Source organism: Rhipicephalus microplus, chromosome 3 (assembly GCF_043290135.1).
Source record: "Rhipicephalus microplus isolate Deutch F79 chromosome 3, USDA_Rmic, whole genome shotgun sequence".
In the NCBI taxonomy this organism is placed as follows: Eukaryota; Metazoa; Arthropoda; class Arachnida; order Ixodida; family Ixodidae; genus Rhipicephalus; species Rhipicephalus microplus.
This window is the reverse complement of record NC_134702.1, coordinates 103,364,123-103,435,933: the sequence shown is the minus strand read 5'-3', so window position 1 is coordinate 103,435,933 and position 71,811 is coordinate 103,364,123. Positions and strand designations below refer to the sequence as shown.

At 46.0% G+C, this 71,811-nt stretch overlaps 3 protein-coding genes across 3 annotated transcripts; 2 read left to right on the top strand and 1 right to left on the bottom strand.

Annotated features, from left to right (window-relative positions):
- The first annotated feature begins 18,905 nt into the window (after positions 1 to 18,905).
- LOC142802888 (solute carrier family 2, facilitated glucose transporter member 8-like) lies at positions 18,906 to 25,364 on the top strand. The gene is made up of 5 exons (XM_075887968.1): positions 18,906 to 19,354; positions 20,318 to 20,579; positions 22,854 to 23,093; positions 24,910 to 25,092; positions 25,281 to 25,364. Exons 1-5 carry the CDS (start codon positions 18,906 to 18,908, stop codon positions 25,362 to 25,364), a joined length of 1,218 nt encoding a protein of 405 aa, XP_075744083.1.
- A 10,450-nt stretch (positions 25,365 to 35,814) lies between these two features.
- Positions 35,815 to 37,548, top strand: LOC142803274 (facilitated trehalose transporter Tret1-2 homolog). Its single transcript, XM_075888401.1, has 2 exons — positions 35,815 to 35,989; positions 36,693 to 37,548. Exons 1-2 carry the CDS (start codon positions 35,870 to 35,872, stop codon positions 37,377 to 37,379), a joined length of 807 nt encoding a protein of 268 aa, XP_075744516.1. The 5' UTR covers positions 35,815 to 35,869; the 3' UTR covers positions 37,380 to 37,548.
- A 12,232-nt stretch (positions 37,549 to 49,780) lies between these two features.
- Positions 49,781 to 68,732, bottom strand: LOC142802887 (uncharacterized). The gene is made up of 5 exons (XM_075887967.1): positions 67,831 to 68,732; positions 63,587 to 63,767; positions 58,200 to 58,490; positions 56,352 to 56,992; positions 49,781 to 50,148 (listed from the first exon to the last, which is right to left on the bottom strand). Exons 1-5 carry the CDS (start codon positions 68,672 to 68,674, stop codon positions 49,781 to 49,783), a joined length of 2,325 nt encoding a protein of 774 aa, XP_075744082.1. The 5' UTR covers positions 68,675 to 68,732.
- Between the last annotated feature and the right edge of the window lie 3,079 nt (positions 68,733 to 71,811).

Sequence of the window (71,811 nt, the reverse complement as noted above, 5' to 3'; positions counted from 1 at the left end):
ATGCACATGCGCTCTATGTGCAGCCAAATGTGAGTGTGCTGTTCTGCTAGGCAGATTCGATACTAGTGCTTTCTTTAGCGTTATCACCGTTGTTTCTCTAATTCTTTTTTAACAAAGGCCACACGCATTCATCTGGAAAGTATGGGGGCCGAGGACACCAAGACACACCTACTGACGTTGCTCGCTTGGAGCATACTATCACATTTGTTCTTGCATAATTTGCACAATTTCTTTCACAATTCTGGGGCTTCGAGAAAGGGGGGTGCGAACTATGGAAGGACTTCGCAAATGCATGCGAAATGATGTACAATAGTCCTAATGCGCGGAGTATATACATTAAATGAAAGAAATTAAGTTTGATCGCGAATGAAGTGTACTTGTTTATTTAACTGAATTAGCACGTAGTTTTATCAGTCAGACCCGGTCACGCATTGTCTAGTTGGAATCGCTGATCGAGAGGTCTGATGGAGAATCATCGTCGCGGCCACTTTCACCGTCCTCCCAAAGTGCATCGCCCTCGTTTCTGTCCAGTGCGTTTGAACACTGCTTCGAACGCGCGTTCGAACTTTTCGAACACCGCTAGTCAACGGGACATGCCTTCGACTTCAGCAATGCGATGACGCTGGCTCGGGAACAAAGGTAGGGTAAGAGAAAGCGTCTCAAGTTGTGTTTCAGTACTAGGAGTAGTATTAGTTGTAGTAATAGTAGTAGTAGTAGTAGTTTTAGTAGTTAGTAGTAGTAGTAGTAGTAGTAGTAGTAGTAGTAGTAGTAGTAGTAGTAGTGCGTCGTGTAGTACGTAGCCACCTCCACAGCCGGACAAGAGGAGCGGCACGCGCGCCATCATTTGAATTGAGGAGAAAACCCACGCACGTTAATCATAATAAAGAGATAGTTGTTTCTGAATAAATAACATACAGAGACGAGTATCGGTGACTTAATCTCTAATAAATTTTGCCTTCAATTTGATGCTTATTAAAAAAAAGTAGTATTAGAAGGACGCACTTAGAGCAATGTCTGGCCAGAAAGGTTGCCACGTTGAACTCGCTAGGCGCAACCTCCTCGATTTTAGCAGGGTTTATCGATGTTTGGGCTGCAGGGTCATGAACTAGCAGCGGTGATAGGTGAAAACTAGACAGGAAGCACAGGCCGTAAAAAAGTGCGCTGCGCAGCTCCTCTGGTCCGGCCGTGCCACCTTTTGTTTAGTCCTTGGTATGTGCGCTGGATGGCGGTACTTCTATTAATGAACCTACGGTGAAAAGATGTGGGATGTTGGTACTTCGAGTGTTCACTAGATAGATGGACGACTGGACAGCGACACGTACGGAGAGGCAGATATATGCACGGACGGACGCATGGATGAACGGATGCACGAATGGATGGATGGACGAACGCATGGACGAACGCGAGGACAGATGGTTGCACAGATGGACGTACGGACGGACGTAAGCAAAAACGAATGGACGGACGCCAGCGCAGGCGGACTGATTATTGCTTCACCCGACTCATCATCATGCACTCCAAAGATATGCTGCGATTTTTCTGCTCTTCACGCATTACAAGACAGCGACATGCAAAGCAAAGTAAGCAGTAATGCTTCTTGCTTACCCCGCCGCAGTGGTCTAGTGACTAAGGTACTCGGCTGCTGACCCGCGGCTCGCGGGATCAAATCCCGGCTACGGCGGCTGCATTTCCGATGGAGGCGGAAACGCTGTAGGCCTGTGTGCTCAGATTTGGGTGCACGTTAAAGAACCCCAGAATGTCAAAATTTCCGGAGCCCTCCACTACGGCGTCTCTCATGATCATATGGTGATTTTGGAACGTTGAACCCCACATATCAATCAATAAATTCTTGCTTCCTGCGTACGAGAATCATAGGAGTCTAGACCACCAGATAAAGTTGTGACGTTTACGAGCCTCAACAAACACCGGAAGACACATATACTTTCACACAATAATGCCTAGAGGGGAATCTGGCGCTAGCGTCTACGAATGCTCATTTAGCGGCGCTTGTATACCCCCATGGGAATTGTGGAAAGTACAGGCTTCGAATCTGCTTCGGATGGATCACGTTCTTGAGATTCGTGACGCTTGTTTGCTGAGTGCAAAACAAAGTGATATGAAATTATGTCTAATTGAAGCTTGCTTCATTTTTTGTACGCAAACTTTATTGCAAAAGATTTTTGTGAACTTGCAGTAGAAGTGAAAGATGTACAAACTTAACCAACAGGGTTCCAGATTTGGCATCAAGATATAATGAATTATTCTTTACTACATTTCAAAACAAACATTTTTTTGCTCTCGGAAGTGCGCAATATCTATTTATAGAAATAACAGCACAGTATTAACTGAGAAACACTTAACATTTTGTCTGCTGCGATGCCAGGTGCGTCTGTCCAAGTAACCTGCCCCAAAGCACCTCTCAATTTGTTGTGAAGTCGAACAAGAAGAGCGTAGTGGTGCGTCTACTTCACGTCGCCGTTGTTTTGCAGTTGATTTCAACGAGATTCGGCAAGACGCTCTAACAAAAAACGTGAACTCGATGTAATATCCTGTACTGGCATGCGACGCTACATCTATGCGCTGCGATAAGTGGACGACGCTTCGTTTAACTATCAAACACGACTTGCATAGCTCCATCGTTGCAGTAGTTGTTGTTGTTGTTTTCCTGTGCAAATGGCTCGTGCCCAAAGAAGGGGATTGGCCGATTATAAGGTGAATTTGCCCTAAACTTTCAGCATTGCGTCATTCCTACAATTTTTTTTTGTAACTTAATTTTGATTTGAAATACTGATATCAAGTTTGCAGAAAAAAATAAGAAAAATAGTGAGACAGCAATTTATCAAGAAAATCGTTTAGTCGCAGTGATGTATTCTTGAACGGCGAATAAAACATCCCTGTGGCTGAAACCCAGTGAAGAGGCTCCAAATGAAAGAAGATCAGGTTGTGATAGTTGCAAGCCCAGTCTTTGAAGAGGTGGTGCTAGTATGCTTTGCCTGAATAAATCGAAACGGCGACAATGTAATAAAAAATGACTGATCGTTTCCTCTTGATTACAGTAAATGCACATAGGGGAATTCAATATGCCTGATCTATGCAAGTAAAAATATAGGGAGGTAACGCGGCAACGAAAATTCGTGATGACAACTTCCATCATCCTTGATTTAGTCAGTTCACTGCGCCAGGGAAATAACAACTGTTTGTACTCTGGAGAAGCCGTCAGTGCAGGGTCAGATAAATTTTGCCTGATTTTAAGTGTGCGAAATCGCGCCACCGTAATGTATACTGTATGAGGGAAAATAGGAATAATTGGTGTCGAAAGGGATGCCTTCGCAAGAGAATCAGCTATTTCGTTTAACAACAAACCTTTGTGCCCTGGTGTCCAGATTAAATGAATACTTCGGAGATGACAGGGGATCAACGATTTAAAAAGTTTCACTATGGGTGAGTGACCAGATGCGGACAGGGAAGAGCACACTGATAATGAATCAGTTATGACTGCTACAACTGGAATGGAAATATTTACCTTTCGCAAAGCTAACATTATTGCCATGAATTCAGCCAGAAAGACAGGAAGAAAGTCCGGTAAGCGAAGTGAAAATGACCAATCAAGTACGGGGCAATATATTTCAACGCCTGATTTTTCATGTGATTGAGATGCGTCCGTTGCTATAATGACATTTGTTGGCAGAGTACTTAAATGGTCCTGCAATAAACCATTTAAAATGCCTGTAGGTAATAGCTTTGCGTGAGTTGGGAAGATATCATGGTAAACAATTTCTGGAGAATTTTGTTGCTCAGTTAAAGGAATCAGATCACGAACGTGTACATTTAGGGGCTCAAGTAACGATTGAACAAATACTATTTGTGGTTTGGTAAATCTGGGCCAATGCACGGAGAAGAATAGGTCAGGATTGGAAATAAAAATAATTTGTTCAGGGGTAAACGGTGCTTCATATAGTCGTAAAAAGGTCTGCACAGTAAGAATGTTAAAGCGACATAATAAGGTCGTGCTTCAAGGTATAACTTCAAGGTATGCTTCAAGGTATAAATTCGTGCTTCAAGGTATAACACTGCATTTGCAGTATACTTTGGAAGTCCTAAGCAGAGCCGTAAAGCCTCTCTTTCCAACAGAACGAGCGGCCGAAGTTTGTAGGCTGGCGCACCAGAAAAAAGAATGCAGCCAAACTCCAACACAGGTCGGACATACATTTTATATATAATCAAAAGTGCCTTTCTTCTCATACCTGATCTACAATTGCTCAACCTCCGCAATACGCCCATCGCGCGTACTGCTTTTGTCGCGATGTATTCAATGTGAGGGCGCCAATTTAGATGCTCATTATACATAACTCCAAGATATTTCAATGATTGTACTTGTGGGATATCTTGAAGCTTGTAATTAATAGATATGTGCACGGGATCTTTGATTGGAAAAATGAGAATAGCACATTTACCGGTATTCAGGTTCAACATCAATCCATCCAACCAATGTTCTATGTTATTAAGATATGTTTGCAAGATAGTGTAGAGACAGTGGAAGTCATGTGCCATAGCAAAGAAAGCAATGTCATCGGCATAAAGATAGGTTTTCACTTCTGGATGAACGGGGATGGTACTAAGCAATATGTTGAATAAAACCGGGGAAAGTACTGACCCCTGAGGTACACCTCGGGTTTGCTTGTGCTTACAGGAAGAGAAACCGCCTTGATAACAATAGAATTCTCTTCTACTTAAAAATTCCGTCACCCATGCTACTATATAAGGTGGAAGTCCATGACTCCATAACTGATTAGTCAAGATAGAATACTCTACACTATCATATGCTTTACATATGTCTAACGTTACTAAAGCCGCAAAGTGCTTTTTGTGACGGGCAATATGAATACGACTTTCCAGATCTACATGTGCATGCCATATGGAATATCCAGATCTAAAGCCAATTTGGGAAGGACTCAACAGTTGTTTCTCGTTAATAAACCTAATTATACGACCATGAAGTACCCTTTCAATAAGTTTTACTACATTAGATGTTAAGGCTATCGGTCGTATGTGGTCCAAATTATAGCCTGCCCCCTGTTTCTTAAGCAATGGTATAATTTTCGCAATCTTCCATTCAGAAGGGATCCATGCTCTTCTAAGGGAATAATTGACGAGACCTAACAGATCATTCGGTTATTCCCTGTGAAGTATTTTTAGCATTGTATTTGTTATTCCATCGGGGCCTGGCGCTGCATTTGGCAATCTTTCCATAGCCTTATTTAATTCGGAAGTCGATATTTCTGTGTAGTCATAGATGGTTGTTGTGTAAGCCGAATTAGGAAGATGTGTTGAGAACCTGTTTTCTAATTCTTTAGCCAACCGATTCAATGATTCCTGTAGTTCCTGTGAGGTGTAAACTACTGAGTCAACGTTTCCTGGTATAGGGGTCTTCTTCCTACCACGAAGGAAGTTGAATAAAGCACGTTTGTTATTTGATTTAGACAGGTATTCGAAATGTTCTTGGTCATATTGCTCTTTCGCTCGCGATACAGTGCGTTTAAATGTTGCCGCAATGAACTGATAATCCTTCCAATTTTTTGGACTCTGATTACATATAAGTCTTTTCCATGCAGCTTTTCTTCTTCTATAATCTCGTGTGCACTCATCATTCCACCATCTACTAGGTTGGGCACTTTTGGATGACGACGAAGCAATTACAAATTCTGAAGTGTTCTTGGAGATTTTTAAAGCAGAACAGAGATTTCTGCCGACGTCTTCATTTTGACCACCGGACACTGCCCTAATGTTGGAACGCAAGCAGTCTTTAAATTTTTTGTAATTGATCAAAGTTTTTTCTGTCCTTTCAATAGATTTCACAGCACATGAGATTTCAAAGTATACAGGGAGATGGTCACTGTTTGAAGAGAAATCAATTGTTTTCCAAGACTTTATTGAAACACTTGGGCTGCAAAACGTGAGATCTAATACCGATCATGTCCGTCCGCGAATAAATGTAGGCTGTCTATCATTTAGGCAGGTAAGATTTTTATTAATCATCCAATCCCACAGAAGAGAACCAGAATGGTCTGTTCGAAATCCCCATGAAACATGATGTGAGTTGAAATCACCAGTCAGAAGGAAATCATTCTTGCAATTAGCTAAGGCAGTATCTAATTGTTGAGTATTATGCAAACCCGTTGGAAAATATGCGTTTATAAGTGAAAAAGGGTGGTGCCCGGGCAGACAGAGGTCTATTGCCAAAATTTCACAGTCTGTGGACATAAGCTGAAAAGCTATGCTCACTGTGCGGCAAAATTTATTCGAGACTAGTATAATTAGACCACCTCCTAGTGATGGACGGTCTAACCGAAATGCTCTAAAATTGTTTAAATGATAATTCTTAACAGGGTTAACCCAAGTTTCTTGTAATAAGATTATATCCGGATATAACTGATTAATTAAGCAAAGTAAGTCAGTAGAAGCAGAAATCAAAGACCTACAATTCCACTGTAGTACTTTCAAGGTATCTATGTTGACGAGCGAAACACTTCAGCAACGGCAGCTTCTAAAATACTCTCCTTAAAAAGTGCACTGGCATTTTCGCTGCCCTTTTTGGGTTTTGTGTTTGGGCAAGGAGATTTTAATGGAGATCCAGTGCGCTTCTGACGCGTGAAATCTTGGCATACGTCCATTTCATTCTGATCCTCCACGTGGGTCGACGTAGAAGGTACGGACAAAATTGGGGTTTTCTCCTCGCGGGATTGTCGCTGTGGGGCTGAATTCGGTATAACTTCCACTGCACAAGGTGCCGACTTGGCCATCGGTACTGCTATTGCAGAAGCCAGCTGTGTCATCTGTGAGCAAAACACTTGAGAGATGCACTCACTCACGCTCGTAACTATGTGTTCCAGCGCTTTCGACATCGCCTTTTCCACTGCAGCCTCAATAAGATTAAGAATCTTCGTCTCACTTAGTTGTTCGTGCCTCGACGCGACTCCGGCATATCCAAAGGCTCTATCCTTCACAACTGTTATTGCTTCTCGCCGCGAGCAACGACGTCTGTCCATGATTTCTAGAAGTTGCGTTTCATTAGACCTTGCGGTGCAGTTCAGATAATCGGCCGCGTGATTTCCTGCACAGAGGCAGCACTTTTCGGTTTCGGCGATGCACTCCTTCGATGGGTGGGTATCGCCACAGATGCGGCAACGTGAATTTGATTTACAGCCCCCTGCACTGTGACCAAAACGCCAACAGTTTTGACATTGGAGAGGACGAGAAGCGAGACGTTCGACTCTGAAAATGAGCGGCCATATTTTCAACTCGGATGGACAGGAAGTGCCGGCAAAGGTAGCAATAACCGACTCAGTGGGGACTTTCTCACCGTTAACTAATCGGTTGCATCGGTACACAGCTATGACCCCAGCATCAGACAGCTTTTCCAGAGTCTCAGCGGGCGTTAATGTAGAGTCGACTCCTCGTACAATTCCCTTAGTGCACGCTAAATGAGGCGGGATAAATGCACTTACCGGGACCGAAGCAAATGTCTTGCATTTTAGGATGTCAGAAACGCACGAAGGATCTGACGATCTGCATACCAAACCACCTCTTCCGAACTGACGAACATCACTTATCAGCTGAAAGTGCGGCGTCATGGCCTGCAACCCCACCTGGATCGCCTTCGGGTTGTTGAGCCTAATAAATCCACCACTCGAGGGCACCAGCGCAACAGGGATGCTTCCAACACCACTGCGGAAAAAATATTCCAATGGCAATTCATCATTAGGCAAGGAGGCTGACCAAGGGCTATGCCCTTCGCCAGGAGATGAATTAGACACTAGCCCTAATTCGATTGCTTAAAGAAGTAATATGCAACGTCAGCTAGTTTCAACAGGTCAAATTCACCCAAAACTGAGCCAAACCACCGTCCGAAAGAGTCAGAAGGGACGAGCCCGGTTCAGAACGAAGACGCTTCTGGAACGCTCCGGGGTCCTCTCGACGGGTTTGGCCGTCGTAGACGCAACCGCTGCCGGTGACAAGGTTTTCTTCTTCTCGTTGCAGTAGCTGTTGTTGTTGTTTTCCTCTGCAAATGGTTCGTACCCAAAGGAGGGGATTGGCCGATTATAAGGTGAATTCGCGCGATACTTTCAGCATATTGCGTCATTCTTAAAAAAAAAAAAAACTTTTGTAATTTAATTGTGAACCGAAGTGTCAATTGCAAATTTGGAGAAAAAAATAAAGAAAAATTAGTGAGGCCGTGATTTAGCAGGAAAATTGTTTAAACGCAGTGATGTATTCTTGAACTGCGAATAAAACATCCCTGTGGCTGACACTCAGTGTAGAGGCTCCAACTGAAAGAAGATCAGGTTGTGATAATTGCAGTAAATTGAGAGGCCTAACAGTTTTCAGCTTTTTTGAACAACAAAAGCACAGCCTCAGTTCTTTGCACCCTCCCCAATACCCACTCTACGCGAAGAACGAAACTGAAAGTGTAGAAAAAGGTACGTAGACAGTTCGCTAGCTAAAGCGTTCCAATCCGAAGCCTGTACTTCCAACAATACTCATGAGGCACGGAGGAAGGAAAGGTAAGAAGAGGGCATGCCCAGACGGCGCAGGGCGTAAAAAATGTGGCGGAAATTACGTTACCCGCGGCCATATTCACAGGGCACAATGGCGGCGTTTCGTTATTCTTTATGTAGTGCGGTGCGGCACTGTTCAGGCGGTCCAGCGGCCGTGTGCGCGTTTTCATGGGCCTCGCACCTAACCGTGGCGTACTGCAGGTGTTCTACAGCATCCATTCTTTGTGCCGCAGTGTTAGCTACGCTGTTTTCCTCCGGTGGTGGTTGTAACCAGGTGTCTGAACTAGAAACCACGGAACGAACGCGCGTATATGTACCCCAAATTTGCAGAGTCCGTCAAAATTGTGCTGAAAAGCCATCATAGAAGATAATGACTGTGCTCAAGAATTCCTTCAATGAATGCCTTGCAGGTTAGTGACAGTTATGCGGTGTTGTTTGTTATGACAACGGACGATGCATTTGAGGTACACAGGCCCTTATTAAGACTGTAATCTAATCTTGTTTTTCATGTTTTTGTACAGTTATCACATGCTTCTGCGCATTAAAGTTCCATTTCTGCTTCGCTTAAGATGCTCCCTCTTCGCAAAATTGTCTCGCTCTCCGCAATATTGTCTGTATTGTAGCAATGCTCGTTAAAATGTCTACACGCACCTGCACAAGGTAACTAGGTGCACCTCACTAGATGCGCGTGCTTGTGCATTTAGAAGCTGACAAAGCCGTTCGAACGATGTTGACCAAATGATGTTGACCTTTTCTCACGCATTCCTTCGGCTAACTTTCCCACCATTCGCCCTAACGCGATCCTGGTCTCCATTCTCCGTAGCTACTAGTGCGCGTGAATCACACGGGAGGCGTGTTCCCACGCACTTTCGGGTGGTCTTTGCTGCTTTCGTCCTAATGAAATCATGGCCTTTGAGAAATCCGTAGGAACCAGTGCGCGTCCGACAAAAGAGTGGCGAAAACAAAGACGCCGGCATCAACTCATTGGGCTGCCACGCACACAAGCTCCACCGACGACGAATTTACTGGCATAATTAGGGGACCTCCAGGTTTATTGCAGGCAAGACATTTTTTTTTCTTTTTTAGCGTTGTGTCTAGCCCACAGCCTGACCAAAAATTGCATAAAGCCTAAAGAGAAGCGAAAAAGGGGTAATAAGTGATCTGAAAGAAGCTGTGCAAATTTCGGTGCCTGGTTCCTCGCGCGGCAATGTCCGAAGTATCATCTTTAGTTTCACAAAAAACACATCAAAGAAAAAAAAACTTAACGTGCAACTTGCCGTGTTTATCGTAAACGCCGGCAGTGCAAGAGTACAACAGCCATACGCAGAGATTTCGTCAACCGTATCGCGGCAAGACAGCGTGTTGAAATCCGTTCCGTTGGTTTCGGATAGCACCGGCACACGCGGCGCGCAGGCTACGTGCTTTTTGAGACAGAGAGGGAGTCGTGCCTTCTGCTTCGCATTCATATGTAAACAAGAGAGGAGAATTTGCCCAGTCAATATGGCCGACTTCCGGCTTCACAACGAGTGACGTCAGGGTCTCTCCTTACCTTTCCTTCTTTCTTGCCATGAGGGTACACGATCGCAGCGCCAGATTTCTCTCTAGGTATTATTGTATGAAACTCTAAGTGGTGACAGCGCACCCATCTAGAGTTCGCCCCGTGGTAGACGGCATAATCGGTGGTACGGGGGGCGTCCAGTGCAAACTACGTTGCGTTTCGGCGGCAGGGGGGATGAGTGAGTGAGAACTTTATTTTATTTTGTCCAAAGGCGGCAGAGACTGGACGAGACTGGACGCCCCACTACCTCAGCCAGCTGGTTCCGCCCAGGATGGTGCCCGGAGGTGGAGTCTCATAGCGATGTTCCGTGCCCTCTGGACGGCCAGGAGTTGGTTGTTGAGTTCCGTGCTGCGCGTGGCAGCCTCCCTGGAGGTTTGGTCTGGTAGTTCTTACCCCGAGTTAAAGGGGCACAACCAAAGCAAGTGTTCTAAATTACAGTACTCGTGTTGACAGTGCTGGCAGTGAGTGGGGTTAGAAATCCGGGTCGAGTCTGTGCAGTATGGTTGGTGTGATGTACGTTTGCACCTGTAGTTGTCGAAGTGTAAATGCTTGTCCTTCATTCAATTTAGGGTGCGGAAGAGGGAAAACTCTGTGACCTAGTTTTTGAGCTGTTGTGATCTCGTGAAACGTAATCAATGGATCCTTGAAGTCCATACATCCCCGTTCGCTACCTGCCGCAGGAGAATTTCGCCCGCTGTAGAAAGCGGATGCTGAAGTGTGAAATAGGGGTAAAACTGATTGACGCGTGAACTGATTACAAACTTGTTGATTCCGGGAAGTTCCAGTTCAACTCGTGGCTGTCATGGTGCCTGTGTACCTGTAAAGAGTTTCATGCGGTTGACACTAAGCAGCTGCTTCTTTGCACATAAAATATTTTTGTCGTCTTGCATTACTTGTGCAAGGCCGCAGCCACAGAGAAGCTTGTGTTAACTTAGCTTGTTTCAGTTTTTCAGTTCAGTTGTCAACTCATCTGCTTGGGCTGCATCGAAATTATGCCCGCATCAGCACTGTCTTCATTGTGATTAAACTAATTACCTATGTCTTAACAGTTTTGTCTTATTTGAGACATAAATAAAACTAAAGTAATATTGAGTGCAATTAGCAATCATCATTAATATAGAGCTATTTACGTAATTAATATTATCGCGAAACTAATAGTCAATCTAATATTGAGGTCTAGTTAGCATGATTTTGCTTAGCGTGCTTATGATTAACGTCACATTGATTAGCATGGAGGAGTTATCGCACGCCACCTAGCATGGTACCAGCTTTACATGGCTAGATCACCATGGTCGTATTTGGATGCGGCTTGGTTACATTGGTCATAGCATATCCTGGCCTAACTTTACAAGTATACCAATACCACCCACCCTAATAGTTTATTATAGATGATGAAATTATGGTATTAGACATCACTCTGCCAGGTTGTTCCCCTTTTGCTTTTGTTAACGCATACTTTCCGGCAGGAGTGCAGAACACAAGATGCTTAGACGCAATGTTAGCTTCCTGCAGGAAGGATGTAATATGAACTGCTGACTTCAATTCACACCACGTGTCTTGGGGTTTCAAGACTGATGTAAATGGAAGGCGCTTTTGGGAATGGACTGTTGTTAATCACCTATCTTGTGTAATTTTCCCCACTGTTACGTTTGTTAGGAGGCAATTAAAATCGGCTATAGATCTGACATTCTTGAGCTCCTCACTAAGCATTTCGTTGTGGAAAACTTTAGATTGCGTAACAAACAGTGACCACCTTTTTATTAGCTTCGATGTTAACTTTTCCAAGATATTTTTAGCTGATAAAGTTGGCTCGTTTGTAAATTATGAGCGTTTACAAAAAGACTCAAAGTCTACTTTGATTCTTCGCAAGGACATGCAGGAAGACATTTGGGCTATGAGTCGTTGTGCGGTATTGAGAAGAGCAATAAAAAAGTCAACTTTTACAATAACCTCAGGCATGGGTAGATCATTTAGCCCATGGTGGAACGCTGATTGTATGAGGGGGTATAGAAAACAAAAAGCGGCGTGGAAGCAACTTATCCACAACCAATGCCCAAAAAACTGGTGTGACTATAAATACGTAGCAGCAGACTTTAAGCGTACAGTGCGCAAAGCAAAAGATGACTATGACACTAAGAAATTCAGCTATCTCTCACGGGAAAACAACAGAAAAGCACTTTTTATATTTTTTCATTCTAGAAAAATGATACCGCCATCAGACAATATTGATTCTTCAATTCTATCGCCTCGCGAACTCACTAAAATATTAGAAAACGTTGCTAAAACACTAGAAACTAGATCAGATCAATAATGCCAAAACACATAGTAAAACCAATTGTAGGGGAGGAGTTCAATGAGGTGACATTAGCGGAACTAGCGGATGTAGTGAGCCACTTAACTCCTACACCTCCTGGACCACATGGAGTAACCTCATCAATGATAGAAGAACTATACGCCATTTCCCCGCATGAACTCTGTAATATGGTTAATTCCTCTTTGAAAAATTCTTGGATATCTGCGGATTCAAAACTTTCCAAAATAATTGCGTTACCTAAAAAACAGGGACTTGGGTATACACTTGACAATGTGAGGCCAATTTCTCGTACATCTGATTTGGTTAAACTAATTGAAAGAGATTTGAACGCACGTGTAATGAAATACATTGAGGAGAAATCATTACTGAACTCGAGTCAAATTGGCTTTAAATCAGGATGTTCCATATAGTCTGCGCACGTGGATTTGGAGAGTCGTATACAGTTGGCTAGGCGTAGAAGAGAGTATTGTGCATTAGTTACTCTAAATTTTTCCAAGGCGTATGACAAAGTGGAGCATAAAATACTAATAGAGCAGATGGAAACGTATCACTTACCAAACTACATGACAGCATGGGTAGCAGAGTTTTTAAGGGAGAGAGAGTTTTATTGCTTTAAAAGGGGTTGTTTTTCTAAAAGATATCGGCAATACCGTGGCGTACCACAGGGGGCTGTGCTCTCACCGGTGTTTCACATCTTCCTCAGTTCGATTCCAACACATAGCGATATTCATTTATATGTGTATGCAGATGACATTGCTTTCTTTGTGACGAAAAGGGATCTGCAATAAATTTATCAGACATCACAAAATTAACTAAACATGATAAAGGAAGGGCTTGAAAAAATTTGAATGTCTTTAAACGTAAACAAAAGGGCGCTTCTAGCGTTCTCGTTCAGAGATTTCGTCAACATCTTCCTGATGTATGGCACAGAGCAGATTCCCCAGGTGGATTTACCCAAATACTTAGGCATCATATATAACAGCTCGTTAAATTGGAAAAGTCACGTTGATCACATTGGGTCCAAAGCAACACGTGTCATGGGGTGGTTACGCAAGCGCAGCAGCAGAAAAACGGTGTTGCGAAGAAATACATTGGTAATGATCTGTAAAATGTACATGCGTCCTATCATGGAATTCGGCTGTGTCTTATTTTCGGGCAGTGCGACTTATAAAATGAGACCACTAATACTATTAGAAAGGGAATCTTTACAACTGTGCCTTGGGCTGCCCAAGTTTGTTGCTAACAATGTGCTGTACATGAAAGTGCCTCTACCGTCATTGTTGAATAGATTCAAAACGCTCACTATCCAAACATTTTTATAACTATACACTTAACCCCAGAAAGAATCGTTTAATGCTTTCATTAAAGAACCAAGCTTGTTTTTTTTGAAACTCGGTGGTCGTGATTCCACTGCCCACAGATCATGTTCGTTCAAGCGCTGCCAGAACCACTGAACGTCAAAATCAAACATATTTTCTCGACAAGTAACTTTAATTTAGATCTTCAGATATAATTTCAGAATATTTATCCCTCTAACGCAAAGCAAATGCCACTTCAATATTTAAATCATCGGCTTCAGGATTACTTGGCACCGGTGAACATGAACAAAATAATTGCGCCTGATGCATTCGTATCAAATGAAAAGGCTGGGGCAGGTATCTTCTCACGTTCCCTTGTCTGGTCCTTTACGGTTAGACTTCCAGATTACACAACAATATTCAAAGCAGAATTATTTGCTATTGTACTGGCACTACGGAAACTTCTTTGGGCAAATTGGAAGCAGTTGTAAATACACATTCTTTTTTAGAATGTGCTGCTCTGTCTTCAGAAGCCAACTTAACACTTATGCGCGTGTTTCGACAACTCTTACCAACAAACTTGCAAAAACTGCAGCTCTTATGGGTAACAGGTCATCGTGGCATATATCTTAATGAGATGGCGGATGCACTAGCAACAGTATCTCTTAGCGGTCCCCTTATCCCGATTTTGCCTGATATGGCTTACGCGACAGCAATGAGGTTTAGCAGCCTCTGTTTGCATGAATTCAACTGCTACTCATTGGATAAATTTCAAGATTTCGCACATCTAAGATGCTGCTGGAATAGACAGTGGTGCGCAACACGGCAATTGGAAGTTACTTATACACAAGATTGCGTTGTAGAATTCCGCAACCATATTATTATTTGCATAAAATTGGTCTAAAGGCGTCACCTTTATGTCAGGTTTGCGAAGAAATGGAAATGATAGATCATTTTTTTTTATTCTGTCACCGATATTCTTATCAGCGGAAAAGATACTTGGTAGCTCCACTTGAAAAATTTGGACTAGAATTAAATGTGGCAATAATTTTAACGTTTGGCAGTATTAAGTTTGGTTATAGCCACAGGGACGTTTCCTCTGCGGTATTTGACTACATAATTGAAACGAAGCTATTGCCTTGGTAAAGTGCCTTTATATATATACATATACAGGAAAGATGTGTGTACGTAAGAGATCGTTTTTTCCGTGTTTTGACACAATAATAATGAGATCTAACAGACAATTATGCCAAGGAATGTATAGGTGAAGCTATTAGAACAAATGGAATGTAAATAAGAAGAAAGAAAAGTGGGTGAAAAAGTAACCAACCGTGAGCTGGTTATTTGCGTGCTCACGGCTGGTTATCTTTTCACCCTCTTTTCTTTCTTCTTATTTACATTCCATTTGTTCTAATAACTTCCCCTATACATTCCTTGGCATTATTGTCTGTTAGATCTCATATATATATATATATACATATATATATATATATATATATATATATATATATATATATATATATATATATATATATATATATATATATATATATATATATATATATATATATATATATATATATATATATATATATATATATATATATATATATATATATATCATTCGTTTTAGACCCACCGTTTCCCAGCTCGCTGCTTCGTCTGCGCAGAACTGATAGACGAGCGGACAAGGTGACGTTGAGTTAAGACAAGATTTATGTACAGCATATAATAGAGGCGTTACATACTCGGCCCTGGAGCCGACAGCTTAGGAACTCGAAGAGCTGAGATGTCTTCGGACGCTCTTCTCTCTGACGCAAAGGTCGGCTGCTTGTCGATGATCCGCTTGGCTTTTTTTTTCTTTTTTATAGGCCGCAGGGGATCCTCATGTCAGCAACGTCCAATCAGAACCGCCACTGGGCGCGATGTCAGTATCCTCTAGTCAGGAACCGCCGCTGGGTTGAACCCATGGGCAAGTGATGTTGCCACGCATTGCGTAAGACTCACCAGACTGGATGGCGCCGATTGCATCATCGGGCTCCTACCGGGCCCATAGGTTGAGGGAGCTCGCCGTGCGTTGCGTAAAACACACCAGCGCCGCCGGTTTGAATCACGCCGTGGAGAAGACGGCGTAAAGCGGGCCCGTTCACTAGTCTTGATACAGATTGCCTTTGCAGAGACAATGACGTTTGGTCTGGACTCCCAGGCGAGCAGGCCTCACATTTAGCTGTGGTCGTGATGTTGACAGGCGTTCGGCGGGAACGAATCTCAGAAGCCACCGGGCTTATTACTCTAAAGCAGACCTAATGCAAGCATTGTAACCTTCTAAATGAATTTAATCGTCTCATGACTTGAAGAAGACATCATCATGGACTGCTTCTGATACATTTATCGCATAGGTGCACTTTTGAACTCAGTGAAACAACAAACAAATGAAACTAGGTGCCTCTGGTTGGAGAACACGGCCCAACTTTGTCGACCATCCTTGACGCGATTCCAGGATCCATCCTAACCAATGGAAAGCAGTAGTAGCTCACAGCTGGATTTGAGCTTTCACACTGTTGGCTCATTCAAAAGGGAGCGTCGACAGATCTCGGAAAGATCTTGAGTTCCTCTATACTCAGGTGATCCTGCACAGCGCCATGTATATTCACCTTCAAGGTAGTGGTGGTGGGAGATTTTTTCTGTGCCTTGTTGAACAATAAAATTTCGCAGCGTGCGCGTTAACTAAAAACGAACTGCGGGTCACCGTGTCCCATCGGAGTCTTTTGTCTCTCATTGCCACTAGCAGTGATTGAATGTTCTAGTAGAAAACACCGATCCATCACTGCATGCTTTGCGCCTCCCCGGGTTTATCTCCTGCGCAACGCCGCGATGAGTGCCAGCGTCATCGTCGCCGCCAGTGTAAGCGTTAGCGCCCGCTGTTTTGCATATGCACATGGTTCTCTTTAGCAGGAGATGGCGTATTTTTTTTCATTTTTTTTCTATAACAAAGACACTCCGTTAAGAAGGCTGCCCGCTTCCTCGGCTGCACGGCTGCGAAAGGATGAATGACGTCACTGACGGCTCTCCTCACGGCGCGCGTGCTTGGGTGCAACGTAGAGAACGACGTAGTTGACTGAGATGCCAATAGGGATCTATATCATTTCTCGTGGCGAATGGTTTTTCGTTTCGCCTATAGATGTATACAGCTTTCGTTGAAATAATGTTAGTTGTGGGGATTTAGCGTCTCTCAAATACACAATATGATTATGAGAGACGTCGTCTTGGGAGACTGCATAAATTTTGACCACCCGGTGTTCTTTAACGTGCACTTAAATAAAGTACACGGGTCTCTAGCATTAAAAGGAATTAATCAAATGTGTAACAAAACTCAGTATTTTGTAGTCGTTCATGAAACCGCAAGCGTGGACATTATGTAACAAAAATCACACGCTTTGCAGCTGACGTATAACTTAGGCTCATGCGCGCCTGTAAGTCACCCATCAGCCGAAATTACACCAATTTCGACTGGAATCAACGTTCAATGTCTATTTCTCTGCCATCTCAACCGCCCCACCAAACTGCCCTCGATGTGACATATGAGCTGTTGTATCTTCCCAAGTGTCGAATCGATCCCTAGCTCCCTAACTAACAAGGTTAACCATTTTGTACTAAGGAGGGGCCCATTTATCCAAGACTATTCTAACACAGAGTGCGGTAGTGTGCTTCATATTTTACAGAATATTATGCGTGGTGGCACGCCTCCTATGCCGATTATTTAGGCTGTTTGGGGGCGCTAAGCAACCATCCTCCCCTCAAGTTGCTGGATATATATAGAAATTATTTTTATTGTTTTTGGCTCCGAGACTATCTGATTGCCTGACCGCATGCTGGCGTCGTATTTTCATACATTATTTACTATTCTTTCTTTTTACACATATTCTATTGGATACATTAAGACACATAACCAACTAACTTAAAAATCCTGCCACTTGAGTGTTGGCCACCCCGCCGCGGTGGTCTAGTGGCTAAAGTACTCGTCTGCTGACCCGCAGGTCACGGGATCAAATCTGGGGGTCGGCGGCTGCGTTTTCCATGAAGGCGGAAATGCTGTAGGCCCATGTGCTCATATTTCGGTGCACGTATAAGAACCCCAGGTGGTCGAAATTTCCGGAGCCCTCCACTACGGCATCTCTCATGATCATATAATGATTATCGGACGTTAAACCCCACATATCATCATCATGTGTCTTGGCCGATCCCCCTGCGTGGGCGAGTGCCAGCAATATGAGAGCATTATCATCATAATCAGACCATGCGCAACTACAACGAACTGGCCGATTGCTTAGCACGAGCTGCACTTGATAGCCCAATTTTTTCCGTACTGCCAGATGTTGAGTATATTACAGCATATCTAAAATCAGCAATCTGCACTGATGCGATAAAAAAGTAACTACATGGACAGGATATAACCACCTCAAGTTTCCATGTCGACCCCACTGGAACCAGTCCAGAAAGCTCGAAGTTTTAATCACTAAATTCTGATGTCGTGTCCCCCCCCCCCCTAAACCTGTATCTACCCAGAGCTGGTCAGACAATACCACCCCTCTGCGCATTCTGCGCAGAAATTGAATCAATTGAACAATATTTTTTGTATTGTCGCCGATACGTGATACTTAGAAAAAGGCTTCTGGTTATTCCATTTATGAAAACAGGCGTTACATTGGCGGCGGAAACTGCCCTAAGATTTGGTGCCTCAGTTTTGGGACATTGCCACAGGGATGCTTTCAATGCCGTTTGCGATTCTATTCAGGCACCTTTGTGATCTTCAATCAAATAATTATTATTTATTACGCGAAAAAATTCTAAATGGTGAGGTGAAGTAAACGCAGCTGAGTGGTACTCACAACACCTGAAATCTCAAAATTTCTGAACTTGCCTTTCCACTTTTTTCTTTTTTTTTTGTTTGCTCTCTTTTTATGTGGTTTTCCTTACATCAGTCATATTATAATACAAATTCAATACAGATAGTTAGATTTCTCACAAAAAACATGCACTACGTTTTCTTGGCCAATCCCCCTGAGTGGATGTGAGCCATGAGTCCAAGGAAACAAACAAAGAATCGTTTCGTGTCTCGGTGAACGCGCTTCGTGCTATCGCGTGATGAGATAGCAACTAGAAGAAGAAGAAGCGTGGAAATGACGCGGACGGCTCATTCGCCTCATCGACCAGTGAGTGTGATTCCGTCGTCGATGCAAACCTCAAGGTCACAGGCTTCTCCGTCCACGAGCCTATGGGGCACAGTCGGAGTGACCGAAACACGTGCCGCGACTGCGGTCTTCACCACCGATGCCCGCCCGCTGGCGGATACGGCGGGGCCAGCCCACGTGGCTTCACCCATTTTCAGCCCGGAGACGTCCATGCGCTGGTCCCCGTCACGCAGCCGAGCCGAACCGCTCGTACCATCGCTGCAGGAGAGCAAGGTGACAGGGAACGCGAAACGGCTCGCCACCATCGCTGCACCGTGGGCCGGTTCGCTGAGCGTGGGCACCGCCGTGGGCTACTCGCTGCCCGCCGCCCGCAGCCTCATAAGCACTCGAGACAACGTGTCTGACGATTTCCGAATCAGTGACAAGGAAATATTTTGGTAACGCGCCTTTCATTCGTCACTCGTAACTCAGTAGGGAGCGGGATGAGATTACGGTAGAGGGAAGAGGCGTGCTAGCAACGCCGACTAAATTTCAAGGCCGAAAGGCTGCCGCAGCGACGTCAGAGGTTGAGGGCCCAGTTGCCCAACTGAGCATGCTCAGTAAGACTTTTTTTTCCCACATCTTTTATACGGCCCCATCAAGCCTCAGCAGCTGCGAGAGCGGGAGCGTTTGTTCTCCTAAAACGTTAACAAAACACAGGCTTTCCGCCGCGTTCGCGGCGTAACTGGGCCCCCACCCTCTGACGTCACTGCGGCAGCTTTTCGGCCTTGAAATTTAGTCGGCGTTGGTGCTAGCCGTAGGACATTTCCGCGACACTGCTCTGTGTTTTGGCAGGAGAAACTGCCGTTTTTCCGAGAATATTGCATATTTAAAGACAGCAGGACAAGAACGAAAGGTGGAGACAGAACAGCAAGATGCTAGCCCTGTCCTGTAGTTTACTTGTTCTGTCAGTCGTCGTTAAGACGTTGTCCTTTAAATGCCTAAGAACGCATGTCAGTGTCCAGTGTTTGGAATACCGATCAAATAACTCACACAATGTTCCTTCAATTAGTGTCTGCTTAAGTCACAATTGTTAGTTATCAGTTCTCAAGATACTAGTAAAGTGTAATGCTGGGAAAGAACAACGAGATTAAGTCATTTCGAATAACTGCGTGATGAGCCAGCTGAAAATGCTGTATATATCGTTCGCACATTGCCTCAATGATTTTATTCGTCAACTATTAGCTGATCGGGTGTATTGCTGCAAAGACCGCTGTTTAGACTGTAGTTGTCTTCCTCATTTTGAATACTACTTCCACAGGAGAGTATACAGTCACAAACGGAAAAAAAATAGTTACCAGCCAACCATAGGCTACCACGTGGCCAATCTTCTCCTGTTAAACGCTTTTGCTTCATTTCAGGTTTGACTCGATTCTCTTGCTGGGCGCGGTGTTCGGATCGCTGTGCGGCTGTTTTGCGGTGCAGTGGCTAGGCCGGCGCAGGATGATGGCACTGGGTTGCCTCGGTTCGTTGGCCTCTTGGCTAGCCGTGGCCGCCGCCTCTGCAGACTCCTTCCATCTACTCACGGCTAGGGTGCTCGGAGGGCTGTGCATGGGCATCGTGTCACTCGTGGTGCCCGCCTACATCGCCGAGGTGTCCCCCGCCAGCGACCGCGGAAAAACGGTGTGTAAGAACAGCGCTTCACACTGAACTTGTTGATTCTATGAGGCCCAAGAAGCCACAGAAGCAATCAAACCCTGAACAATGGGACCCAGCAACGCTTGCCCTGAATTCACTTACGAAAAATTCTTTCTACCACAACTTCTTGGTTGCGCGCTCAGCTTCGATAACTATTTGTTTCGTCAATCCATATTACCATATTTGTGGATTACTATCGGCATGTATACATATGCTCGGTGCTGAGAAACTTTTGAGATGAAACGGTGGCAGTTGCCAGTTACAGACATACATTGCACTAAACCAATAAACTATTAATACATTAAATTTGGGGGGTCTAGTTACTGTATGACTGATAACAGTTTTGAAGAGCTAGAGAAACACGGCATGCAAAAAAGTTACATACAGTGCCGTGCCTCACCTTGGTTTGTGATGAGTTTATTTCAGGTTTCCACAGAAAATTGTCAAATTCGCTAAAAGCAATATGTCTTCACGCCCTTCAAATGTATTCAGCCATATTCATGTGCACTGCTGAAAAACATTATTTTAAGCCATACATCAATGACACATAATTCAAGTATTATAACTCATCTTGCAACTTTTTAACTAAAACTTTTTCTTGTTTGAAATGACGCGCTTGTAAAATACGGTGGGGCTATGAACGATGTTGTACTTATGTTTCTGGCAGGAGTATACCTACGCCTTCCAATGGTTATTCGAAAGATAACTCCCCAGGGCGCTTTCGCATAATTCAGAGCCTCCTTGTGTTTTATATATTGACGAGCATGTTTTTGTATTTACGCAGTAATGGCGCCAAAAAGTGTCACATCAACTTTCTACACTTAGCATTACATTTTATGGGCAAAAGCTGCGCTGTCTCCCAGAATCATTCGTAAAAGTTACAGAATCAATCTCTTGCTACTTCACCTACGACAATGTTTGAAACGAGGCTATAGTCGCTCGTCACATGCTTAGAAAACAGTGGTACAGCGAATGACGAGGGAGAGAAAAACTAATTCTGACATTTCCACTCTCATTGCTCCACTCTTCAGCATCTTTACCCTGTCACCAACAGTACCACTGCTTCATATTTATAGATTAATATGCATTCGTACGGCATCAGCTATAGGCATTAGTTTTATTCGCTGTTGGTGTTTACTTAAATACACAAAACAGCCAAAATCGATACGTAATCCGCTTATTTCTACATATTTTTTGCTTGTCTCTGGCACTGTTTGTTGCAACGATGAGCATTCATTGTATGAGTTAGATTTCTTGTTCCGTAGTAGGCAGGCTCCTTTTCAGGTTTTTTTATTTTTTGCTTGTTTTGTTTTTGCATCTTTTCCGGTGCCCTAATCAACTGTACTTTGCCATGCCTGAAATGAACTTGCACTTGAAATTGAGATTGTCTCAGAAGTTGCACTCAAAAAAGGGCGCGGACAACACAGAAAGAATTTTGGGTATAACCAAAGATAAATCGTAAACATTTAAATCACGAGTTGTTGAAGGCGATGGTTCAGCGATTTCCGTAGTTCCGGATGAATTCTACGTTTTACGGTTGAACCGACGTGTGGTACGCCATGTGGACTGTGTCGATTTTGAACTTAAGTGCAAATAATTCTTCTTTATGCTACCCTTTTACACTCAACAACCCCACAGCTGACAGCATGTGTGATTGTCTCAGCGGATCAACAAACCAAAAAAAGCGATTTCAATATATACCGTTTAGGGCAGTGTCTTTCAAGTGCATATATATTCAGCAACTGCGCAGTATATAAAAAAATGCCCCCCCCCCCTCCCTCAAGGGAGTCGTGAGGAAATGCATTTTTTTTTGCGCCGAGAAAGGGTACCGTTCCGTCAGACATTCGCTCTCACTGACTTCTGTCATTGCCTTGAGAGGCACCCAGCCAGCAAACGGTTGAGAGTGAGGCGCGAGTGGACGGGAGAGTGGGGCGCAGGGAGGAGTGAGAGTTAACGGCGAGAGGAGCGGCGAAGCACTGCCCCACTGTCTCGCACCACATACTCTGGTTGCTAGGGGCGAGGATAAGCGTGCGTTCCTGCAGCTGTTGCTATGGGAAAGGGAGTGAGAGCAAAGAGATGACACCTGCCAGTGTGCGGACACCGGTGCGGACAACGCTGGATGCCTGACGTAGTTTGACTAAGAAATGCATTTGCATTTAAATGTATTTGTTCCTTGAACGTGCGGCACACACTTAATTACGTAGCGAAAGCTGTACACAAGGTGGCCAGCCTCTCTTCTTTCTTTTTCTTTCTTTGCAGTGCGGTGCCTATCAGCTGGGCGTGACCGCTGGAGTGCTCCTCATGTACTTCCTAGGCAAGATCGCAGACTGGACGCAACTGGCCCTGTGGTGTGCCATACCACCGGTGACGACACTTCTGCTGCTCGGTATGGCAGTGGAGTCACCACGCTGGCTTTTAGAGACCGAGCAACACGAGGAAGCGCACAAGGCGCTCATAATACTTCGAGGCAAGGCACACGATGCGGATGCCGAGTATCAGGTGAGCACATGCATGAACGGCTTCCGTTTCCGCGCAACGACATATGGATGTGACATGGTTCCATCGTGAATCGTAGAAACAAAAACGCCACAGTGGGTTCGAAAAGAAATTTCATCCTATAGAATAGCATTAAATGTGGAAAAACTGCGGTATCAATTAAGTAACAGCCGTTCCTATAGGCCGCAACAACCATAAACGTGTGATGAACCCCATTCTACAGCAGAAATAACGTTGAACTCCCTGTTTTATCCGTTTTTGAGTATAACGTGTGGACGAGTAAAGCACAGGGAAGCGTCTACTGCTTATATTCTCCCACAGAATGGTACCAATGCGTTCCACGCATATTCTCAGTAATGATCATAATAGGTTGTACAGTTTTACTTTCAGAAAATGTTCGTATGCTTTTAAGTAAATCACAATCCAGAACTTCGGATGAAGGTTTGCCATTTGGTGTTCTTTAACATCCATGGTCTAGGTGATAGGTATTCACCGGAGCGCACCGGGGGTGACAGTTCTTAAGGCTCTCCTGTATTTCGACCCGATCAAAACACGACCGTGGTGGCCGAGAGTTGAAGCCAGACCTTCGGTCAGCATTCTGTGCAATAGAACATACGACAAGAATAAAATCTGTGCATGTCACACTGGCTTATGGTAATCTGTAACAGCATACGAATGGCACCGAAGAAGGGTGCATCCTTTATGATGGCTTCTTCAACTTTTTTGCTTACCATCTTTTTTTTCTCAATGGTAGCCCATAAGCAAGTGTGACAGAAGTATTGCCTATAATTAGACAATATATTGGTACACATAGGTACATGACTGGTACCTGAATCCACCGCAGTATTTATACAAGAGCACGTTTCTTCACACATCCACCAGTGACCACGGCTGAGTCCTCAGCAAGCATGACACATCGCCTTGGTCTTCGTGATAATGCTGTCTCTACGTCACATGGCGTCTGTTCACATACACTAGCAATCCAATGTTCTCAAAGTGTTTTAACCATGTAATGTAAGAACGCATAAGCCTCCAAATCAAGTTCGAACTTGTACGCAGCCCTATCGTGCACGGTGTGACACACTGCATATCATGAACAAGACCAGGGTTCAAGCATTGGGGGCTATTCGAGATTCTATAGGTCTCCGAAAAAAATGATTTCAAGTGATCAAGAAAGCTTTATGACAAGTCACAGAACAAGGATTACAGAGAGAGAAAGACAAAGAAAGAAAGGAAGACTGAAAGAAAGAAAGAAAAAGAGAAGGAAAGAAAGAAAGAAAGAAAGAAAGAAAGAAAGAAAGAAAGAAAGAAAGAGAAAAAAAGAAGAACCCTACAATAATTTTCGAAAAGGGCAGGTGAATTCTAAACGTTGGCCTGACGAACGCAAAGCATCTAGTCAGGATTTTGGGTCCAGCGGCATTCCCTGTTCAAAAATTTTTCATCGCTATTGCTGTAGCTCATGTTGCCCTGACGTACACGGCGACTTTGAAAATATAGTTTCGTTTTCGAAATCATAATACTAGTCGGGTTGAACGTCTTAAAACCAGCTTATATTCTTACGGAGGGCTCCACTAATTTTGCCGTCTGGGATCTCTTAATGTGCACCTAATACTAAATACACGTACATTAATCATTTTCGCCTCCTTTGGAAAGCGACCGCCATAGCCGAGATTCGATTGCGCGACCAGCGAGTCGGCAGTTGGTTTTGTAAACGAATAGGCATCATTTATCTTGTACTCGAAATGCATTGTTTGGTATTCCCTAATGTTTTCGCTGTGCGCACTGCGTGAGTTTTAACATGGCGCACCACGTTTTGAAGGAAATCGAGGCCATCTACACGAAGACACCAACGCCCCTGATTCACTACATGCTGGCCGTGCTAGTGATTGTGGTGCAGCAGTTCTCTGGCGTCAACACCGTCCTCCTTTATGCGAGCAGTCCACTTCACGCAGGCTTCGGGTACGACTCGGACGACACGCTTCTTCTATTGGCCTCCCTACAGGTGAGCAGATCATATACGAATAACGGTGTCCAACTATTCATTGACACGCATGCAATTTGTCCATTTGTTCACTAAGCTCTATCGCGTTCACGAAAAAGTCAGTTTCACCCCAACGTCGAAGCAACGAGTGCAAAAGCGAAAAAATTGAAATCTCACATGATGAACGACAAGCAACTCGATACTTGTAGCAAGCGCTGAAGCACAAATGCGGGCGCATCTTTGAGTTTGAGAAACGTGCATCCCCCAAAGTGGCCTCCTGCGAAGCAGTCTAGAACATGCCTTCTGGCATCTCGCGGCCCTCAGTGTCTTAGGTATCAATGGCAGTTGCTCAGGTTCGGCTGTCACCATTATTAGCTTGCATTTAACGAGCATTTTTTTCTCCATTAGGTTAAAGAGAAATCAACACATTCTTGACCAATCGTTCGTATTAAATAATAATGAAAAAGTCTGCTTAACTTGTCCACAATCAAACACGGGAAATGTCTAACTCGTGTATCCCAGTGTATACACGAGAGCACGCCTATCTCGCACGATGGCGCCTTCGGCGGTATTCTCTCGCTCCCAGAGACGCCATAATTTGTTTTGAACTGCGCAAGCAGTGGCTCTGGCGCCTTAAATAAAATGCGAAAAAGCGCTTGTTCACGCTGTGCCCGCTTATAAGAAGTCATCTGGGTACCACTGCGCCGCCTTCGGATGCGACATCAACCAGCGCAAAAGGAGGAGATTACTGAGCAGTGCTTGGGAAGTTCACAGCGCATCGCGGGAATCATGCCGGTGCGGTGTTTTCACTTTTCACCGATTTACATCCGCAAAAGAAGCGCTGAGCTTCGTCGTCAATAGATAAATGCCGTGAATAGAAAAGACAACGAGCCTAGCAAATATGCACGATAAATTACACTTACTGCGTGTATTCAAGCACAACGCCAACTGTACCACGCTTACATGAAGTCGCTTGGGCCCTACTGCGCCCTTCGCGGATACGAAAAGAACCAGCACAAGAGTAAGATATTACTTAGCACTGTCTGTGAAGATCACAACACGATGCGGCAATCGTTGCGATGTGGTGTTTTCCGATTGCACAAATTACCAACCGCAACAAAAAACGCCGAGCTCCATTGTCAGTAGATATATTGGCAATTGGCATGAAAAACAACGAGGCCAGTAAAAGCGTACGAGTAAGTATAGTTATTGCATTTATTCAAGCGCGACGCCAGCTGTTCCGCTATACAGCGGCGATTTGCGTGCAGTATGCCTCTAGTATGCGGCACCAAATCATTGCGGTACTCTTTCTGAGGCCACATGCCAATTGTAGGATATATTACGACTCACCGTACATTTAGTACAACGGTGTCTTATTGTGGTGTAAAAGAGACGTGAAGTGTGCAGAAAGCATGAATTTAGAACTCAAACTGCGACATGCCTTGGCTGCAACTAGGCGAGTCTGTGCTTTAGGCTGTTGTCATCGTAGCATTTTAAAATCTTGTTCTGGTTGGCATTTTCGCACCGCATGTGTGTTCCGAGTGCCCGGCATAACAAGCAATCGATAAACAGATGCGGTGCATGAGCGTAAGTTGGAGCCAGATTCTAGCGCTACGTTGACGCCGGCTTAGAGCCGGTTCACGCTAACACCAAGCATGTCGTAACGACGCAGTGCCGTAGACCGACGGCCGACGTCACACGCAGGAGAGCTCTTCGAATTGCACGGCAAGCTCCTCCGACAAACATGGCTGCCTTTCCGAATGCAGTTGTCGATCACCTCGAATCTATCAAGCGTTCAACGTGCGCTCTGTAGCTCGTAAGCTCCGAAATGATGCTTCTATTTGCTTGAAGCTCAAGTCTTTTAGCTTCGACAACACAGTACTCGTATCGATTTGGCACCGTTTTTGAAAGCCATACACGAATAACTGATGTGCTAGACCGAAAAAAGCATTCCAAAATCTCGGAGGGCAAACATTACACAATTGTTTAATGTTGCTAACGATGCTGGTGCCATTTGTCCAAACGCCTGCTTTGGGGACGCCATTTTCAATTACTGTGAGCTTTTTTAAATACCGGACAGGCAAAAATGCTCTATTCACTACCAGAACGTAGTCTAGTAGTAAATAGTGACACCATGTGACTTCAAATTACGCGCGCTAGCAAATATTTGTGCCTTCTAGATGCTTTGCGACGCACGAGCCTGCGGGACCCAGCTGCGCGCGAACCGTGTTGGGAAAACAGAAGAATGTAGAAGAAGAGGCAGAAGGGAATCCTCGAGACATTCTAGCTGTGCTATTATTCTCGGGCACAAGTTCGCCCAGCCTACGATAGCCTAATAAAAGAGGCTATCCACCAGATTGAAGAGTGCGTTACAAATCTAGTGGAAGTGCTGGGTGTGATGCCAAGCCCCTCTCGAGTGACGGAGCACAGTCCAGAACCACAGCGATTTCGACCCAACGAGCTGACGCCTGTTCATCAGCGCTGCAGTCGACGCCTACGTGGTGAGGGTCCTGAATTTTCACCTTTATCGACTTCGCTTGGAACATCAACGGCTGTGAACGGATACGCAACAGACATGACAGTTCAGGTCCCTCCAGCCAACATTGTCATAAACCAGCCAAAGCTACCAAAGCCTTTCCACAGCGAAAGCTACGAGGACGCAGAGGACTGGCTTGAGCACTTTGAACGCGTCGCAAAGGCTAACGGATATGGGGAAGAGTGCAAACTTGGAAGTGTTTACTTCGCACTGGAAGATAGCGCAAGAACGTGGTATGAAAACCACGAAGCCACCTTCCGGTCATCGAATGATTTTCGACGGGAGCTGCTCGTTGCTTTCCCGAACACAGACCGCAAAGAGAGAGCTGAAGCTGCGCTCCAGACAAGAAATCAGCGCAATAACGAAACTGTCGCCATGTATCTGGAAGACATGTCTCGCTTATTCCGCCGAGCGGATTCAAATATGAGCGAAGACAGGAAGATGCGCCATCTGATGCGAGGCGTGAAGCAAGAACTCTTCACCGGACTAATTCGAAGCCCGCCGCGCACAGTCGCCGAGTTTCGTTCCGAGGCTACTACAATGGAAAGGACGCTACAACAGCGAGCAAGGTTATACAACCGGGATGCGATCGTCACTTCCTTGGACATGTTGCCACCAGCCTTCGGTAATGGCATGGAAGCACTACGCGAGCTGGTGCGGTCTGTTCTGCGAGAACAGCTGCAGAGGCAGCGTCTTGACCAGAACGCTCCAATGCTTTCGTCTCTGGCTGGTGTGATTTGTGAGGAGGTCAGGCAGGTGGTACGCGAACCTTCGAGCAACGCACAGCCAGGGCCGTCACTACAACAGAAGACGAGAATGACGTATACTGATGTGCTACTACGAGGACCTCCAGGACGTGCGGACGTCGCGGCGGCTACACCTATGCAGTACCCGATGCCGCCGAGCACCCTGCAGCCAACGCCACAGAGGAGACTAAGGAAGAGCGATGTCTGGCGCACTCCCGACAGGATACCACTGTGTTACCACTGTGGGCAGCCTGGTCATCTCTACCGAACGTGCCACTACCGCAAGGCAGGACTACGTGGTTTTCCTCTTAATGCACCTCGACCACGAAATGGTGAACGTCCCTTAGAAATTGAAGAATACCTGTCAGGTCGTCAAACGTCAAGTGGCTTCCAACGACACCAACCTCGGGCAACGACAACGGGGAGGTATAGATCGCCTAGCCCCCGACCTTCAGCAAGCTCCCCAAGGTCTTGTTCCCCAAGCCCGCGTCGGGAAAACTAGAGTCAGTGACCTGTGGAGGCAAGGCCACTGTCGACACTAATGCAGAAAAACCTCCATTGCTGGGGCTCTGAACGACGACCGATTCAGAAACCGGTGCTTCGATAGTGACGTTGCTTCCGATTTACGTGTGTTCGTTGACAGCTACGAAGTCATCGGAATGGTAGATACCGGCGCAGATTATTCAGTGATGAGTAGCGGACTTTCTAAAATACTAAAGAAAGTGCTGACTCCTTGGAAGGGACCACAAGTTCGCACAGCAGGAGGGCACCTCATCGACCCTACTAGAATATGCACAGCAAGAATCGGAATACGGGGTTTCATGTACGTCGCCAGGTTTATTGTGCTGCCGGAATGCTCAAGAGACTTGATTATCGGCATGTATTTCTTACGAGCTAATGGCGCTGTAATTAACTTGCGAGAATATTCCGTCTCATTCTCGACTAGGCACGCGATTACTACCTTTGAAACGGAAGAAAACGTATATGACCTTTGTATTGCAGGTGATGGCGTCATGGTGCCGCCAAGATCGAGCATAACTGTCGCAGTAAACAACAAAGCATTCAGTGAATTCGAAGGATTTGCTGACAACAACACTGCCTTACTATTCCAAAAAGGGATCTGCATGGCACGAGGCCTTGTTAAGTTACGTGACGGATGTGCAAATGTTCTACTCACAAACTTTGGAAATGAGGTGCAGCACGTTGCAAAAGGAACCGTCATCGCCAGTCTGAATGATTTCGTCCAGGTTACGGAGCTGCGAACTTTTGAAACCAATGATTCTGATTTCGAAGACGTGGAGTCTGTCCTTGCAGCCATCGACATCGAGCCAGGCCTACTACCAAGCAAAAAAGAGCAAATAGAGGGTCTTTTAGGGGAATTCGCTGAATGTTTCTCGTTGTCATCTAAGGTTCTACGCACTCCTGTCGCCAAACACCGCATCATTGTCGACGAGTCAGTGAGGCCAATACACCAGCATCCCTACCGAGTATCACCAAGAGAAAGAGAAGCTATTGGTAATCAAATTAAAGAAATGCTCAAAGACAATGTAGTCCATCCTTCATCAAGTCCATGGGCGTCACCTGTTGTTCTTGTGAAGAAAAAGAAAAACGACCAAACCTTACGTTTCTGCGTTGATTATTGGAAGCTGAATGCCGTCACCAAACGGGATGTTTATCCTCTGCCAAGAAATGATGACACTCTGGATAGGCTGCGAAAAGCCAGGTATTTTTCCTCACTGGATCTTAAAAGTGGGTATTGGCTGATAGAAGTTGACGAAAGAGATCGCGAAAAGACAGCGTTTGTGACACCGGACGGTTTATACGAGTTCAAGGTACTCCCTTTTGGCCTTTGTTCAGCACCCGCCACATTCCAACGAATTATGGACACAGTGCTTTGTGGTCTTAAACGGCAGTCATGTCTGGTTTATCTCGACGATGTTGTAGTTTTCTCTGCTACCTTTGAGCAACATTTGAAAAGTCTCCGGGCCGTGCTCACTGCGATCAAATCAGCGGACTTGACGATAAAACCGCAGAAATGTCATTTCGGCTTCCGTGAGCTCCTTTTTCTCGGCCATGTCATCAGTGCAGAAGGCGTCCACCCAGACCCTGCAAAAACTGAGGCCGTAGCAAGATTTCCGAAGTCAACTGACAAAAAAGGCTGTTAGGCGATTTTTAGGTCTCTGCGCCTATTATCGACGGTTCGTTAAATATTTTTCACGAATTGCTGAACCACTGACATGGCTGACAAAAAAGGATATGCCTTTCGTATGGCTTGCCAAACAAGAGGATGCCTTCAATGAACTACGGAAGTGCCTTCAAAGTCATATGTTCTGGCGCATTTTGACGAGGAAGCGGAAACCGATATCCACACGGATGCAAGCAATTTAGGTCTTGGGGTCCGTTTTGCTCATCCAATGGCAAAACGGACAAGTACGAGTCATTGCGTATGCCAGTCGGACTCTTTCGAAAGCTGAGGTGAACTACTCAGCGACCGAGGAATAATGCCTTGCCATGGTATGGGCTATCAGCAAGTTTCGACCATATTTATATGGTAGGCCTTTTCGGGCTATAAGCGACCATCATTCGCTATGCTGGCTGGCTGATCTCAAGGACCCATGTGGACGGCTTGCACGATGGAGCTCGCAATTACAGGAGTATGATATCACGCTTGTCTACAAGTCAGGTCGCAAGCACAGTGATGCGGACTGCTTGTCACGTGCTCCTATTCAACCTGCTGCTTCCGCTTCCACCGAGGATGGTGAAGATTTTATTTTCTTGGGAGCTGTGACACCATCAGAGAGGGCACATCAGCAGCGATTCGACCCTGAGATACTCCTCTTGATCAAGTACCTACCAGGACAGTCTGTCATTGTTCCACGACCTTTTGTCCGCGGCTTGTCAGCGTTTGTCCTATGAAAAAACATCCTGTATAAAAGGAACTTTGACAACAATACAGCGACATTCCTGCTTGTCATTCCTTCACCTCTGCGACCAGAGATTTTAGAGGCTTGCCACGACGATCCATCAGCTGGACACTTAGGAGTAAGCAGAACGTTAGCACGCATCCGCACTAAATACTACTGGCCGAAGTTGCTTAGCTCTGTACGACGCTATGTGAGAACCTGTTGGGACTGCCAAAGACGTAAAACGCCACCGCTAAAACCAGCAGGTCTCCTTCAACCGATAGAACTACCAGAAAACCCCATTCACACAAGTGGGAATGGACTTACTGGGCCCATTTCCTACGTCGTCATCGGGAAAACGGTGAATAATAGTTGCGACCGACTATTTAACCAGATATGCCGAAACAGCTACTCTTGTTAAAGGATCAGCCATTGAAGTAGCCGAATTCTTCGTCTCCAACTTAGTACTGCGGCACGGAGCTCCAAAAGCGTTGATCACGGACCGAGGGACTGCATTTGCGGCCGACCTGATGAAATGTATTATGAAATTGACGCTCACCAGTCATAGAAAAACGACGGCATATCATCCTCAAGCAAATGGTCTTACGGAACGACTGAACAGAACGCTGGCTGACATGTTGTCAATGTACGTTGATATAGAACACCGTACTTAAGATAAAATATTACCCTATGCAACATTCGCCTATCACACTGCGATGCAAGAGACAACACGGATGACGCCATTCCAACTTGTTTTTGGCCGGACGGTAACGACACCTTTAAATGCAATTTTACCTATTGACGAGACGCCCGAGAATTACTATGACGTTCACGACTACATACAAAGAGCAGAAGAAGCCAGACAGCTGGCACGATATCGCATTCTCCAACAGCAGAAAACTGACACGCATCGATGCAATCTGCGAAGAAGAGACGTCCAGTATGCACCAGGAGACAGAGTATGGGTGTGGATTCCTGTACGAATACGTGGCCTGTCAGAAAAACTGCTTCGCCGCTATTTCGGTCCGCACAAAGTGCTCCGCCGCGTCGGCTCGCTCAACTACGAAGTTATGCCGGAGGGACAGGATGTTTCATCCCGATGGCGGCATCGCACGGAAACTGTGCATGTCGTCAGGATGAAACCATATCACGTCAGGCAATGAAACGCTGAAGATACAACGTTCTTTGACGTTAACGACATCCCCGACGAGGGTTTGTGAATGACTGCCATGCGACCAGTTTCACACAAGCATCGGGACGATGCCTTCTGGAAAGGGGGGCAATGACACAATGTGACTTCAAATTACGCGCGCTAGCAAATACTTGTGCCTTCTAGATGATTTGCGACGCACGAGCCTGCGGGATCCAGCTGCGCGCGAACCGTGTTAGGAAAAAAGAAGAACGTAGAAGAAGAGGCAGAAGGGAATCCTCGAGACAATCTAGCTGTGCTATTATTCTCGGGCACAGGTTCGCCCAGCCTACGTTAGCCTATTAAAAGAGTTTATTGAAGAGTGCGTTACAATAGAGAACCTGAGCAACTGCCATTGATACCTAGGACTCAGTGTACTAGGTATCAATGGCAGCTGCGCAGGTTTGGCTGTAACCATGATTAGCTTGCGTATAATGAGCATTTTTTCTCCATTAGGCTTACGAGAAACCAACACATTCTTGACCGAGCCATACTCAAATAACTGATGTGCTAGGCCTAAACAAGCCTTCCAAAATCTCGGAGGGCATACATTACGCGTTTGTTTGTTGTAGCCAACGATGCTGGCGTCATTTGTCTAAACGCCTGCTTTGGGGACGTCATTTTCAATTGCTGCAAGCTTTTTTTAACACCGGCCAGGCAAAAATGCTCTATTCACTACTAGAACGTAGTCTGAGAAGAACACGTACGACATATCATGAAAACCGCTGAGCAATAAGCAAGCAGCTCGAAGTGTCCCACGGCAGACGCAGCCAATACGGAGAGGCGAAAACGGATGACGCGGCTCAGCCATGTTACTCCTACGTCACTGATAGGCTAAACTACTTTCCGGCAAACAGTAAACAGCACAAAAATGGCTCTCGGACCCATTTTTTGAACGGTGAAGAACGGCAGACGTGCGTGAAGCAAATAACCACGCATGGCTGCCTTAGAACGTCTAACGTCAAACGGCGAGGCATGCTTGCCGTTAGCGTAAACCGGCCCATACAGCACAAATTCTGCTTTGCCACAGCCAAGGCACGCCGCAGTTTGACTGAGTCGCAAGCAGCGCTCCCCACTGTTCGCGTTTTTTTTTTTTCAATCGCGATAGTACGTACCCTATGAAGTTGCTTCCGCAGTCTGCAATGCACGTGCTGTAGACATTGAGGACTTCCTAAGAAGGTGTCCTCGATGTTTCACGGGAAATAAGCACTAAATTCCAGTAGAGTGAGAGCGCAAAACATGCTTACAGTTCATCTTGGTTTGCGAAGTTTCGAATTTGATTTGCGGAGCGTCTGCTCGCGTGGCAGTGCAGGGTGTTGCTTCTCCGCGCTTGCAACACATGGCGCGACGCGCTTTTCAATAGGGCAGCACGCACTGAGCTACGTTCTGATGCATGACAACATTTTTGCGTAAGGGCATTCCTAAATAGTCATGTGATTGTGGTGATGCCATTCAACACGCATTACTGTTTTAGACAGCTTGAGTCTGTCGTGTTCACATTGCTTTATCTCAACAATATTTAAGGCTATACAATTTAAATCAGGGTAACCGTAACCGAATAAATGCAAACAGGACAGCGCTTTTCTTCCTAATGTGTGTTCTAAAGAAAACGGAATGTATCAGGTTGTGTCTGCACACAAACATCAGAGTGTAGATAGTGAAAAAAAATGAAAGAAATGTGTCACAGAAGGTGCCTTAGGATACAACTTACAAGAATAAAGTCTACATATTCACGGAGTGACTGATGATGACTGGAGCGAAGCAGTGGAAGGTTTTGTCGCTAAAGCTTGAACCATTGGCGAATATTGCCCTCTACATCATCAAAGACGTGACAAACAGTTCATATGCTTAAAGAAGAAATTTTATTATTAGCAAGTGGTAGCTAAACGTCCTTTACGTTCAACCTTCATTAAAACGGCTTTATGGTTGGTTTAGTGGTGAATTGGTGATGGACGTAGTCGGATGTTTGCAAGTACGAAATAGTGGGCAGTTTGCGAAGGCGGAACTATAGGCGGTTACGTACAAACAAGGCATGGACAGAGTGTGACAATCTATGGTTCTTTGACGCGCATCTGGATACTAGTACACGCCCATCTAGCATTTCATATTGGTTACTTCTAAACAGCATTCCTTTTATGGTCGGTGGAGTGGCGGATCGGTGATGGCGCGTTGTGGGACGTTTGAATGAACTAAGCTGCGGGCAGTTGACAAAGGTGGAACTATGGGGCGGTCACGTGCATATACACCAGGGAGTATTAAACTTGATACATACATACAAGGGAAGGACAGACCCACGCCTTTAAGAGTTTCACCCCTAAAACTGAAGCAGAGCGCTGCTGCAGGCAAGCTTCTTTAAATAATTACTTCACCTATTTGTGAGCCCAAAGAACACTTATAATCAAAAACAAAGTCTGGTGCGTTTTCTGTCCTAAAGCCGCGTTACGGTGATAAGGCACGCTGCATCGGAGAGACAAGCTTAGCTTTTACAGCCGAGTTTGCTTTATACGCGTATAGTAAACTTACGCGGGTGTATGTGTGTGTTTCCTATCCCCTTCCGCTAAATGCGGTCGCGTGTCCAGGAATCGTAGAAGCGTTCTTGAACTGATCAGTAAGTACATCAGTAAAGTATCATGACAGGTGTTTCCCCACTTACCTTTCACATCCCTTCGTGTGTATCAATATAAATTACGTCACAAGAACGTTATCTTCTCATTCTTCTGAGTCACTGTGGCTTGCACAACGCACGTGAAGTGGCTCAATTTATTATATGTGAAGCAGCTTATGATCGAGCTCAATCTGGTGTGCGGCGTGACACGCCTTTACCGCGCATGCGCAAGCACTCCCCTTTTCTCTGCTCTCCTATGCTTCTCTCGCCTCGCAACGCTTACGCAGGAAGCGTCTGCTAGCCTACACTCACTCGCCCTCTTCCTCCTCTAGGCATTCTACATCCGCATTCCACATACGCGTCCTGTCTACTTATATCCCCTCTCCCTCATTCTTTCTCTCTTGCCTCGCAAAGCTGAAGCAGACCGCGTCGGCTTACGAGTTTCTTGCTGAGAAAACTAACTGCTCGCGCCGCACAACCATTCACTGGCAACCACGTAGATATGGGCACTGGACCTTGATTTCCAAGGTAGTGCTGATGAGGGATTTCTCTCGTGCGATGCTAAACAATGATAATTCACGGCGTGTGCGGGAACTAACAGCATACTGAAACTTCTGCTGAAAAATGTTCTTGCAAACAGATATTCTGCTCAAAACGAATCGTCTTTAAGCTCTGCACGTTTTTTTTTTATATTCTTCTTCTCGAATCACTCTCGCTTTCTTTCTCCCCCTCTCTCTCTCTTGACTCTGGTGGCAGTTCGCGATGACAGCCATAACTGCTCAGCTTCTGGACACCGTGGGACGCGTGAAACCACTGGCCATGTCCGTGGTCATTAGCACAGGCAGCATGGTGGCCCTGGGTGGCGTTTACTTCAGCGTCTCGCACGACGAACAGGCTATGGACACGCACCTCGCCGCTCGTCTCACCGTAGTCTGCAAGGTGAACTGCAGTCGCTACCACTCTCCTCTTACCCCCTCCCCTCCGCATCATCTAGAAAAGTTTTCGCTCGAGATTCTTTCTTCACTCCACAGAGATTACCATAGCGTCACCGCTTGAGTAGAAAATAACACCGTGCCACTAAAAAATTGGAGCCTATCGTCACTCACACGCAGTGCGCGCTTAATTACTAGCGCAGCACCAATAATGACTTTCTCGTGTCCACAAAAAAAGTTGAGGTGAGGGACGTTCTTGATACGGGGTCGAGACAAAGGGAACAGCGCTGATATTAGATATTTTTAAACACATGCCATCGTTCAGGAATGCGAAAATTGACTATAGAATGCACGTGCGCCCTCGAGCCATGAATAAAACTCACAGCTGCTTCATGCTGTCCTCTGCTTGTCATTACTCAATATTTTGTTTGCATATGATCAGGTACCGCTGTAGTGTACAGTAGCATCGCGACTAACAAGAACGTAAGTTGAAGGCTTACCGGGAGAAATTCCGATCATGGACTGAACTTTAGAGCTGCATACACTTCTGTGTCCCTTAAGGTAATCGAATATGCAAGCGTATTCGCGTAAAACTGGCATTTCTTACTGTCAATAACTGCAGCCAGAGGCCTGATAATTTAGATAAAGACAAAGAACTCAACGTTACTTCTCCCATGAATTGAGGCATACGTGCTTGCGGACGATCGCAGGTGATCTTCAGCATCGGTTTCTCTCTCGGCCTCGGTCCGGCGTCATGGACGCTCGCCGTCGAGCTGGCTCCGCTACGGAAGAAGGGCTTTGAGTTCGGAAGCGTCTGCGCTTTTCATTGGGCCTCGGCGCTCGGCATCATCAGCTTGTTCACCATCCTGGGCACCAATACCGGATCGCTGGCGCTGCTGGTGGTCCTGTCGGGCCTCGTCACGTTCACGGGTGGCATGACCGCCTTTAAGCTGCTGCCCGACACACGAGGCGTAAGCCTCGAAGGCATTCTATTGCAGGGCCAGGGCGACGTGCGCAGTCGTGGACCGTCGAACGTTGTTTACACGCTCAAGCCTGCTGACGCGATGCTGCAGTCGCCGAAGAAGCACCACAAAGAGCCAACAACAACGCGAGGCGAACAAAAGAAGCAACCGAAGCACAGAGACTCCGAGCCCCTGTCGCCAAGCGGAGTGGCCGCTAAGCGGTCACCCAAGCCTAAACTCAAAGCTCAGGCTAAAGACCAGGCCAAGCATCAAGCGAAGACTGAGTCTAACGACAAAGTCGAGGCTGGACCACACGCGCCGGCTTCGGTTGAATCTGGGGCTACGGAAGTGGTTGCGTCGGGTGAAGATGTTCTCAGCGGAGCAACGTCGTCCATAGCTTCGCCCACTGAAGGAGCTCCAGAAAGCAAGAGTTAATGGACGCCACCGAGAAGGGCTAGACGTGGCGTCTTTCTCCCACAGATGTGCGTCTCTTTCCTGCAGACGGGCATCCCTCTCCAGCAAAAAGGCGTCTCTCCTGCAGAATGACGTATCTCCCGCAAAACGTCACTGGACAATAGATGACGACGGCTTAGTTTGATTCTGCCAGGAGCAGTCTGTTTCAAGTCGATGGGGATCTGGCGCCACTCGAGTAGAGGCGCGTTACCTCATAACATCACGCCATCTACACGTGTGCAGTATTTTAAAGTATCAATGGAGGCATTTTCTCATTTCTGTTTTGAAAGTATTTCCATGTTCGTGCGAAGTACAAAATGTTGCGATGGCAATGAGTGTTTGTCTTTCTTTAGCATGTATTAGAAAATTTTTGGACGAAGTTATCGTACTTGCCGACATGGGTAAGGGGACAAGGTAAGCAAACATTATGGAAAAAACTTTCTTTTCTTTTTGCATTATTTGAAATCTGCAGCCTTTTTTAAGTCAGACTCAGTCATTTGTTCGTTGCAGAAAAAATTTCTCTCTAAAAACAAATTTTCAATTTTATGCAGCGGCCTGCGATGCCCCCATGCTTACGTAGTAAGGAATTCCTTGCAGTTCAAGCATCATAACCATATGATGAGATTACACTTTGCGAGCTGGAGTGCATCTGCACATTTAAAAAGCAAAGGGATTAGAACTACGGAAACGAAAAAAAATTGCCCCCACCTCCCCAAAGGCAATCGTGAAGAAACGCAACTGCATTTTTGCACCACGAGTATGTGACGTAGTAATTTTAATGGCGTGAATTAATGCGAGAAAGGATTTGTACCGAAACTATTTCTTTACACAATTATCAGATAGGGAATGGTTGACAGTGAGGCTCGCGCTTCACTCCATTTTTTATACGTACGGGCGAGTGGACGGGAGAGTGGGTTGCCGGGAGGAGAGAGAGTGAACAGTGAGATGAGTGGGGAAGCCATTCACTTACCCTCTCTTACACTCGCTCTGCGCACGCACGAGCTCCGCCAAGCTCTAGTACACCGTCTACTCCACCCGCACTACCTGGCCCTGTTTCTAGGGGCGATGATAAATGTGCGTGCCCGCAGCTGTTGCTATGGGAGATGAAGTGAGAGCGGAGAGACAATACTTGCCGGGGCGCGGACACCAACAGACTCCTGACATGCCCCGACAAAGTTTATTCACATATAAAATCAGCGGCACCAAACTTTCTGCCGTAAAATCCGTATTATTACGAACGCGTGACGCCAACACGGTCCCGAAGGCGCCACTGCTCCGATACTCGCCGCTGCCAAGGTCACTGGCTGTTAGGTAACGTGTGTTTCTCAGCTCACGACTGCTTCTGAGCGGAGCTGATAGACTAGCGGACCAGACGATGGTGAGTTAAGGCAAGATTTATATACAGCATAGAAATAGAGGCGGTAAATATTCGGCACTGGGGCCAACAGCTGAGGGACTCGAAGCAACGAGATGTCTTCTCTGACGCATACGTGGGCTTCTCTATGACGCATAAGTCAGCTGCTGCCAATGCGCCGCTTGGCTTTTTTATAGGCACCGGGTGGACCTTTACGTCACCAACGTCTAATGAGAAGCGCCCCTGGTCGTGATGTCACATTCCTCCAGTCAGGAACCGCCGCTGGGTTGCGTCATGATCTTTAAATCCGGAGCCGCTGCGCGGGGTTGCACCCGAGAATGAGCGATATTGCCACGCATTGCGTAAGACTCGCCAGACTGGATCCCGCCGCTTGCATTACGTCGTTGAGATGACGTCAGGCGAGCTCGCTCGCTGGCCTTGACACAGATTTCCTTTGGAGAGGCAACGACGTTCAGCGTGGACTCCCAGGCGCACCAGCACCCCGCCGCCAGACAATGCGCCGGAACGATGAGCTGCTTCTACGTGGCTCGGATGTCGGGCGTGCTCGTTCGCCAGGTGCCTCCAGGTTTGCCTCCAGGGCCAGGAAGTGGATGTAGCTCCAGGCTAGTTCCGCGAACACATCTCATTCTTGAGGACGGATCCCAGCTCCACTGGCTTGTCGCCACAACTTTTCGATTAGCCTCGCTCGTCTCTTCTGACGACTATTGGTCTCAACACTTGTCGATGGTTCTGCAACTTGTCAAGAACGGTTCGGCAACAGACAACACATGACACAAGCAAGTGTCCTCGGTTACCCAACAGAACACCAGACAAAGCATAGTACGACACATGCCTAGCTACGTGTCAATCGAAATTTCTTTCCCTCTACATCAAGAGGCACATGTGGGACACAAGACTCTTAAAATGAGAACTCAAATTTTTACACGTACAACAACGTTATTAAACAGATTACGACATAAAGTTGTCCTCTTGAGATCACTCTTGACGAGAGTGCTCAGCTAGGCCGTGATGACAAAATTTTGCCCCGACTCGCCAGTGAAATACCGAAAGGTGGAGAAGATACTAATTAAAATGCACGGCTCAGTGTGTCTGCATTAGCGTGAAGCTTTCATTTCTTGTAGCGAACGTCTAAGTAGTGCTGTTAGAGTATCATGCTCCACCTCAGTAACCAGTCACTTTTAGGCGACAAGTTTTAGGCGACATGTGGATGGTGCTGCTTGCATGACGTCATTGAGATGATGACGTCAGGTGGGCTCGGTCGCTTGCCTTGACACTGATTGCCTTTGCAGAGGCAACGCCGTTCGGTGTGGACTCCCAGGCGTAACAGTGTGTGGCCGGGGACGTCTTAGTAGTGGGATCATTGACAGGCACCCAAAGTATTATTCCAATAAAAGAAACACAGCCAGCTTGGTAGACATGGGAAAAGCTGTCCAGGCCACATGTATGGCATCAAAGGACATCCATCCATCCCACGGCCGTTGCCCAAAGAACGCCGCCACTTGATGTAAATTCAACAAAGCGAATATCTGCGACGCTGTTCAAGTAAACGAACACCTTCTCGAAACGTGAGAGACTAAGCTCGCCTTGGAGGACCTGGACCAACAATGACGTCTTGTCGCCCGGGCCAAGAAGGCAGCGAAAGCCAGAGGGTTCTTGGAGTGAGGAGACCTCCCACCTAAGATGGATGCCCAACCTACACCACTACACCGTTTCGAAAAATAAACGTTTATTCCTAACCCCAATTCAATGATAACTCGTTAGTTCATGAAGGACACCTTTCTGCATTTGTTATTGAGGCTGTTGAGCCAAATTATTCCGAACTAGCTCATCCAGAATTACCTGCGAACTACCTCCATGGGAATACTCATAACCCCAACGAGTCATTGAATCGTCGTGTGCGACTGCGCTCCAGTAAACGTCATCCCGCGATACCGAACACTGAGTATATTGTCGACGAGGGCGTTGACAGCATCATTGTCGACGAAGACGGTGATTTCGGCAGAAACGATCTTTCTGCTGTCGGAGAACACTGCAAAACTAGTTTAATTTTCATCTGGTCATTGCGTCGAAGGGGGGTCTTTTACAGTTCGCCGGACCACGACTTCACCCCCAGAAGTCGCCGTTCCCAGTTTCCCCTGCGGGGACTTGGTGACTGGCTCCTGAAATGAGTGGAAGACGAAGAGGGCAAACTGGGTGACGTAAACCGGCGAGGCGACGGTGATCTCGACTGATGGTGCTGAATAGTCGAAGGAGTTCGCTGGCCCGTGAGATAGGCTTCCATTTCGCGCGGGCGCTCACCGTAGCGCGGGCATTGAGCATCAGGATGGAAGCCGCGGAGACCTAGTTGCCGGTAATGACAGTTCTTGTATACGTGACCCGCTTCACCGCAGTGATAGCAGAGCGGACGGTTATCCGAGGTGCGCCACGTGCTTGCCTTGCTGCCACTTTGTCTTGAGGTAGACGGCAGATAGATGGGTGTGCTCGGAAACCTTGAGCCGAGAGGTGGGCTTGGAGCAGTGTCGTGGAATGAATGCATGGTCTGGTACCTTGGCCACATAGCAGGATCTGTAGCCGGTGGCGCAGGGGATCGCAATACCACTGCGTTTGTCAGGACTGGGGCCTCGGGAAACGGTGGTGCGATCGGGGCTAGGGGTGTGACGGCCTGCCGGACTTCTTGTCTGATTACATCCGCGAGGGCTGACACAGGTTGATGGGATCCCATTGCCTGAAGCTGTTGCAATTCGTTCCGAACAATACTTCGAATGAAGTCTGCGAGGGCCTGTCTCTCGCTGTCAGAGGCGATAGAGCATGCGGTGGCCGGGATTTGGCGTTCGTATTGTGACGACCACTGCTGCAGCGTACGTTCCATAGTGGTCGCCTCACTGATGAACTGGGTGACTGTCGTCGGTGGATTGCGCACGAGCCCAACGAAAAGCTGTTCTTTTACTCCGCGCATCAAATGCCGCACCTGCTTTTCCTCGGGCATGGCAGGGTCCACGCGCTTGAAGAGATGAAGCGTGTCCTCGACAAACATGGATACTCGTTCGTTCGGCCGCTGTGTTGGACCTCCTGACTTGTCATTGGAGTTGCCATCTTTCTGGGTGTCGATGCCAAGGGACCAAATTCGGGGGGTAACCCACGCAGGCGGCGGCTGCTTCTTGTTCTGAGAGATGTAGCTGTCTCCACGATGGCCGACATAGCCGAAGTACACGTACCCAGCACCTCCACCAGTAATGTCACGAGCAAAACAAGACCTGCAGCCAGGAGTTCACCTGAACCAGAGCAACGAAAATGTTTCCTTCTTCTTCGCAGCCCAAAACGAGTATGAGCCACAGCGGCTCGTTCATCAATGGTGGCACTATGCACTGTTGATAATATGCTCCCTTTTGACGGTTGCAAAATAGCCCGTGTATATGTGCTGAACTCCTTTGAACTTTCGCCGGGGCACTGCTCAGTGCAGGGCCTACGCACCATTGACTGGCGTCGACAGTAATTTGCTCTCGAGGCTGCACAGTAGGCGACAAAGGATGCTCGCCAGGCAAGACGTTTGCACACGAAAAGAAAAAATATATATTGGTAATGAATATCTGGCTGGTACTTATTTACATTTACTTTTATCTTGTTCTATTGTTGAAGTAATGCACATAAATCAGCTTTGAATATGATTATTTCAAAATAGGTTTTTTGTATTTCTATCTCAGCAACCACAGTAAGTAGAAACAAAGTTCGGCCAGTATTTAGATGCTGTAATGGTGAATATGCTGAAGCAGAATTATTGTTGTGTGAGTAAGCGCTCTCGTTATACACACTTGTTTGATATTACCTAGCCATAGTTAGGTACCTGAATAAAAAAATACAAAAAAATGAGCGTTGCAAGTTTCAAAGGTGAATTTGCTTCAGTAAGCACAGGAATAGGTCACAATTGCTATAATAGTAAAATAATTACAGTTTCTTTTGTGCGTTTAGACAAAAAGGTACATAAAATTCGTCTACAATAGATGGTGAAAATCGGGCTTACTCTGACCCTTTAAGTTAATGTCGTTGTCTTACAGGTATTCAGCACAGCAGAGGACCAGCGAGATAGAAACCAGCCCGCCGAAGGTTGAGTTCGCTGTTGCATTATCGTTGGCCGTTTACTTTCGTCTCCTTGCCCACGATGTTGCCCCAACTGATATCTTCGCTTCAGAAGTTTTTTTTTCCTTCTTATAAACAAGTTTGGTCTGTTAAGGCTCCGGCGTTTACAGTTTCTTAGCTCACGCTCCAAACTTGCTTAGGCAGGCTGGATGTTGAGAAAGAAATCCCGTTAATATGAGTATTGAAGCGTTTTGTACCAGCAATGGAACAGCCAGGCATCACATAATGTAAATGGCGTAAGGAGTGGGTCGTCGAATGCTCCAACCGATTACAAAAGCATGTTTTTTGATCAATCAATAACTGTTGCACGTAAAAACTTCAGGCATAATTTGTTATCGTCGTCAGCCGCTCCATGAACAACTGGCCCAAAATTCCTTGCAAGGGTTTAGCGGATAAAACGCTTCTCAGAAGAATGACAAGAAATAGCATAGCGAATGCTGGCCTACTACCCAGAAACTACGATTAGTACTGCTGTGGTTGGCACCCTTCAAGTGTGCTTGCAGCCGTTACCCGATATGTGTGTAGAAAGGGCTCTGAATAGCTGCTTTCCTAGCTTTAGCAGTGACTGTGCTGGGCCTTCCGCGCGGGCCTGGCATTTTTGTAAACTGGTGTAGTTGTACGTTTCCTCCATGCAATATTAGATTTGTGGTGGAGACTCCTCGTAGTGCATGACAATCGTAGATGCATTTTTTCTAGGCAAAAGCTTTAGACGCTTCATCGTGAAAATTGACCGGTGCCCCACGTCGACGTCCCCCGTGGGTGTCGTCAACACGACTCATGCAGAAATCGCAATCACGTGATTGCCTCTCTATACCAACATTCTAATAATAAGATCGTCTTTGCTCTCCAGTTGACTGAGGCTATATAGTGCCTCCATGCCCGCTCCTCCGCTCCGATGCCCGCTCCTCCATACCGGTTTCCTTCAAGTGCGCAGTGGCCCACCATCATAACGCGATTGGCTGTAGCCCTCAGGAACTGAACATCCAGGCATAAAATGGCGAAGAAAGCGGGCACGTGAGCTCTACAGCTTGGCGAAGGCGCTGCAGGCACAAGAGCGGAGGGAGCAGTAAAAAAAAAAGGGGGGGGGGGGGGAGCACCCTCAGCAGGAGCGCGCTTACCCTAACTGAGGCGGATGCGCAAGGAACCCTGGCAGATTGTTCCCAGTGATGCAAAAGTCCTAATCACGTGATCACCTTACTGTGCAATGTGATTGTGTAGTAAGCGGCATGAATTTTTCCCCTGTCGTGTGAATGCTGGCTACGGACACATGCGAGCCGCATTGCATGTGACGTGAAGGATTCGTCTGCGATCACGTCCGTCGTTTGAATGCAACTTTAGTGGCTCGGCGCGCTCATACACCAATTATTCATTGTCCGCGCTGCCGTATAGCGTTCGCCCGTGATGTCTTCATCATGTTACCGACATTCCGGCCTCCATCGCCTAGACAAGACTCCCGCAACGCCCGCGCAACATGGGAAGCTTCATCTCAGGGCCACCTTTGAGAGCTTTTTACATGCGCAACAGCACATTGGAGGCCAAAAAATAGCCTGGTAGCTTTTCGTTGTTGCCGAGTTCAACGAAATAACTTGAGTACCCTCGCCACCTTTTTCATGGAGTTTCAACTGTAGTAAAAGTTCGCTCTTCACGCTGGGATTCCGTGCCTCACTGTAGGGCATAGCTCAGAATGAAGGATAAACACAGGTTATGAGAGTGTTGTTTTATCTTTGGGAAAACATAAAAGCCTCAATTAAAACTTGGTGATATTCAGCTAACTGTTCATAATTTTATAGATGTATGCCGCGAGTGTTGTAGCTTCCCAGAACATCAAAACGCAATATTCATCAAGTGAAACTCGTAATTTCTCTAACAAAAAGTGGCTAATAGCCACTATACTGTATACCGCACAGTGCCCTTCTTGAATTATTAGCAGCCACCACACAGCCGTACAACCGCGACATTAGAAAAAAACATCCACCTAAAGTTTTTTGCGACCATCGTCTCACCGTTTTCTTGAAGGGCTAGAAGAAGTTGAATGGGTCTATGTGGGTCTCCACTCGAAGCAAGTTAATCAAAGATCGGCATGAACGTTTGGTGGGCTCTTTGAAAGAACTAACCATACGTCGCTTCAATAAATATTTGAATAGGTATTTGAGGAGTTCGTTTACCTTGCTTTGTCGACCGTGAGTTGTGTAGCAGACTTGTACCAAACTTACGCCAGTGCTTTCAGGAGTCACCCGGTTATATAGTCAAGATGATTCTAACACTCCGTGTTGTCACATTAACACGCAGCAATAAAAAGATAATAAGAAGATTATTTCTTATTTCTTAGGCTAAGTGATGAATGATAGCACAATTAGAAGTGGCATTTGAAAGAACAACGTTCGCACCGCTGATAGTTTTACGTACAAGGCTGTCGCTCTTAGCGGGATGCACGGATATGAAAGAATCCTAAAGGCTGCCACACATCACACGCATCTCGTGAAAAAAATTTTATTGAAACAATCTTCGTATAGGGTTCTATATATAGAACCGACGACAATGCGTGACAATACGTCGACTCTTAACTATATACGTTGATACACAGGGGTCAGCAAAGCGTTGACGTTGGCGGACTAGAGCAGTTGAAGGCCATCGTGTAGATGGGAAGCGTGATGACGGCGATGCGAGAGAGCCTCGCCACGACCTCCGGTTCGCCGCACGTCATCCTCAAGAAGCGCAGGACGAAGAGCCGCGTCTGAAGCGCTCCGCGAGCCACGTCCGGTTCCCGAAGTGCCGCTGCCATGTGTGCAGTCTCCAAAGACCACGCTGTCCTCAGCACGGTAACACGTTCGTCCTGCAATGTGAGACAATTAGGCTATCAGAAATTCGGCCAGTTAGTTGCCTTCGCAGGGCAAAGTAACACGCTCGTATACGACAGGAAGGGGAAAATGAAAGCTTGCAATGAAAAAAAAATGCGTGAACAGTGGTTGCGGCTGAAGCCGACATTTCGACAAGTATACGCGTCTTGTTGAACGCTAGAAGAGTTCGAGTCTTGAAGAAGACAAGTTTACTTGTCAAAATGTCGGCTTGACCCGTGTGCTGAGATTTGGGTGCACGTTAAATAACCCCAGGTGGTCGAAGTTTCCGGAGCTCTCTACCACGGTGTCTGTAATGATCATAAGGTGGTTTTGGGACGTTAACCACCACGTGGGACGTGAAACCCTACGTGCATACCACTCACGGAAAGTTGAGAATTCGAACAAAGGTTGTCCGATAAGGTGGCATATAAGTAATTAGGTAGGTAGGTAGGTAGGTAGGTAGGTAGGTAGGTAGGTAGGTAGGTAGGTAGGTAGGTAGGTAGGTAGGTAGGTAGGTAGGTAGGTAGGTAGGTAGGTAGGTAGGTAGGTAGGTAGGTAGGTAGGTAGGTAGGTAGGTAGGTAGGTAGGTAGGTAGGTAGGTAGGTAGGTAGGTAGGTAGGTAGGTAGGTAGGTAGGTAGGTAGGTAGGTAGGTAGGTAGGTAGGTAGGTAGGTAGGTAGGTAGGTAGGTAGGTAGGTAGGTAGGTAGGTAGGTAGGTAGGTAGGTAGGTAGGTAGGTAGGTAGGTAGGTAGGTAGGTAGGTAGGTAGGTAGGTAGGTAGGTAGGTAGGTAGGTAGGTAGGTAGGTAGGTAGGTAGGTAAATAGGTAGGTGGGTGGGTGGGCGGGCAGGCAGGCAGGTAGGTAGGTAGGTGCCAAAACTGCTTGCAGTACGCATGAAAATGCTTTGCATTTAAAATAGTTGTAATAATAACTGATTACCTGTCGTGGTGTAATGATTGATTATTCAGTTTTTAATCAACAGTTTCCTAGCCAAACTGAAGTAGCACCTCCGCTTATTGTTTTTCTTAACCACTTGTAGGACAACGGGAAATATCTGTCACATTTTTTGTTCCCACAAAATTGCTCATGAAAAACAATGGGACGCATCAAGCCCATTTTTTTTTTTTGCTGCCATCTACATTGCGGTTTTTACACTTCCGTTGAATAATGTACACCTAACACCACTGTTGAATAGGTGGCGTTAGGTGTACATTATTTTAAAATTTGTTTTTTCATTCCACCGGCAGCACAAATTTCCACATTGTGAGTCTCCGGAAAAAAATAATTCAAGATGACAAGTGAGTTTACTATTTTCTGTGCTTCGAAAAAATTGTTCCAGCTTGTAATAATCTGGTGTTTTCAACAATAGAAGCAATACTTACTCCTAAAAGCTTTTTCGAATGGCGCCAAGGCAAAACCTGCACGACGATGGGATACGCAGGTAAACAAATGCTGACGCGAGAGGAAACGCTGGAATTACATTATAGCCTTCCTGATGACCCTACGTCGAGTGATTCCGACAGAGATACGGATGAAGACTTCGCACCCGAGCTCGCTCCGCCTGATTCAGATAAGCAAAGCAGTGAAGCCGAAGTGGCGTAATGAACGAGGAAACCACAAAAGCGAAAGGCTACCTATTCAAGAAAGAAAAGGAAGCAAAAGAAAGTGCCTAGAATTTGCGACGAAGCATAAGTCGAAGAGGAGGAGGTTGGGGCATAGAATAGCAGCAAACCGGATGCCGTGATTCGTGTTCCAAAAATTTGGGACCCACAGTACAGTGCAAATCTCCCGACGACGCCTTGTGAAGCTTTTGCTCTTTATTTTGACGAAGGTATTATGAGCACACTGGTGACTGAGACAAACCGCTTTGCCAAACAGAAAGGCTGAAAGCTTTGGAAAGAGCTTACAATTGATGAACTCTTTGGCATACTTCTGCTTATGAGCACACACCCCAGACATCAAATGTACCTGTACTGGAGCAGTGACAGTTTTTTCCAATTGACCTGAAATATCAAAGGTTATGTCCTTCCGTCGTTTTCAAGCCATTATTAACTGTTTGCACCTCACCGACCTAACCAAGGAAAAAAAGAAAGGTGAAAAAGGGTACGACAGATTGGCAAGAGTGCGTCCTCTCATCCTTGCACTGAATGAAAGTTTCAAAAGAAAATACACTCCATCAGTGCACCAAGCCATTGATGAGAGTATGATTCGATTCAAAGGCCGGTCCTCACTGAAGCAGTACCTCCAAATGAAACCTATCAAGTGGGGATACAAGGTGTGGCGCAGAGCCGACTCCCAGACAGGTTACCTGATTGAATTTCAGGTCTACGAAGGTAAAGGTGCTGACCAACCTGTGAACGTAGGTCTCGGTGAGCATGTTGTGCTCTCCCTCATTGACGGAGTAGAGGCTGGCACGCAGCTATATTTCGATAACTTTTTCACGTCCACATGCCTAATGGAGGCCTTGAAAGAAAAGAACATGTTGGCCGCAGGAAGGGTTCGCCCAAACCGCAAGTACTTACCTGACGAAATCAAACGGGATAACAAGCTACAGAAGGGACAGTATATCTGGTGGGCGAAAGGGAGCATCACAGCTTATCAGGGGCGAGACACGAAAAACGTACACGTGCTGTCTAACTTTCATCACCCCAGTGACACTACTAAGAACGTTGTTCGAAAGTTTTCTAATGGCTCATCCATATCCGTCCAGTGCGCAAAAGCAGTCTCCGACTGCAATACCTGGATGGGCGGAGTCGACAAGTTTGACCAAAGAAGGAGCGCATACCCGGTGGATCGATGATCTAAAAAGTCGTGGCACCGAATTTTTTAGTTTCTGCTTGACGAAGCAATAGCAGATAATTTTCTTCAAAGAAAGCAGTCATTGAAATGAGCTACCTTTGGTTGCGGCTCGTCCTTGGTCGCCAGCAGATAAACGGGCAAACATTCAAAGGGTCCAGCAACCGCCCGTATCGAGTCAACAAAAAGGGTGCCAAACATGGCCAGAAAATGGCCATGTTTGGCATGATGAAGCATGTGTGGCCATGTTTGGCATGATGTTTGGCTGATGAAGTCCGATTTCTGGGAGCTGAACATCAATCACCCTCAGAAAATCGCAAAAAGGAGGCGGTGTCATTGGTGCTCGACTGCCAAGAAAGAAGCGCACACCAACCTTCTGTGTTCTGTGTGCAATGTGTCCCTTTGTTCAACGTGTTTTGGATCTTTTCATGCCGGCCGAATGTAACCCCGGTGCCCTCAAGGAGCATTGGGACAAATGCGTCCCATTTTTTGAATTTTAATTTAGTGCCAGTGGGACAAGTGTGTCCCAGTTTTTGTAATAAAGAACTCGTTGTACAGCCTTGAAATTTCTTTCAAACTACTTCTGTTGGCTTGGTTATTAAAATAAGGCAACCTTTCTCTGGTTTTTTTTAAAACATATCCTGCCCTGCAAGAGGTTAAGGTACGTGTTCAATGACGTCAAAAACTCATGCTATGTTATCGACTCAAGTGACCCTTGGTATCAATGATCGTCTAAACTCCCCAATCCACGTTTGTAAGACTGTCAGGGAAGCTGCTCCCACTCTCATCTCATCCATTCTCCCATTCTCATCTCCTTACGTCACATTTCATAAATCTAATCTTCTGCAGTACACCCGAGTGTGACAATGATTGACACTAACCTTTGCGATACGTGTATATCAGATCAATCTTATCTCCCCGCATTCATATATGGCAAAACAGCTATCACGCTACCAAACGTCTGCGTATATCCATCTTATCTCCCCTAGCTGCATAGGTCGAATGGTACGCCATTGCCTGCTTTCAAACGCGTGCTTCCGTACGTGTGAACAAGAGAGCCGGTTTGCAGTTATACTAGCGATTTGAGCTCGCTTCACGAAATATGCAAAGCGAAGCTCACAGCTTAGCAGTAACCGACACTTCGTGCGTGATGCTCCATATATGCCGCCCCATACCTCACTTAGCATGACACCGGCGTTGGCGCTCACGTAGCGGGCCAAGCAGCTTGTATGGACAGAAAGGTCTAACCGCGTCGGGCTGTATCGAACAGTTCGCCGGCTAAGAGCGTTCCGAGGCTGCCGTAGTTGAGGACCTTGCGGTTCGAGTCACTGTAGTAGACGTCCGGAAGCAAGAGTGTCACGAAATCCCGGTCGGGACCCACTTCTTCGGTGACCTTCAGTGGCGTGGACAGGGAAGTCCCGTCGACGGTCGTATCGTTGCTTCCGCAGACGTGGTTTGAACCGGCACTTTGTGTAGCCATCGTCGCAATGGTCGTCAGGTCGTCACGTGTGACCGACACCCCGGATCGTGAAAGCCGTATCATGTTCGCCACAAGGTCATCCCCATACGTTGGCACGGTTGGGATGGGATCCTTGGAGGCTTTCCGCAGAGCTTAAAAAAAGCAAATGGCACCGTTACCATCAACTTCGAATACGCAGAGAAAAAGTGATAGAAGTACATTAAAAGTACCAGTGATTCACTTCGCACCCATCAGTATACTGCGCGACCTTTTAATGTGATAGCAATATTATGGACACTCTCGGCTAGATTTTGCCGTCGGCGTGCCCCGCTTAGACGAGGGGAGTGATGCTTCTCGCGCGCCCTTATCTCGAGGTGGGGAGGAGGGGAGGATAGTACATCTTGGCTGGCCTCGGGCTTTACCTGTAACAATTATGTTGTAGTTACCGGGCGCACAAACGTCACTGCAATCATTGCAGTCTCCGTTTGCGAAAGGCGCGCGTTTTTCAGACACAGTAAAGTAACAACTGACACACTTATTCACGAGCATCTGTACCTGTGAGTACATTTTGTACGTCATTTGTGCGCGAGAAACGCGGGGCACGTTTCGATCTGCTTTCTATTCTGTGTGTGACCTTCCAATTTGTTGCTATCGTGTTCATTGCTTGGCCTTTGCGGCAAAGCTGTGACTTTTTTTTTTCCTTACTAGCTCTGTTCACTCCTGAAACTTTTAAACACTATAGCATAAGGATAACGTGTTTATTTGAAAGGGTGAAGATGACGTCTCAAAACTTCACCGTGAATGTTGCGGACATATTATAGTTTAAAAGCTTTTTGTTGGTCAACAACGTACTCAGTATATAATATGAACACATGAGGGCGTTATATTTCACCGATGCTTAGAGGACAACGCCGTAAGCAATAAACCCTCGTGCTCATATACAGGACCAGGAAAACCAAACAAATGTATCATAGTTGTATGCCATACTGACGTTACCTATACAAGCATGAAGTTTATGTTCACAACCCTGGAACAATGATAGTTCATGCCTGCCCTAAACCCATACCAAGCATATATATGTGTGATGGTCAGTGCCTATGACACAAAACTTCGCAGCTTACAGGAGTATTTACACCAAATTAAAAAGCTATAATAACGAGGTTGTTTCCTCACATGCTTACAGAACTACAAAGCTTCAGGACATGTATGGCACATATTAAGACAGTCGAATGAAACAATAGGTAGAATTAACCGATGTAGACTAAATGCGCGTCATTCATGTGGGCATTCCTCGCCATATATTTCCAGCTTGAAATTTGGCGTCACAAAAAGGCACTTCGCCGCCAAACATACTACGCACTTGTGATAAGCTGACAGACCTTCTAAAGTGAAAGGTTCCCTATTGACGGAACCATGTTGAAGCAATACTTTTTTGCAGACTAGTTGGTTCATATTTAAAAAATTGAATTGCTGCACACAGTTGAAGAAAAACAAGGAAGACAGAAAAAAGCGCAGACTACCAACTGTTTATTGTCGTTTTTTGAAGCCAATATATACGCATGCTACGCTGCGCTTCCACGATGTGCACAAAACCAAAGACGCCGCAAACAAAGCCGACCCAAAACAAATCAAATCAAAATTGACTGCCACCACAAGTGTTTTTGTGGTGGCAGTGTTTTTGTGTTATTTAGTGTTCTTGTTTTATTTCCCATGTGACGCTACGTAATGTTTTGTAAGGTTTTATGTTAGTATAGTTTTTGACTCTCTCGGCGTACTGCTTCTTCGGGTTTCTCAATTGGGGCTGCTTGGAGTGAATATAAAAATGTTAATTTATTGTTTTATTTGGTGCTAAGCGCTATTTTTAGGGTTTTTAAACAAGAACCTTTCGAGTACGTTTTCACTTTTTCATGCCTTTGTTGATGCTTGGTGCAATAAATAATAAAAGATAAATAAAAAAGATGAGCGCACACCTTGAGATTACGCAGTTTAGATTGTGGTGGGTATCACTTTTGTATTTTGCCAGTTTTCACTTTTGTCATTGTGGTGGCAGTCAATTTTTATTTGATTTGTTTTGGGTCGGCTTTGTTTGCGGCGTCTTTGGTTTTGTGCGCATCGTGGAAGCGCAGCGTAGCATGCGTATATATTGGCTTCAAAAAACGACAATAAACAGTTGGTAGTCAGCGCTCTTTCCTGTCTTCCTTGTTTTTCTTCAAGTTTGTGCAACAATTCAATTTTTCAAACGAAGGAACCATGTTGCCAAGTAGTCATGACCAGTGATGTTCCGTGCTCGGAATTTTCCCTTCTCTGGGGAACTTCGGCCTGTCATTTTGAGCCAAATGGAAAAAGGAAATTTTCATGATATTGCAGGGAATTTCAGAAATCGTTAAGTTCTCCTATGAGGACCGATTATTAGCAATCACAGCGCACCTTCATCTGCTGTAATCGGTTCTGGCGCATGCATCACGCAAGCATAGCCCTTGAGATGTGTTTCTGATATTTCGAGGAGCGATTTCTAATTCACTATTTCAGTTAGACTTGAAAGACCAGAATGTACTGTGTACTAACAGTATATGAATCAATAAATTCATGCTTTTGTTCTGCGGCAGTGAAGAGGCTAGTCAAGATTTCAAAAATCACCAGTACGTCAGACACGTATATTTATAGTATGCGTGTGCGTGGATGGGGGTAAAAATTAAAACTGTTGGGCAGGGAAATATGCTAGGAATTTCGTTCACATTTTCAGAGGAAAATCCCTGAAATAGACAAACTTTATGTCTCTGTATGCGAATTCTTCGGCGTGGTACGGAACCACACGGATCATGACGATGACGAAAGCAGCGCTCGCTATCGTTATGATCAGTTCGCCCAAATAAAGGTAAATATTTGGGCGAACTTGTACCCGGAAAGTATCTTCCTCATTTTGTCGGTAAAAAGAGAGATAATTCAACGAACAAGTGCTTCGCAAGATACTGATGCTGCCACGCCACGGTGGTCTAGTGGCTAAGGTACTCGGCTACTGACCTGCAGGTCGCGGGTTCAAATCCCGGCTGCGGCGGCTGCATTTCCGATGGAGGCGGAAATGTCGCAGGCCCGTGTGCTCAGATTTGGGTGCACGTTAAAGAACCCCAGGTGGTAAAAATTTCCGGAGCCCTCCACTACGGTGTCTCTCATAATCATATGGTGGTTTTTGGACGTTAAACCCCACAAATCAATCAAGAAACTGATGCTGCCAGAACGGCACATATCTTGCGAAGTCGGACGATTGCATGTTGCTCAACGACCAGAAAATTGCCGCTCGCTTTGCCGCTCACTTTTAAAGACGATAGTCTCTCTTGAGAACCTATGACGTCAAAATTTTGTCTGTCTGTCTGTACGTTTGTCTGTTTGTCCGCAGTAATGGTTTCCCTAAATGCACCAAACGGTACCTCAAACGACCGATCCCATCCACAGCGCCCATCAATAATGCTCAAGTTTCAGTGTTCATACTTGTGCGATTATCGATTAAAAAGCAATTATTGCGAGTTTCTGAGGCACCATAACCGGCTGCGGCGGCTGCATTTCCGATGGAGGCGGAAATGTAGTAGGCCCGTGTACTCAGATTTGGGTGCACGTTAAAGAACCCCAGGTGGTCTAAATTTCCGGAGCCCTCCACTACGGCGTCTCTCATAATCATATAGTAGTTTTGGGACGTTAAACTCCACATATCGTCATCATCATCATCGTCGTTCTACTCCTAATGGTTTCCGAGGCAGGCGTGCATCTTTCTCCGCGGGCGCTCATGTCTTCTTTCGTTTTCGAAGATAACTGCCAGGTGGCGCTCGTGTCTAACGTGCCTCGATGCGCTCGTTCACTTTCGCAGCACGGATCAAGACTCCCTAACGCAGCGCTTCTAGAATGCAATTAACCAATTTACTCACGCAGAAGATCAAATAAACGTTTTGTTCACTCTCTCCACACGCAAGACTATCGTCTTTCGACGACATTTGCCGTAAAACATGCAGATACAGGGCCAATCTTTTTTTCTAACAGTGAACCTGACTAAATATCTGGAACAAGCTTCTTCTAGCAATAGGAGGAGGATACAACTTTATTAAAAGAGATTTCATGGGTTTCGAACTGGCTGCTTGTCTGCGGTGAGCTCTTGTGCACATGCAATGACTGCTTTCTGCAGTTTTTCGTCGGTGGACCGTATTAAGGTCTCCTATGTCGTTTCGGAGGGAGCTGGCAGAAGCTCTCTGGGTGGGGGAAGGCCCTCGCATTCCCAGAGGATGTGACTTTGGTTTGCATTTATGTCATAACTTTTGCATGTTGAATGAACCTCTCCACCTGAGAATATCGCTAAGCGGTGAGGAGTGGTTAGGCAGTTCGTTTGAATTCGGCAGAGGATAGTGGCCTGCGCTCTCGTGAGGTTGCTGTGCGGTATGGAATATAAGCTCCTGTCATCTTTATACTTATTCGTAAGTTCGTTATAGGATGTCACTGCCTCTCCTATCGGGGAGCCTGGTTCCAACGAAAGCGCGACCCGGTTTGCTTACCCTCGGGCCACTTTATGCGCTTCCTCGTTACCGGGGTTTCCCGAGTGAGCGGGGACCCAGAGCAGATTGATTTTGGTTCTATCATTCTGATTGAAGTTTCTCAAGACCTTAGCTATATTTAGTCCCACACTTCCCCTTCAAAGCTGAGAATAGAGCTTTTAGAGTCGCTAAGGACAGTGTGGGTGAATGGATGCATAATGGCCAGTACTACGGCCATTTCTTCGGCCTTTTTGATTGATGCGGCTCTAGTGGAAGCCACATTTACGATTTTAAGTTTTCTATCCACGGCACTCAGGGTGTATGTGTTGTGTCCCTGGTTGGCGGCATCGACGAAGACCGCAGTTTGGTCGTGTTTGTGCTTCCTCCGTACGCATGCCCTCGCGCTCTTTTAAATGCGAAGCATTTCTTAGCGAATTTCGGCGACTTCGAGCGTATCTACCTATCAAGCCGCTTACGACTTTTAGCTGTCCTGGCCATTTCAATATTGTTATCCATACTAAAGTTAGTATATCATACAGGACGTATGACGAGCATACGGGGCTAGTCATAACATAAAAGTCGTGACATGTATGTCAAGAATGTCATGATTCACATTTCATGGTCTTGCTGCACATGCGGTGGTTTCGTTCAGATGACATGTTGCAAAAGTGGTATGGTGTGATATGACTGCATAGTGAATCTAAGCGACAAACCCTAACAAGAAAATCATGACATGTGTGTAATGTAACAGCGTGACTACATGCCACGCTTATGAAGCGCTCGCGTCCGTTTCTCCATCTTCGCATATACCAGGTTTGGTATTACGGGACGTAAATGAATGACGAAGGTATGTGACTGATGCAAACATGGTAATGATGAGGTGAATGTCTTGTAAGAACATGACTACATGCCACACTCATTGAAAGAGCCTAAACTTCGACTTGACCCGGTGCGCGTGCGCGCCGGCGTTTGTTTCGTCGCTGTAGTCGCGTCACGCCGGCCCCGCCACGCCAGGTGCCGATCTGCCTGCCATACACTCGCAGGTCTGCGGTGTGCTGCGTTGCTCTGAGGCATGCACGTTTGAGCGCGCCAGGTGTCCCGTCATGACGAAGAGAGGCTGACACAGTGCTGCTCTCTGGGTAGAGCTGGGTAACGTCAGCGGCGCTAAATGCAGCATGTTGCATTTCGCGCTGGTTGCCGCTGGGACGCACCGACAATCGCTGGGCGCGCCGATCCCACCTGGCATCAGACTAAAGGGTGCTTGCGTTTTGCTAGCGTATAGCGTCGCTGTGCCCAGCGTGCTCGCGCTTCAACTTTACGTCGGAGCATATTGGGCCCTTCATGAAGCGCTTGCGGCCGTCTCGCTAGCTCCACATATACCAAATTTGATATCACGCGATGTTAATAAACGACGTAGTTAAATGAGACGTCCAAACATGATAATCCTTACATGCATGTCATGTAAAACCTCACTACACGCTACACTCATAGCACGCTCGCGGCCATTTCGCTAGCTCTACATATGGAAAACTTACTAACAAGTGACGTGAATAGATGAAGGCGAATGACACGTCCAAGCATCATAATTATGATATGGAAGTCATATACGGCATAATTTTTCTCCGCATCGTAACGCTGTGCTGATTTTAAAGTGTCATATCAGCCTTCCTCCTTCGCGCTTCGCATATCAGCGATTCCCACAGTACGTAAGATCTGCCTTTTTTTTTTACTTCCAGCTGTACTCATATAGGATACAAAGGAACGCAAGAGCTTACATGATAAGCCACGTGGGGCTTCTTGCACTAGAACATTGTATTGAACAATTGACACGCGTGCATTACCGTCTGCCCATGACATCGCCCTGTCCACCGCATCTTCGTCAATAGTGATGCCCTTGAACCGCTTGAAGGTGGTACTCGAAGCATCACGAATGTCCTTGATCATGCGAGGCACGTCGGTCGCAGTGCCGTCCCGCAACACCCGCGTCTTGAACCACAGCGCGAACACTTCCCCGACGTGAGCTTTCAAGGTGCGCACGCAGATGTCGCTCCTGGCGCCAGCGCTCAGCTTTCCACGCAGCGGCCGAACCAGGTACTCGAGTATCATAAACCGTGCCAAGGGCACGAGCAGCAGGTACACCCTGGCCGCACCGAGGTCTCCGCTGCCAAGAGCTTCCAGTATGGAGCGAATCGCCCGCGCACTGTTGGTGTTGGTCGCGCAGGCGAGGTAGTCGTCCGACGAGCCCATGAAGTCACTCTGCCACGAAGTGAAAGAGCGATTTTGGTGACGCTTGAACGCCTCGCACCACACTTTCTTTACGCTCGCGGTATCAAAGTAGCTACACGTGAGCGAACGGTCCGGTGTGTCCTTCGGTGCTTCTTCAATCGCCGCTCGGACGGCATGGTCGATGTTACGTACGTTGTGTCCGATTGGCTCAGCGTCCATGCCCAGTTCCGCTGCCGCGTCCTCCACAAGCATCTGCCTGCATAATAGGTACAATGCAACTCATTCTTTACTTCTATCCTCCGCCCCCATCTCTCAAATAAAAGCAGTCGTACGCGTTCTCAGCATAATGACCAATTTCAAGCTCGTGACTGGAAGATTACGCGTCTACAAGTACCACAACCCAGTCGTTACTGTAAAGGCTAATATACGACATTTCATTATGGCTTCCGGATAGGTTTCACGGCCTTTTGTTCTTTGTAAGTAAGCAGTATAAGGCAGAATTTTAGCATAGCCGCTTCATCAGAATAAGGAAGACCACCTGGGAACCAAACTCATGAGTTGGTGCCCAGGGACACACATCTATCGGTAAGACTACCACTAGCGTGAGCCGCTCTGGATTTCTCGTAGAGCCATATATAGCCTGCAATCTCAACTGTATGTATACAGTGTTTAGATACGATACTCGCAGCTGTGAGTGGTACGGTATCGTGCTGTGAAGATCCTCCAATGGCGTGTGGAGATGGGAAGAAAACTTTTGACGCATACTCTCTGTAATTGTTTTTGCGAGTGTACGTTCCACGTAATTTTGTACAGTGTATTGGTGTGTACAAGATTAACAATTACCCGTCCTACGTTGCACTTTCTGTGAAGTTGGTAGGCATATATAATAATTATAGCTCAGCTTCAGGCGGAGGCTATATCCACCAACTAAGGAAAACGCACGGTATTTTTGGTATTTATGTTTTTCTTCATTCATGGCCCCCCAATGGACTCATTACGAAGTGGTATAATAATTGTGTTCTAAAAAACTCTCGAATTATTATCAATGTCATCTTTATCCTTAATTCTCCTCGCACAGTGTTCGTTGAGTATTCCACGGTGCTTACTTCTAATATCCCAAAAGCATTGCCGTTATTGAAGATGGTTGCTATGCTAGTTGGTACATGGTCAGTGACATCCGAAAAAGACACGAAATCACCAATGAAGGGCTTGAGGCAAAGCCGGAAAGGTTGTTACTGTAGCAATAGCTCCATGTCAGAGGGAGAGAAAGAGACCAGCTGGTAAGCGTGCACCACAAAGTGGGGAAGAAAAAAAGAATTAATAAGTTACATTTCCTATATCTTTCTGCTTCCCTATAACATTGACTGAGACATTATTGTTAGCGACGCCAATTGTTGTTCTGTCTCGAGCCCTTCGTTAGTGATCAGACGTATTTTTTTAATTTGTGTAGGCACTGTCCTTGCCTGAAACGGTCGTCCGCTTCCGTGGTGCTAATCGCCGCGCCCGTGTTAACTTCGACCGTCGCGTCGTTGTAGTTGCTTATCTTAAAGACGGACGGCACGCCCGAGCTCACGATCGTGTGTACGGCGAGAGCAAAGAGCGTCGTGAAGTCGCTCGCGTTCGTCCACTGCTCCAGCACGACACCCGCGGCGTCCCAGCAGTCCACGAGGCTTGCCTTCCTGTTTTCAAGCAACCCCAGGCAGGACACGTAGAAGGATGCCATGTAATGGAACGGTTGACCGGTGAACAGCGCCCTGCGGTAGATAAGTATCAATGTGTCCTCCACGTCGGACACGTATCTGCGCCGCTGCTCGCGCCAGTAGGTGGGCGCCCACGTGCTGTTCGCGAAGGTGCACCAGCGACCGCAGGCAAACGCATGCATGTCTTCGCATGGGTCCACGTAAGGGTCGGCGACGCCAATGACCTCGCGCACGGCGGCCTCGCAGTCGGTGGAATTGCACAGTCCTGACATGCGTTCGAGCGCGACAAGGCCCCTGGTGTGCAGCTGTGGAAGCCTTGGGACGAGAGCGTACACCGTTTCATTCATTCAAATCAACAATCATTATACAAGCTTTACGAATATTTCTATAGGGTAAAAATGGCAAGAAGAACACAGATACACAACATACGCACCTTACGCTTAATATTTACACCTTTTTATCTCTCTAACTGCTACAAAATTTTGTGCCTCAAAATTTTGTAGTACACAATACCAAGAGGCCCGAAGAACACGCTCCTCGGATATGCATGAAAATCGGCACTAGACGTAAAAAAAGCCAGGTAGAACAAACTCATGTTATTTATGTACTATGTGTGATAGAAAAACATGGACTCCAACACGCAGTACAAAGATGACTACCAATTTTTCTGTTTCTAGTCAGTATACACCTCATTTCCACCTGTCATGGTGATAAAAGTTTGGCGTTTAATGCTGAAGTACCGACCTTTATAACTGCAATGTTTTTATTGCATTTCAAATTGGTGAGAAAAAACACATTCATGTTGTTGAGATTGAATAAAAACAATTACGCTGCTACAACAGCAAATAGTCATCGATTTTGCGTTTTCGCAAACAATTTTCTGCGCCCCCCTTATTTAGGAAGTTCCTCCTTCTGCCCCGATCTGAAGAATCATGTATGTTGTCCTGCGCACATGAAGTTGTTATGCTAAAGCGCCTAGTAAAGCGAGGTAAATCTTCAGGCAGGGGCTAAGGCGCCGCGCTATTATCAAAGGTCACTTACAAAGCAAAAACACTTGTAAATAAGGCTCCTATAGCCGGACTTTTCCTGACAAAAATTTATTTCTTTTGAATATTTTCTTTTAAGTATCAGCCAATCGAGATGCTTGAAATATTATGGAAGGCTGCTAACTAGTCGAAAAGCGTGCTTACGAAAAAACTGCCCGGGGTCTTTTGTCCTTGTAGTTTGTCCTGCATCTCATGAAATTCTCTTGTTGCATGACGCCATCGGGCAAAAACAATGCTTAACATTCACATCCACGGCTACAAGTTGCGCATGTTAACACTCCCAGGCGAATGAACTGACAAATACCTCACAACATGTACTGGGAAACGGTCGTCACATTATGCATTAAATAAAACGCCTTAACCACAAAACAATGATGGCGGGTGCGTACTTGACTAGCCTCGTTTTTCTTTCGTCCAATTTGTTTTTTTTTTATGTCGTAACTTTTATGAATGTCAATCTTAAAACTACATGCAGTGATGCTATATTTTTGATCACTCCATATATCCGCTGCGTGTTGACTACAATACTAACAATATTTACCGCATGCTTCGTTACTTACGATGTAACTTTTTTTTACAGCTTGATGTGGCTGAAATTTTCAGCTTTATTTGAAATGTTGGCCTGTTCAGAGAGTACCAGGAAACACTGGTACTCTCTGAACTACGACATTCTACGCACGTGTGGGTCCCAAGCTATAGTAATCAAGAAACTCCCATTGAACTTCTCTAGAATAATTCTTTCGATTTTATACCCTGTGTAATTTTAACGGAGCAGCAAACACCTTAGCCACGAGAACTTCTTTTACACAGCCTTCTTTAACATATCATGGGCAAGTATCCCATTAAACACAATTTCATGACAAGTATCACTATTCATTCCAGAATGACTAACTACTCCCTCACCCACAGCAGATATCCCGCCACATTGACCATCATTATAAAGTAGGGCAAAGTAGGTATTTGATGGTGTGCTAATATTCGAATGTTGTGAGTAACGAATCGAACAGTGCATATTCGAAATGTCGAATATTTTTTGAATAGTTATCGAGTAATCAGCAACGACGAAAAATCTTCGAAGGGGGACGTGGGAACCGTTAGCTGTAGCTTTTTTGTTTTGTTTTCGTAATCGAATCACCCCAATGTATGCAGCCTGAACCCGTAGCCAGTTGTGGGGGAAGGAACAATAGGCGCTAGCCTTCACCCTGAAATTTGGATAGAGGGGGGTGTTTTATCAAGCACAAATAGAAAAATAGGCCTTTTTAAGGCCTTCGACAAGTGCCCCCTCCCTCTCCCCCAAAAACAAGCCTGACGACAGGCCCGATGCAGCCTATGTACTTACGGCACTATTGATCACAGGATCAAGGCGTTTTGATTGAAATCTTCTGAACAAGTATCACCTGGAATACCGTATCTCTAGCCATATTTCAGCCTGCACTTACAAAATATTCTGAAGGTTCTAGTTAATGCGAAGTTTAAATAACTGCACTATCTTTTGTTGGCTGAAGTGATCGAAATATCCTTTTGTAAGAACTTTGAGAATATCTGTTTCAAACACGCTGTGAAATTGTTGGCCTGTTTTGCAAATTATCACCTTACCAGTGCCCGCTTTGAAAACTGGTGCCTTATTATTAGCACGGTATTCGGTTCATATTAGTATTCTATTCGTTATTGTCTCTATTCAATTCGTATTTTCGATTCGGTTCTGAAGTACACTATTGGCTCAGCCCTAAGGGAATCAGATCATGCAACACAAAAGCTTTCAATTCAGGTTTGCCGCGTACTTTAAATGAGCGGAATAATAGTTCCCGTGGTGACTTTGTTTTTTCAATGATAATCACATGCTTTGAGATGCCTCCGATACCATTATTGGCTATAGACTTTTCAGTGAATCAGCCAATGTTGTGTAATTAGGTACTGTGGTTTTTTAGCTATCGTTGTAATGTGCGAGCTTCATTTGTGTGAAATAAATGCATTCACTGCTTCTTGTTCAATTAGTTTCTGTAACAGCCTAACCCCTTTGTCTTACAGATTCACCCTGAGGGTAAAATAAATAATTAAATAATTAATTAAATCAAATCCGCTGGCTTCATGTTGTAATGTCATCGATTCCTCTTTTTTCAGTGGTACTGGAAACCGGGCTATAGTTCAATTCGACGTCCATTCTCGGAAATAATGACCATACATCAATGAACAGTCATTGAAGTTTAGGATAGCATTTGTAGCACTCTTCGCTTCGCAATCAGGAACTTATAAGACCTTTCTTGTGTATCAATTGCTTCAACTCTAACAGCCCTGAAATCATCACTTTTGGCGAAGAAGGTTTGTCCGTGTTTTCCTGATAATTAGGATCTCAGAGGAACAAAAACGCCAACTTAGGCCAGGGGTGCAATAATTTATGGATTTACAAGCATGACGTTAAATTAGGTCATCAGGGCTACGTGGTCATGAAATCAGAAAAGTGACTTCTTGATAGGTGTGACTCATTTAGGCAAAAAAAAAAATCTGAACCAATATCGAATTTAGCAGTGTGAAAGTTCTTGAAACGACTTTGGGACTTCGGATGAAAAACGGTGCTTACCTGACTAAGCTTACCCTCCTCGGCGTCACTCGCGACTTTGGTCGGCCATATTTATTAAAGACGATAGTCTTTCTTGGGGAACTTCGACGCAAAAAGTTTGGTCTGTCTGTCTGTCTGTCTGTCTGTCTGTCTGTCTGTCTGTCTGTCTGTCTTTCTGTCTGTCTGTCTGTCTCTCTGCCTGTCTGTCTGTCTGTCTGTCTGTCTGTCTGTCTGTCTGTCTGTCTGTCTGTCTGTCTGTCTGTCTGTCTGTCTCTCTGTCTGTCTGTCTATACATTTGTCTGTTCGTCCACTCTTAACAGCACCGGGTACTTGAAACGGCCGATCCCATCCGCAGCGCCCACCAATGTTGCTCAATATTCAGTCATACTTGTGCAATTGTCGATTAAAAAGCAATTATTGCGCACGTCCGGGGCACCATAACAACACGTATATATTCTGTGTGTGCACCTTTTACTAGAAAAGGCATCCATAAGTAATTTTAAGGACCGTAGCACTTATGACGCTGCGCTGACCATGCAACGCTTGCACGAAAAGGCGAGTGTTTCCAACGCTTTGCTAAGACGAGACGGTGGTGGCACCTACCCATCGCCTTGCGTTCTGCACCTTATCCCCTCTGAGACGGGCGCGCATACCCGTCTCAGAGCCACACGCCTTGTTTTCGAAGAAAACTTCCAGATGGCGCTCATGTCTCACGTGTGACATGACTCTATGCGCTTGTTCGCCTCCGCTGCACGCTCGAGGCACTCTAACGCAGCGCCTCCAGAATACCATTCGCCAATTTTCTTGCGCAGAACATCAAATAAATGTTTTGTTCACTCTCTCTACACGCAAGACTATCGTCTTTCGACGACATTTGCAGATTAAATGCAGATATGGGGCCATTTTTTTATTGTAGCTCTAAGCTCCACAGAAATGTCATAATAGGTTATTTTAGCAAATTACGTAAATACGGTATGCAAAGATGGCACGGTGTTACCATTCCGCTCCTCCTTTCCTGGTTGCTGATATTTTAACACTGCAGGCGCGCAGCAACACAAAAGCTCTTTCAAAAATAACTGCGGGGTTGACACACCTCGTTGTGGCCCGTCAACCTACGCAATGTTAAGAGAGGCTTCTCGTTCTGAAGGTGCAATGTCAGTGGAAAAGAGGAGCGTCACTGCAATCTCTTACCATTCTTGCGTGTGTATCTGTAACATGCTAAAAAACCCCAATAATGGTGTCAGTCGCAGTGGATATCATTGAAGAGATACGCCCCCGAGAGTTTGCAGTTTCGGTTTTCTTTCCGAGGTGCCAGGGAAATGTTTGTGCGGTGGTGGAAATGACTGACGGCTGGACCAAAAAGGTGAATTTTCTCAGGTGGATAATTGTCCAGGAAATCTTATTAGCGCAAACTCAAGACGCAGACAGAGCTTCGTTTTGTACACTTCTCTAACCACCTATGTCTTTTGTACATGCTGCATTGCTAACAAGAACCCTCTTTTCTTCGTCGGAGTATGAGTGCGCTGATTCTTTCAGGGTGCACCCACCTTGGGGAACTTGTTCCGAAGAGCAGGGCCCAGAGTACGGCGAGGGAGCACGTGACCGCGAAGGCGACCAGGGCGCAGTCTGTCGCGGTGAAGCTCCAGCGCCTGGCCGAGTCGCTTTTGAGGTCTCTTACCACGGCGCCGGAAGCCAGCGGTAACAAGAACATCTCTCCGCGTGGGTCATCTGCGATCGCATGTCGTGCGTGTACATATCGAACGCCAGTGACCGACAACTATCGTTTAGCTAATTATGGACGCTTTCACTGAACGGCAATATTTGCTATTTTGACGTACGAACTCTTATTTTGGCCCGCCGTGATGGAGCAATGGTGATATTGCTTGGCTGCTGACCCAAAGGTCATGCTTTCGACCCTGGACACGGTGGTCACATTTAAAATGGAGGCGAAATGCCAAAGGACCACGTACCGAGTGATGTCATTGCACGTTGAACGACACCAGATGGTCAAATCTACTAGAGCTTTCCACATATATTGATCTCTCATCATATCATATCGTGTTCTGCAAGAAACCAAATTACTACTTGGATGTTGATGAAAATTTTCGTTTACACCAGCCTGATCACTAGAGCCACAAAGCACACCTGTTCCAAAATGCAAAGATTCTACATAAATTTACCGGGCACGTCATACGCAGCCCGCCAGGAGTATTTGTATGTCGTGCGTGCGTTTGTGTCTCTGCGCATTATTGCCATCATCATCAGCAGCCTGACTACACCCACCTTGAGTGTAACAGAACTTTTGAGTGGCGCGACCGAAACGCTTTCCCCTTGCTTTCTCCATCCCCGACTTGTGGCGAAAGTAGCGGCGGCGCTGCCATCGCCCAATCTACCACAGAACGCTGGTAGGTGTTCTGTGGTTTACTCGGCTGGCTCGGCGGCATGGCCGGCATCTCGGTTTTAGTCGCGAAATGACGAAGAAGTAGCGTCTAAACGATTGTTACGCGCCAGGTTGCACAACTGGATATCCGCGTGTGCAACAAAGTCGGAAGTATCACTTTTTAAGGCCCCGAAAGACGAAGAACGACGACTTCTTTGGGAGGGGAACCTCCATCGGCTTGACAAGCCGCTTGACGCCAATTGTGCTGTGTGCGAGTTACATTTCAAACCGCATTTCATTGTGATAGACTACGTACATGTTATCAATGGTGTTCAAGTCCGAATTCCTAGGGGAGCGCCGACACTCGCCCCTGATGCAGTCCCGACGATCTTGCCCAACCTGCCTGCATATTTGACGCTCAAAACTCCGGCTCCGCGGACCCAAACAAAGCGGCGTCATCAGTGTGTGCCAGCTGAGAATGACAACAGAAAACAGCGACGCATTAGCACTCCTGCACAGCTTTTTGTGGATACCAACGGTGCAACTTCTGCAGATGGCGACGAAGCTGACGAGGCAAGCTCAAGTCCCTCGTCTGACGCGGTTGTCACTCTCGGTGACTTTCGTGGTCTTGTCCTTTGTCCTACCATCAAAGTCACGGGCGCTGCAAGAGTTTCCTGGATTTGCTGGCGTGTCGTACGTAGCGTGCTCACTGAATCCTAGCACTCGTGAACTTTGCATTCAACGAGCCGTATACTTCACCTGTGCAGACAATGGAATCGTGCAATGTGAAGCGTTCGTGCAAGAGAAACTAATCAGCAAGTCCAGTTTAGTAACTGTTCGAGAAGCCTCAGATGCTCTGCAGCTTGTTGCAAGCGTCCCACTCTGTTGTAGAGCAGCAGAACCTTCAGTTTTGCCACCATCGGACCTTACCCACTGTCTACACACGCAAATGAAGTCAAGATGAAAAATCTTCTACAGTGTCAAAAGCGCACAGAAGCACCTAAAACTGGGTAGGCTATAAATTGCTACAGTGGCGTAAAAAGGATGTCATTTTTCGTGCATATTTTTTTACACACTTAATTTTTTGACGGTACACCAAGAAGAAAAACAATTTTTCCTAGAAGAGGCTTGTAAGCGAGAGAACGTGCAAATAATGACGCGAAATCTCAAAATAAATCTTTGATCTTTATTCTTTTTGTATTAAACCTGTGATGGTAAATTTAGCAGCATTAGGTATCTCGGTGCATAATTCATCGATCTAAGCCAATTCATTGTTGCACTTCAGTGTCCCTTCAAACGATCTTTCGACCATAACATCTTTTTTTTAATGCATTTTGGAAAGACAACCTTAACTCTGTCATTCTGTTTGCTTTGCTTTATGTTATCTTTTGTATCCTGGCTTTATATATTACGTTTTTTACAATTTACCTAATTGCAAATGTATTGTTTTATAAGTATGTAAACCTTGCATTTTTATGTTATCAATTATGATTAACATTAATTACGACTCTGCTTTGCAGTGTTGTTGCGTTTTTTAAACTCTCAAAATCTTCCACTACTATGTTTCACCTAAGACATTCTTTTGCAGTATTACGTATTTGCATTTCTGTGGGTCCTACAACAATGAATCTATTCCCGTATTTAAAAACCAAAGGGATGTTTGGAAAAACTCTGCTGTTCTTCAAATATTATCAATAAAGCCTACTTTTCTGTCGTGTGTGCTCGCAGCCACAAGCAATGAGCCTTTTATTTGAGTCCAGCTTTGGTGTTTTACGTGGAATGGACCAAGAGTTCTTCGTTTTGTGTGCACCATATTCCTTTTTTTTTTGGGGGGGGGGGGGGGGGGGTACCGGCCAGCTGGTTTCTCGTCTAAAATGTGTACACTTTAAAAATTAAAAAAAAACGCGCTCGTTATATTGTACAATGTGCTATGCTGCTTCGGGCGGCAGCGCGGGCCTCAGCAACTTCAATAACAATAATGTTAAATAACCTTTATTTGCGCGAAAAAGGGAAGGTATGTGAATAAGGAAAAAAAAAGAGGGAGATCATCTTCACACTAGGCACGACAGAGAGGTACCAACACGTACGCGGAACGCCTGCCAGCCATCCACCCGGGAAGATTGGTCGACGCCAGCACCACCACATCATTCCACGCCGAAACGGCCGCTCCCAGGCAGCTGCTCGCGCCACTCAAAAGCTTCTAGTACACTCTAACCCACTGCAGGGCGAAGGCCTCTCCCGCGTCCCCCCTATACGCCCCGTCTTCTGCTTTCTGCTGCCACGGTGTGCCCAAAAACTTCTTAACGTGACCTGCCCGCCTTATTTTCTGTCTCCCTGTCACGCTGTCACTGTCACGCATTTGTTTTCTCTTGCGATTCAGTGAGTTATTCTTAATGACCAGTGGTTATTTTGCCTACGCGCTACGTGCTGGGCTCATGTGCATTTCTTCTTCTTAATTTCCATTAACATATCCTTAACCCCCGTTTGTTCCCCGACCCAATCGGCTCTCTGGCTGTTTGCTAAAATTACACCCATGATTTTTCTTCGTCTTCGTAAATTAAAGTTGAACCCTCTTTATAAGCCTTCGGGTTTCTGCTCAGTAAATAAGTACCTGCAAGATGAAGCTGCTACATACCTTCCTCTTGAGGGATAGTGATGGAGTACCATTCCCGATATAAGGATGCTTATCGAATGTGCTCCACCCCATCCGGCGAGCATTCTGAAATCATGAATGGTCCCTTTATATATGCACATGAAAATCGAAAAATTTTAAGCTGCCAGAAACCGACTTGCCCTTTCCCTCCTTCACCTGGCTACACCGGCGACCCATATACTGTTTCGTGTACTAGGAACTACCACAAACACTTCGTTCCACGTTTACATTGCTTTATGACGAACAAGTAATCAGTGAAGCGTCGTTTCACGTTGTCGAATGCGTGCATTATCATCCATGTAAATATATTTAACTGAAATTCATTAACGTTTCCGATAATAAAGTTCGGTACATAACTCTGAGTATTGGGTGTCAACATCCACTCTTAGTATTTACGTCAGTCAGGGCATCCAGACCCGTCCGCCACGTTAGTACAGTGATTACGGTGCTCAGCTTTTGACCTTGTAGTCGCGGGTTCCATCTCGGCCACGGCAGTCACATATCGATGGACGCCAAATTCTGGTGGCCCGTGTGCTGTGCGATGTCCACGCACGTTCATTATAACCAACCCGACCCTGACCCTCACCTATATGCGCACGTGTGTCGGAGTACCACTTTTCAATCGCTAAGTATTTTACGTTTCCGTGCCCCTACGTCTTCTCCACTGCATGTCGCTGAATGGTTGATTAGCTTTTCGTCACTACTGGCGCTGAAGAGGCATTGTCAGGTTGTCAATTCGGTAAATCGCGTCTACTTACCTGGTGGTGACTCAACCAAACTCGGGCGGGACGGAACCACAGTGTAGCTTGACGACTGCGAAGGTGTCTCGCAAGATTTCCGTTGCCTGTCCGCTTCGGGGACGTTAAGTGAGACCTTCCACTTCAGCACATCATTAGCCTGCCTGCCGTCAGCTTTCGTCGCTGCAGGCAGGCCCATACCACCTTTCGTTGCAGCAGCGGTCTCTTTGGCCTCGGCTTCTTTGGTAGCGATCGAGCGCTGGCCCTCACCCACCGGCTTCTTCGCACCTTCGTCGGCAATGACCAGTTTGGATTCACGAGAGCTTTCCGGAACCAAGGGAAATCTGGAACACGTCGAAGGGCTCTGGCTACCGCTCCTCGCTTTGCCGTGTTTCTGGTGGCGCTTGCCAGGGCTGCCCTCGCTATCTTTCTCTTTCATGTTAGTCAAGGCGGGAAGCTTTTCTTCGGGGATTAATCTTGAGACCTTCAGTTCATCTGCTTTAGTCTTGCTGTTGTCAACCTTCGTAACTGTATGCTGGCCCCCATCATGTTTCGTCGCAGAAACAATCGCTTTGGCCTCAGCTTCTTTGGTACCGGTCGAGCGCTCGCCCTCACTCGCCGACGCCTTCTCACTTTCGCCGGCAACGACCATTTTGGGTCCACAGGAGCTTTCCGGAACCACGGGAAGTCTGGAGATAGCCGAAGGACTCTGGCTTCTGCTCTGTGCTTTGTGTTCTTTCTGGTGCCGCTTGCGAGGGATGCCGTCGCTATTCTTCCCTCCTGTGTCTGACAAGGCGGGAACCTTTTCATCAGCTGTCATTTCCGCAGTCCTTCGATCAGGAAGAGAGACATTCGGCTGCGACATTCTTCTAGCGAAAGGAATAAGACAAACGGAGCAACGGCGACAACCAACCAGTCGCTGCTTAAGCTGCTTCTTCTTTGTTGTCTTTCTAACTTTATCTGCGATACGGTTTCGGTCATAAATTCAGGCTCATTGCTACAGCAGTTTGACAGCAGCAATTATCATGCCATATTAACACAGCAGCTGAGTAGAGAATGCAGTGAATGCATACAAATTAATTTTTTTCTATTGTTTGTCTATAGCAATTACGCGGTCACACAACGCGCGTACGTCGCACCATTATCCAATAATGACGACAGATGTGTCGATCGACACATTAATATCACTATATTTACGTTTTATTCACCTTTGAGGCGTTCTATCCGATAGTACAAGCGCGCAATTTTTAAGGCAGAATCCCTAAATGCATCGAACGCGAAAACGGACGGGCGTCGCACGTCGGCAGCGCCAACTGAAATGATGCAACAAATCATCAAGTACTAATGTCGCCATGACGTCGAAAATTTTCACGACTTGTGAACACGCTGTGGCGTCAAATGACATCATCACCCAACATCACTGCTTGATTGAGGGTGGGCCAATCGTAGAGAAAATCCAAGCAAGGTCAAGTGCACATGCTTACAGCTTACTACGCCTCCGATCTTGGAAGCATCGAAAAACCATGGCACGTCTGTCACATAAAACTTTCGGATGGGGCACGGGTGATTCAAAACAGAAAAAAATCTTTAGCCTTCGAGTCTACTGAGACGATAGCGTAAGGGTCTCAGGAAGTTTTTGCAGTCCGATTGATTGATTGATATGTCAGGTTTAAACGTCCCAAAACCACCATATGAATATGAGAGACGGCATAAAGACGACTCCGGAAATTTAGACCAGCTGGGTTCTTTAACGGGCACCAAAATGTGATCTCACGGGCCTACAAGATTTTCGCCTCCATCAAAAATGCAGTTGCCGCAGGCGGTATTCGATCCCGCGACATGCGGGTCAGCAGCCGCGTGCCTAAGCCACTAGACCACCGCAGCGGGGCAGTTTTCGAAGTTTTTCCTTTGTGTCTATATATTCATGTTCATTGTTTTCATCATTCTTTAGTCTACGAAATGTTTTTGTTTTAAGCTCACGCCATCAACTCATCGTTGATTCTACGGGTAAGTGTGAGCCATATCTGAATGAAATCATCATCATTTGTGCATACAGGCCTAAATGATCCCTCACGGTGGGTATGCGCCACAAGAGCAGAGGAAAAAGAACATCAGGATCTCCGATTGAGGCCGTAATGTAGAATGAGAGTGAATGCCCAAATTATTCGCAATAGAGTCATAAGAACCTTAATTTCCACATAAGTTATCTTCTTCCGCGTACAACGTACATGTGTTCAAAATGCAATCGATATGACACTCAGTGTTTGAAATTGCATTAGTACCTATCACTATTTTATACACACCACCGTTGATGTTGCTATGTGCTAAATGGAGTGACAGCCTTTGTGAAGCCTTGTGAAGTCATTTCGAAGTTGTTTTTTTTCTTTTTACAACGAAAGCTGTCATGAGATCATGACACAGGTCGCGTGCGCCATAGTAGTCCACCGTCGCCGGTTTCCGTAACTGCTATTGCTCAAAGCGAGAAAACGCTAAGTAAATAAAAAACCCGAAGGACACAATGGGATTCAAACCCGGGTCCTCTGCGTGCCAACCCAGTATTCTGCCACTAAGCTACACCGGTGCCTGGAGCTCCGTGGTGAACTAACCCAAGGCAGGCTTCATGTCGAGAAATAAATATCTATAATGTGAGTAATAAAGCGTTTTAGAACAGCTAAAAACGCCAGACCGGCGCTGTGAATGCGCAGCACAGTCACAGCGAAAGCCAGAATAGTGGCCTGTCAGAGCATTTTCAAAACACTCTCTGTGTAACTGCTACAAACACACTGCTGGGTATGCACTACGTCATAAATAATCATATTTTTGGTGTAGTAAGCCTGCATTCACTATGCTACCCTTCGTCATTCTTTAGAGAAGCGTGGGATCTGCTACACGCTTGTTAAGAATTTTGGGCAACTTTTTTATGCAGTGGCTGACGACGATGAATCATGCCTGAAGTGGGTATGCGCCACAGCTAATAGGTAATCAAGAACAAGTTTTTTAATGGGTTAGAGCATTGGACGACCCACTAGTTACGCAATTAGCATTGTGTGATCTGGCTGTTCTTTTGATGCTTTAAAATGCCTCATTACTTATATTACCACGATTCCTTTCCCGACATCAAAAACCCGCCTACGGCCAGTTTACAAACGATGTCCAATCACTGGCGTGGCTCAGTGCATAGGCGTATAAGCCAGAGGGGCAGGCATAGTGCAAGCCCCCCCCCCCCCCCCCCACTGAGAAAAGTTGGGGGGGCTGAGCCTCCCCACTTTCGACAGTGGTCACTGCCAGCTGCATGCTGGGGAAAACAACTAGGTGAAAATTTTCCTTCACCACTGTAAGCATTCAATTAAATGTTACGAAATCAAGAAAATATTATGAAGAAAAGGTACAGAATCGTGATAATTTTTTCAACATTTTAGCGGTGACAATTTTTCTTGAAGACTTTTTCTGACGCTTTCCGCCTTGTGCAGTAGCACTGCAGAGCACCCTAGCGTAGAACAGGGGCCCTATACATTACATCACTTGTTTATGTTTTTATTCAACTGCAACTGGCCGATGCAGTTATAGATGGGAACGAACAAACGTTTTATGGACACGTCAAAGTATTTCTGCTTCAGGAAAATCATTTGCTTTCGTCAAAAAGGATTACCGTTGTGTCTTCACGTGTTGTGTGGGTGCGCGCGCACACTTTGACGCTTCAGCCACTTGCACGCAATCAGATTATTGCTATCGCATCAGATTATCGCATCAGATTATTGCTATCGCATCAGATTATCGCAATCAGATTATTGCTAGATTATTGCACGTGTTTATCGTTATCTGTTTACCACTAAGCTGCCTATTAATACGTTCTACACTTCTGAATAAACGTTCTTTCGTTCTGCTGACTACATTGGTATCTTGCTGGTTCGGCACTGCTATGCGCACGCCATGGCAATGCTACAATGGTGACGAGGATGGACACCGCCCATGCAGTGAAAAACAACCCCGAGCCTGAGGCTT

Excerpts from the sequence above, each read along its gene's own strand:
- LOC142802888 (XM_075887968.1), top strand. The coding sequence starts at position 18,906 with ATGACGCGGACGGCTCATTCGCCTCATCGACCAGTGAGTGTGATTCCG. Across the intron at positions 23,094-24,909 it reads ATGCGGATGCCGAGTATCAG|GAAATCGAGGCCATCTACAC; the intron begins GTGAGCACATGC and ends CACGTTTTGAAG. Across the intron at positions 25,093-25,280 it reads TTCTATTGGCCTCCCTACAG|CAAGCGCTGAAGCACAAATG; the intron begins GTGAGCAGATCA and ends CGATACTTGTAG.
- LOC142803274 (XM_075888401.1), top strand. The coding sequence starts at position 35,870 with ATGTCCGTGGTCATTAGCACAGGCAGCATGGTGGCCCTGGGTGGCGTT. Across the intron at positions 35,990-36,692 it reads GTCTCACCGTAGTCTGCAAG|GTGATCTTCAGCATCGGTTT; the intron begins GTGAACTGCAGT and ends GGACGATCGCAG.
- LOC142802887 (XM_075887967.1), bottom strand. The coding sequence starts at position 68,674 with ATGTCGCAGCCGAATGTCTCTCTTCCTGATCGAAGGACTGCGGAAATG. Across the intron at positions 63,768-67,830 it reads TTTGGTTGAGTCACCACCAG|ATGACCCACGCGGAGAGATG; the intron begins GTAAGTAGACGC and ends ATGCGATCGCAG. Across the intron at positions 50,149-56,351 it reads GGCGATGTCATGGGCAGACG|CTCTGCGGAAAGCCTCCAAG; the intron begins GTAATGCACGCG and ends GCTTTTTTTAAG.